The 72,089-nt window shown below is 38.9% G+C and overlaps 1 protein-coding gene and 2 long non-coding RNA genes across 3 annotated transcripts in view; 2 read left to right on the forward strand and 1 right to left on the reverse strand.

Annotated features, from left to right (window-relative positions):
- Window positions 1-7,043: 7,043 nt before the first annotated feature.
- On the forward strand, window positions 7,044-39,151 carry LOC105935061 (brevican core protein). The gene is made up of 14 exons (XM_036145263.1): window positions 7,044-7,312; window positions 18,384-18,463; window positions 19,491-19,862; window positions 20,071-20,245; window positions 20,426-20,553; window positions 24,460-24,753; window positions 24,880-25,740; window positions 26,919-29,135; window positions 32,778-32,885; window positions 35,193-35,351; window positions 37,582-37,664; window positions 37,974-38,118; window positions 38,228-38,410; window positions 38,504-39,151. Exons 1-14 carry the CDS (start codon window positions 7,293-7,295, stop codon window positions 38,623-38,625), a joined length of 4,947 nt encoding a protein of 1,648 aa, XP_036001156.1. The 5' UTR covers window positions 7,044-7,292; the 3' UTR covers window positions 38,626-39,151.
- A 1,327-nt stretch (window positions 39,152-40,478) lies between these two features.
- LOC110369331 lies at window positions 40,479-53,222 on the forward strand. The gene is made up of 6 exons (XR_004932425.1): window positions 40,479-40,623; window positions 45,324-45,427; window positions 45,655-45,711; window positions 46,155-46,247; window positions 50,970-51,140; window positions 52,625-53,222. It is a non-coding gene; the product is annotated as an uncharacterized LOC110369331 (long non-coding RNA).
- An 8,146-nt stretch (window positions 53,223-61,368) lies between these two features.
- LOC105935048 overlaps window positions 61,369-72,089 on the reverse strand; it is a 14,850-nt gene continuing 4,129 nt past the window's right edge. The window contains exon 3 of the long non-coding RNA XR_001166747.3: window positions 61,369-61,689. This is a non-coding gene — a long non-coding RNA (uncharacterized LOC105935048). The remainder of the gene's footprint in view (window positions 61,690-72,089) is intronic.

The following is a 72,089-nucleotide window of genomic DNA, read 5'->3' on the forward strand; positions in this document are numbered from 1 at the left end:
CAACCTCATTCATTGACAGGAGAAACTGACGTGTTGCAGATCATAAATTTTGCGTTGATATTTCACAGCGGTTCCTTATGCCCTAATTTCTGGTCATTGCAATGCAGAAACCATGCTGAGCCGTCGGTTTGGCCGGTGGCGGGATGAGAGCTGCAGATTTTTCCCAGACTTGCCCGTCCTGAACCAGTTTGCCTCTGCATCCATGAGGGAATAAAAGCTGCCAGTCAGCGGAAACATTATTTCTTTTTTTTTCTTTTTTTTTTGAGGTTTTCAAGTTTATGGGAGGAAAAATTAGTGTAAGGCCAGTCGTCTCTACTGTCATTGTACGGTTTTGAGTCTGCAGCTAGGTGAGGTGTAGCAGTGAAGTGGAAATGATGCATTACTTCATTTGTCTCGTTTCTTTCTTTCTTTCCTTTTTCCATTTGCTCACAGAAAAGTGCCGATTTTAGCCTTAAACTGTCCGTCTTATAATTTCTGTCTGGTGGTGAGTTGACAGCAGTCCTGGTAATCCTGTTAAATGAAACCGCTTGCATGGCTCATGCAGAATCAGGGTTGCAAACAGAGTAAACTGGAGGCTCTGTTGCTGTTTAGCTGAGTCATGGTTGCTCCTCCACCACAGAGCCTACATTAATGAGTCCCACCTGGCAGGGACGCCTGCGTGTAAAGCAGCTGAACCCTTCGAGCAGAAACTGCTTATTGAGCGTGAGATTACGTCAAAAGAGAACTGATGAAGTGATGGAAAATTTTCGTTTAAAACATGGATTTAAAAAAAAAACAACCCATGGACTTGTAGAGCATCTGCATGAAGACGGTTTCAAACTAAACCCGAGTGCAGCTCTTGTCATGATCTAAGCTGCTGCTTCAGTGTAATGATAGAGTCTGATTATAGACTGGATGTTTGAAGGCTGCTGGAAAATGTAACTTTAACCCGTATGCAGCTCTGAGGCATTGCCTGCCTGCATGCTTAACCGTGTTTGGGCAATTTTAGTCAGCTGCAAGCGGATATTTTGGAGAAGACTAACTTATTGCGGTTCAAATGATAAAACAAACCTCTTTTGAGCTTTAATTTCCTCAGATAGCCTCAATCTTCCAGGCCAATGTTGTGGTTTGACAGTACCTCTTGAAAAGAACAACCTTCTAAGCAAGTATTAAAACAGACTTTTAATCAGGCCCACGTTTATGTGCTGAATTACTGAAATAAATTTATATTTTAATATTATATTTATCAAATTGGCCTCTATATGGTGTCAATAAACAGCGTGAAAACCTTTGAGTAAAAAGCAAAAACCCACTTTTTATTGGTCTAAAGACAAATTTTGTTAGAATTAAGAGTATGAAGAAATGACATGGGTGTATATACAGATTGATCTTCTCCAAATAAGTATAAATATTAGCTCTCATAAATATTTTTAAACTGTGAAGTATGGGAAAAGAAAACACCTATCATCAAATCTGGGATATTTGGCCCTCCTTTTTTGAACAGTTTCTCGTCATTGTCCAGAATCTGGGTCCTTTTATGCTCTCCTCTCCTCAACTCACCTCTTTGGTTTTCTGTAGGATTTAGGTCCGTCTTCTGCAACATTATCCAGCTCATTCTGGGGGATCTGAAGAAATTCTCAGGGCAGGAGGGGTACAATAGACCCACGGTTTCCTCCCAGTGGGATTTGCCTCAACAATATCCAAAGGGAAGCATACAGGAAGCTTCCTGATCAACCACCCCAACTGACTCCCTTCAGTGTGGAGAAGCAGTGGCTCCATTTAAGGTCCCGCTAAATGATGGGGCTTCTCACCTTATGTCAAAGCTGAATCCAGCCACCCTAAGGTGCTTAATTAGAGGCCTTTCATTCGATCACATGTGTGGAACCATAATTTTCACATGAACACTTTATATGTAGGAAAAAGATACTTTTTTCAACAATTAAAGCCATGTGTATGTATTTAATGATAGAAATAAAGACTATTTTCAGTTTATAACAGTTTACTAAACACGCAACTTTTCATAAAGTTCAAAACAAACATTAAGGAGCAAAAACTGAAGCTACATCCTGAAACACAAGCTAGACCTGAAATTAATCAGCCTTTTCAGCCTATTAGCTATGAGATGCCAAAAAGCCTCGGTTTCGAGTGCAATCCTCAGATCTCAAGAGGTTTATTAATGTAATTCAATACAAACATCTATTACCAACCCAGCCCTGCAACTGTAACTAGCACTGTGTAGCACTGGTGGTTCTTGAGCTTCATCCTCCTCCACCATCTCCTTCTCCTCCTCTTTCTCCTTTCCCTCCACATCTGTGTCTTCCTCCTCCTCCTCCTCACTCATATGAAAGGCATTATTCTCTTCTTCTGCATCAATTCCACGACTGAAACTGGCCTCCTCAGTTACAAATACCAATAACAGCAGAAATGATGAACACTATAAAATTAACAGTATAAGAACACAAATTAAATAAATAAAGGAAAGCTTTTCACTCAGATAGAAAGTACTCCCGGATCAGTGCTTCTGCGTTCTTTTTGTGTCTCTGCTCTGTCCTCTCAAACCCCCCAGTTGTCGTGGCAGATGGCTGCTCACACTGAGCCTGGTTCTGTTGGAAGTTCCTTCCTGTTTAAGGGGAGTTTTCCTCCCCACTGTCGCTACATGCACGCTTGGCATGAGGGATTGCTGCAAAGTTAACGATACACTGCAAGCCACTGTCCACTGTCGCTACGTGCTCATCCAGGAAGAGTGAATGCTGCAAAGTCAATGATTTGATGCAATCTGCTGGGTTTCCTTAGATAGTATACAGTAGATATAGATATAAACTTTTTGACCAATCAATTCGATAGAATTGACTTTGTAAAGTGCCTTTAGATGACAAGTGTTGTCAGTCGGCACTATATAGATCAACTGAATAGGACTTCGACAAACTAGTTAGTTGAGAGCTTTGCTGTTTTGCTCAATTAGTTTATCAAAACAGACTGGAGCTGTGCCAAAAATTAATGCAGGTGAGGTTCCAATACGTCTGGCGGTCTCCTGCTCCATCCTGCCATCACCTGTGAACCAAAACACCTGGATACCTGAACTTCTTCAGACTGATCCCCAAACATTTGGGAGCAATTCAACTTTTTTGGTTGACAACTATGGCCTGAGACTTGAATAAGCTGCCAAAATTCAAACTTTTCCCATCTAAGCTTGGCTCTGAAATCTTTGATCAAAAGCAGAAACAAGGAAACCTTTTCATCATGAAGTAAGGTACCAGAAAGTACAGAAGTGTGTTTATCTTGTTGAAGCCACAGTGCAGGATGTAAAGAATAACCAGAAGCAATGTTACAAATATACTAAATTTTCTTATAAAAATCTTAGGTTTGTCTTCAAGTTTTGTAAAGAAGTATGATAGTATGGTCAGTATGATATTATTCTGCTGCCTGTGGAGTCAATCTAGGTCACTGTGACAGCTGGTCCAAGTCGTAAGCAAGACCTCTGATCTCCGCCTGCTCTTTGAGCTCCGACATTTCCTTCCCAGACTGTTACCTGGGTGTGAGATTCCTCAGGTGTGCAGAGATGCGGCTGAGTCCCAGTACATCCTCCACAAAGCACCATTCACTGTCCGCAGAGAGCTGCTCGCTTCCCACATCTTATTTTTTACTATGTATTTAATGCAATGCAAACATCCTGGATGACACAGCAGACAAACAATTCAAACCCTGAAAACGTGCTGTATGTAATTTGTAAAAGTAAAAAGCTGCAAAATCAGCTGAATAACGCCGAGACGTTTCCTTTGTTCATACATTTTTGCAGGAGTTTGTTTTCCTCGAAATGGAAATTTAGTCTCAGGTCAGGAGGTTAGACCACAGCTATACTCTACAGAAAGTCACCAGTTTCATATGGTTTGGGTTATTTCTGATCTTGGTCATGTTCTGTTTTGTGGTTCTTTAAACATTGTGGTTGGGTGTGCTCTTGTTTCTTGTGGTCTTTGATTTCCTAAACCAGTGTTTTCCAAATCCATGACCCGTGACCACTGCCCGGCATTACAGATCCCTCCTTTAGCACACATTTTAGTCAGAGATCTTCCTGCTCTTTATTCCTGGTCTTCGTGATGCTGTTTGTTGACTAATGTTCTATAACAAACCTCTGAGGCATTCACAGCACAGCTGCATTTATGCTCTAAATGTGTAGATTCAGTTACACACATGTGAATCCTGAAGGGAATTGGTTGCATAGGATTTCTTTTTGGGGGGGAGGGTATCAAGAGTAAATGGGGCTGAATACAAATGCAAGCCACACCTTTCAGATTTTAATTTGTAAATGAAAATATAAACTCATGTATCCTTTTAGTTAAACTGCACAATGATACCCTACTTTGTGTTGGTTTAAACGTATTGAAGTTTTTTGGTTGTAACGTCAAAACACTTTTACAAGGCACACAATAACATCAGTCATTAACTTACTTCCACTTTTGCCCTGGCTGTGATAGAGGGTTATATACATTAAATCTGACACTACTTACCAGTTTGACCTTTCTTTCAATTTCAGTTGCGATCATACTTGTCCCCTTTTGTATCTCGTTAACAGTGAAGTTATAGCTTGTGTTCTCAGGACTTCTTAACCCTTGGCTTTCCATCTGTTCAATCAGAATTAGGCAAAACGCATCAAACTCTCATATGTTGCCCCCTCGTTGTGAAACTCCCCAATCTAATATATTGAGATTTTGTTCAGACTCGCATATTTTAAGTGCTATTACTATTCACTGCCCTATTTGCATGGTTAATAAGTGGTGTTTTAGTGTCTGAACAGGTCCATTGAGAAAACTATAATGTTGGTGTCATCGCGGTTGATGTGTCTAAATAACTTATAAAAGCAAGAAAAAAAATGTCCCAAGGCAAGGCGCCGTTCATAAATTGGGTATTTCAAATTGCTATCCCGGAAAGTAATGGAGTGAAAGCGAGAGATCCACCTTAAAAACACAAAACCCATTAATAGAAAAAACTTTAAAGTGCAAATGATGAAAATTAACGTGTAAAAATAATCTTTGACCTTTATGGGTAAGATGCTGTAAACAATCATGTTTCAGTCCAGATTCAGGGAAGCAAACATTTTCTTCACATCTCACATTTTCATGCCGTTTGGTCCTCAGTGTGGCAGCAGAAATAAAATGCTGTGGTGACACTGGACAAACAGGTCTCTAATGATCTGGAGGTGTCAACCTGGTCCATGTCTTGTCATTAACTGTGAGGTTTTAGCAGAACCAAAATACAGACAGGACGTTGAAGGCCCTGTGATGAAAATCTAAAATTTTAACGACTCAGAAACGAACTTACAAATGGGCTCATGGAACATCGGGCATGGAGAAAATAAAGGAGTAGCAGGGAGAAGGAAACCAAACGAAAGAAGCCAACGAGAAACAGAGAGAACTACAGAGAAGATATTCTCAGGGTGGACAAATGACAGGCAAACAGGAAAAACGAATCAGGAGAAATGAGGAACAGCTAGGGCAATCAGAGGAGATGTATAGCAGCTGGCAGGATGAAAAATGAAGCGGAGCAGGAGAAATTCTGCATGTATGTATGTAAATTCTGACTTCCGACTTGGAAGAACTCAACTGGAACAGCCCCTAAAGTCATACGTTCCCCTCGGAAAGTCCCAGACATTTTTTTAAGGCTGATGTTCCAATCCAATATGGCAACTCTTCGCATCAACAAAAGTAACCTTTGATGACAACATGTTTATTTTATACAGTTGTAAGAATGTGTCTAAAATCAATGTTACACGTAACGTCTGCATCTCTGAACCAAATAAATTAAAACTGGTGTTAGCATGTGGAAAATACAGCTTTAAACAACCTTTGTAAGAACTACTATGAACAAAACAAATCTTTTCCAAATCTTTTCCATACATTTTTTTTTTGGAACTTCTCTGATTGCAATAACCAGAAAGATGTTAACTCGGGTGTTACACAATTCCCAGCTCCAAGTTACGACTTCCAAGGTAATTGGAACGCAACAAAAGAAACTGAAAAAACAACAAAAAAGTACACATCAGCCCAGTAACACTGAAATGAATTTAGATCCAAGAAGTGTTAGCCGCTGCAGTGATGTATGAGTTAGCTAGCCAGTGACAGGAAGTTCCTCACCAGAAGTCTCACGCACAAATGTTTTTACTATATCCGTATTTCATTTGAAAAAAAGGAGGCTAGATCGTCAACAAATTTTTACTTTTTATTTTATTTATTTTTACAAATCAATGAGTGTGCACGGATTGAAGGACTAGTGTGACATGATCTATTTTTCCTGTTGGTCAGGACTCAGCAGCAGCATTTTGGGATGATCTGCAGCCACTAATTTTTCACAGACATCATTACAATAATCTAACCTACTGAAAATAAAAGCAAGCACCAGATTTACCGTGTCCCTTTTAGATTTGAAACCCTTTATTCTGGCAATGTTATCAGGTCCTAGTAGGCTACTTCAGTAATAGAAAATATGTGCATATTAAAATTCGGGTACAAGTTCATGATACTACTCTGGACCCTGTGGGTTTCAGCTTCGTTGAGTCCGATTGAGTGCTGATTTCATAACAGGGAAAAAAAATAAAACATTTTATGTCTCTTTTAAATGTTCTGAGTCCTATTAGTGTAACCTTTTGGGTAATTGGGAAGAGTGTCTTAGTATCTATTATATTACAGGGATTTACGAGAAGCTGTGAACATAGATTTAAACAAATCTGAAATATAACGGTGCTTATGCTTTTTATTTTATTTTTCATTATTATTACCACATTCTTTTGTTCTTTTTAGCCATTGGAAGCATGTTTATTTAATTTAGGAAAACCTATGCACCTTCTTCATTGGTGTTCAGGTGTGCAGGTGACGGATGCTGCACTATCAGTTTACCTGCAGCGACTTGCCCTGGTTCGTCCATCTCCTTGCGCTAACCTATATGGTTGGGTAGTTTCATGAACATTGTACTCTAAAACATCAGTTTCCGTGGATGCCCTTCCTCCCAGCCCCCCTCCTCCTCCTCCTCCTCCTCTGGCCAGCCTGCGTCACCTCCACTCCGGCTGCTGGATGGGCAGGGATGGAGGGAGTGGGCAGTTCATGGTTTCATTTGTGGCGTCGCTTTCTCCCATCTCCCTCCTTTCTCCCCGAGCCTCCGAGCCTGTCGGTGCACGGCTGCAGCTCCAGCTTGCATCTACCTGCGCACAGCATCCAGCCGCTTTCCTCCCCCCCTCCTGACCGGACAGTCGCACTGCAGCACGCAGAGAGGAGCTGACGGGACATACTTGTAGCGAGAAGTCGGACCGTCCTGCTTCAGCTGAAATGCTGCTGACAACAACCAGGTAGGCTTTTGAGTCGCTAAATGTAATGACTTAATAAGTCGACATTTGATTTCATGCCAGGTGGAAAGATCGTTCTCCTTGATGCTTTGCGTTATAACAGCGCGGAGTTAATTTCAGCTGCGCTCAGCTGTGAGGTGCATTACTGTGCAAAAGTTTCAAACCAGCTCTCATTTCTTTAAACTTTGCTTCAATGCAAACTGGCTTTCTGGCGTTTTTAAGTGGACTTTATCAGCATTTAATCTGACTCTGAAGGGGACTTTCAAAGTTGGACTGTGGCTGCTTTCTCTTTGAACTTCATTGGAACCGCTTACTGAATAGATGCGCAACACAAATTGATCAAGGCAGGTAATTGGAGAAGTGTGAAGCATATATATATATATATATATATATATATATATATATATATATATATATATATATATATATATATATATATATATATATAAATTGCACACTCTTGACTACTTCAGGGTGTATACATTAAACGGAAGAAAATCTATTTCAAAACCTCCTGAAAATGCAATTGAAAAATGACATTTAGAGTAAGACATTAATCTGGACACCCGTAAGATTTACTCCAAGTGACGATATCTAAAATTACACGCACGGCTATTTCTGTAGTTGATATCAAAGTGCATGCCCTCACAATCACAAAGAGTCTGGACGCGTTAAACCTTCATTGAGACGCGTTAAACCTTTACCTTCTGAGAAGTAAAAACATGAAGGACAGACAGAATTTTGCCAGAAAGTATGTAGACAAAGACCAGGACTTCTGAAATAAGGTTCTTTGGATAGATGAGTCTTGTACTGAATTATTTGGACCCAAAAACAGAGGATATCTTTGAGTTAAACCGTATATAGTATTCAAGGTAGTCACCCTCATACCAACTGTGAAGCATGGAGGTGGAGGTGTCATGGTTTGGGGATGCTCTGCTGCACCACGGTTTGGCCACATGATCCACCATGAGGTTTACTATGTATAAGGGGGTACATCTGAGGAAAAATCTGAGATCATCTGTAGCTTCATTGAGAAGGTGTTAAATGACATGTAAAAAACCCAAAACTCTTCAAACATCTCAAAAACAAAAGTAAGAAGAGAGACAAACTTTCATCAGATTGTTTTAACCAAAGAGGTTAAGACTAGCTATTGGAGGAAACGGTGGCCCAGGTTTTCGTCCACTGGAAAATGCATTTTTGTTGATAACTTTTTGATAAATGAGCGCTTTAAACACAGAGGATGCCACTTAAAGGTACATCAAACATGGCAGAATCTTCCGGAAACATGCTTCAGGACACAACTATGTTCTCGCTCTGCCTCTCCTGGTTAGTGTCCTTGGAAACTAGAAAGTTAAACCTTTCCAACAACCGATTGTACATTTTTCCCCGACATTGTCAGGGGACACTATTTCCGTACGTAACGTTGGTCATATAAATGGTAGCAGTCACTTTTATGACTTCCATGCTTCATGCACAGTTGGTTTTATGAACTGCTCCCAAACCGGTTGATGATGTACAGCGTAGATGTCGTGACCAAAGGCTTTGTCAAATGCAGAAGGAGTCCTACTTTTATTTGACTAGATTACCTTTTATGAGGTGAAACACACATCTGGCACAGTTTTGGCACATTTGCCTGAACTGTGCCAACATGGCAGCTCCGCCTGGCACAATGGCAAATAAAACCTTTGTGGATCAAATAGGCTTAAACGGATTCAGTCCAAATTTGCTGCATTTATAGTAAAGAAGACAATTCTCAGGTGTCTCCTAGGTTTTGGAAAGGACTTTCACAGTGTTTTTCACCGTTTATTTAGAAAAAGTCATACATACTGACAATTGTGATAGTGGTTTCACTGGAGAAATAATATTATATGTCTTACCTATAAACTGGTATCAAATAGTTGCATTTAGATCCAATAATTGAAGAGCTATTCTTGAATTATTTCAGTTGCAGAACTTGTTTCTGAAATTTAGAACTGAATAGGGTGTCCTTATTTTATCTCTCATGACAGCATAGCAGTAGATAAAAGTCAAGTCTTTTATTGATAGGAAACAATACAGCAGAGACCTGGCAATGGACCTGATAGATGCAACATCTGCCTGCTGTTCGTGTTTGCCATTTCTTCTGCTTAAGGCTCTAAGAATCACCATCTTGGTACAAAGTATGTTATTATTAGAGACAACATAAACACAATTACACTGTCACATCCTTTCTCAAGAGTCATGACAAAACTGTTTTTGATTTTTCAAATCAATTATGAAGAAAAAATGCTGAAAAACAACAAGTGTGGCAGTCAGTGTGTGGTTGAATGAACAATATTCCAATGTATGTGTTAAATCCACGAAGCAAACAATGGATGGAAAGGAGAAAAAATACCTGAAGCACCGAAGAGGTGGGATTGTAAAAGGCTGAAACTTTGGGTCCAAGTACTGTTGAAATACAGCAGCAAACCATCTCATAATACTTTGGTCAATTTATTTTCCCATTTTAATTCAATTGATTTTATATAGCTTTATATATTTATATTGAACCCAGGACCTTCTTACTGCAAGGTAACAGTGCTACCAACTGCATCACTGCACAAAATCATCACATTCACTCAAATATATATCTTGACCTGCATACCATGCAGGGTTGCGGGGGGTGGGGGGGGTGGGGGGTGGGGGGGGGGGGGGTGGGTGGGGGGTCTGGTACCTCTCTCCAGCGGTCATTGACCAAGAGGTGGGGTTATGCCCTGAATTCAATCCAAATGTATCTAAAGAAGCCCAGCTGCCCCTTATCTTAAGAGCTAATGTAGAACAGTTTTATTAGAAGCAGACTCACATTGATCACAGTCTACTCTTGCAAAGTGGGTTAAACAGACGAAAAGGAAACGAATAATAAAACACAAAAACCCGAGATCAGAACTACCTTCTTTTGATAAAAGAAACAAAAACACAAAGAGAGAGAGCACAAAAACAAGAGCATTACCACTGGTTCTGTCCAGAGAAGAGAGAGTCAATATGTCGTCAAGCAGTCTAAGCCTACAGCAGAATACAGTAGAAAAATAGAAAATAATCTAGAGGCTTTATTGAAAAGAAAAGTTTTAAGGCCAGCGTTTAAGAAATGAGGGATAAAAAGCTGACTTTAACCCATTTCTGTAACAGTGGAGATCTGTGTTTTATAGTGTTTAATCTGACTTTCTATCCAGAAAAAGGCAAAACAAACAAAGCAAATGTTATAATTTAATTGCATAACTTCCTGACATATTCAAAATGTACAGGTTATTATATGCCCGGGGAGTTGCTTTTTAGTCTTGAGTGCTTACCTCTGACTCTACATCATTTCATTTCATCTCTCTACTTCAGTTCACCTCGGGGCACAGGTGAATTTCACTAATGGACATACAGAGAGCCAGAGGTCAAACTCAGTCATGCAGCCATGTTTTGGTAGCTTCTGATTATATAATGTTCCAGTGGATTCTTGAGCTTAAGATGCGAGGCAACTCAACCCCTTCAAAAAATACCATTAAAACATAAAATGCATCAAAACTGGTAGACAGGATGATTCAAATATAATATTGTTTCTTTGCTTGTAATGGTGGAACAGCATTCAGGGTCAGCTATACATGTATTCAGCACCCTTTTTTAATTTAACTACTCACAAGGGCAAGTTTGATGGGTGTTTTGTTCTAATTTTTAACTTTGAACCTCAGCATTGGACTTATGACGAGTATCTGCTTATTTTCTTAAACCATCTCTATCAGGTAATTTCTACTTTTCCTGTTTTGTCAATTTTCTTTACCTTGCCCCATTCACAGAAAAATGCACTAACTGGGTGGTGCTGAAATCAGCCCGTTTGACCTTATAGTTTGTAGTACTGACCTAAAATGTATTACTTGGTAAGTTCCTGGTAATGTTGATTGAAAATACCTGATCTTGAAACTGATTCAATGACACTCAGACTCGTCAGTGATGAACTGTCCATCTTTTTAAGTCTTTTTCTTCCTAGAAGTCAGGCTTTCTCTGCAGCATTTTAAACTAGTCCGTAGGCAGTAGTTCTCCAGACATGCTTAAGGTCTTGTGGTTTTTCATTCTGAGAAGGCTGCAAGTACGCGGTTCAAACCCCGCAGACTACCACTAATGGGTCCCTGAGCAAGACCCTTAGCCTCAGATTGCTCCCCAGTCGCTGCCCACTGCTCCCATAAGGAAGGGATTAAAAGCAGAAGACAAATTTGATGGGAATGTACAATTGCAATGACAAATGAAGATTTCTCTTCTCATACGAAGGAAAAAAAGACGTTTTTGACATTTAAAAAAAAACCCTGATTGAATTATAGTTCAGAGCTAAGTGGCTTTATAAACAGAAAACCTTCCTCTCAAAATGATCAGGTACCGGAGTGAAAATAAGTGGAAACATAGTTTGAAGCTTTCCCAGACCCACTGGATGGTGAATCATGGTGGGTGGCTTTCTGGCACAGTCATGTTGTGGGGAGACATCCTGGTGGTTTTTTCTTGGAGATGTGCAAGCGAAATATGCAAGAAGCCAGAGTTATGGTGTCGACTTAATACTCTAACTTCTCTCACAGATAATTAACTTCGTTTAGGGCCGTTGCTCATTTCCGGCACGTCAAAGGACATATAATTTTCTGACCTTTTGAAGTTATCTTAAAACATAAAAGTTTCTACTGAATAAGTACTTTGTGGGGGACACACAGTTGGTTCTTCGCATGCTTGCATGTTAGGGGTAATTGTGTTGCAGGATTTTAGCAGTAGACAGCCTAATGGTTACTCTGATACTTTTTTTTAAACACTTCTAATCTCTCCAATGAGAAAATCTAGTTGCCAATTAGAGATCTTGCCATAATACACAAACATAAAAAAACCAGAGGAGGACTGAACAGAAGACCTTCTATGACCAAAAAACAACTACCTACCACTACCAACCTGTAAGGTTGTCAAATGAACTGGTATTTTGAAATAATCAATACTTAAGAAATAGATTTAATTTTGATTTGCATCAAAATTAATATAAATTGTGTTGTTTTCATCTTTCCGTTTTTTTTCAAAGAGCGTTGCTCAGGATTGCTGAAGACACACTTATCTCGCCTCTCTGTTGCTGGAGGAAAGCCTTTGTGACTTTACTTACTTTACTTGTATGTTGTTTTGTTTTTTCATGCTTACATTTATGGACCACAACTACTAGATTAGGGCTATAAAGCAATCACCGTTAGAATAAAACCTTTCAAAATGTAAATCAAATGCTGAAAAGCTCTAAAAATCGCTAAACTTGTGAATCCACTAAAGTTTTAACACGTTGCTACTTGCTTAGACAGCTGTGAGATTTCTTTCTGTTAAAGCGTTAATAGCACACAAACAACCCATGGTATTGTTTCTTTGAGTAAGAAACCCTCAAAGCCGCCAGAGAAATAGGTTTTCTGTGAGGATTCAGTCAATAGTTTTATGTTTAAATCAATCTTTTGTGCGCGCAAAAATGTTGCAGTATAGTTTTACTGCTGTCGTGCGCAACTATCTTTATGTTGCACGTCATTTCAGGGCAATCAAAAGTGATAAACCTGGGATTGAAAATCTAAAGTAGATTGGGTTTATCAGTAGAGTAGAGAAAGCCTGAAGTCTAGATTTACACCTCGTAGAAGCTCAATTATAGTGTGCTTTGGAGACGACGTGTGTTGTTCTAGCTCAGCAGTCCTCCGATCTCTCAGCACATCAGTCAAACGGACGTGTTTGACCCGGCTGAATTGGGATCAGAAGTCATTTTCTGGCTAGCTGGTTGGGAGGGAGGGACCAGGTTTCCCTGTACTGACAGTGATGCAGAACTCTGCAGAGGACCACCCATGAGATGCAGGGGGATATTCTCTACTGTGCAACATTTGCAAAACAGCGTGAGCACCATCTTTATGTTCCTTCATCAAGTATACTTATTATATTTAAAAGCAATCCTATATTTCTTATATTCTTTTCAGGCTCTAAAGACAACAGCCTGGAGCTAATTTGTTGTCAACAGGAGAAAGAGCCTGCATAACGCTTTGGCTGCAGTCTGCAAAACCCTAAATGCAGTGGGTGGCATCGATTTCAGCTCGACTTGTCTTCAGTGTCACTGTCGTTTAAACAAGAACGAGCTGCAAGCCTTCAGTGGCAAATGTGAGCTAAAGATGGCACAACACCAAGCAACCGCAATTTTTCTCCGCCGTCGTCAAACCCGAATTCACAGGCCGACGTTTGAGCCTAACAGTGAGCCCATTTGCATCAGTGTCCGGGGTCTTAATGCTGCTGTTTCTCCTCCACAAAGCCTTGTGCACAGGGATCCTAAGTGCTATAAAAACTTCCCCTTTTGCAGCCATGAAAAGAGTGAGAGAAAGAAAAGAGAAACGGTGGGTGAGTGTGCCAGTGCCCTGTCCTTTAATTTTCCATGAAGCCTTTTGTGCGGGAGTCGGTATGAAGGGAAAGCACAGTGTGCAGCTGTCCTCTTGGCTCCATCATTGCTCTTTTATGAGATGTTTTCTTGTCAAGAATACTAATAGTGATACCAGCCTTGAAGTCTGCCCAGCTGCCAGGAAAACAGACTGCAATTATGCTGCCTTAAGAGAGGTTCATTTCATTTGAGAAAAGTCAATGAGGTCTGTTTGTGCCAACTCATTTTAACGAGAATGTTTGACACAAATGCAGAGAGTATACTTTATATTAACTCTTTTTACACTTCAGTTTCTTTCAAGAGGGTAAATCCTTACTGAGATTTACTTTTTGGGGTTTGGCTCTAACGTTCACCTTTCAGTTTTGGACTTGATCTAATTTTTTTTTCAGGTCCCTGTTTATTTCAGACTGGAAAAAAACATATTTGGAGTATTGTTTGTTCTAAAGTGAATTTACCAATGCACAAGTACTAATTTGCTCTACGACACCATGCTCATTACTAACAGGTTGGGTTTGTTGTTGCTCTGTCTCTGCTAGGGTTGCAGACACCAATTTAAGCAGAATAAAATGTCTCTTTAAAGGGGCCTAGTCACGTAAAACGACCATAAAAAGAAAACATACAAAAAAACACGTATCCATCTTCAAACAAAAAGATAAATGCCAAGCGTTCATCTTGATAGTGTTTACTTGTCCTTTCTGAGCCTGAAAAGTAGTTTGCGCCGGGTGTGATCAGCAGACATAAACATTGTTTATGCAGTACCGCGGCGCAATCAGAAAGCAAGATGCCGACAATTAATGCAGCTACTCTAAGAGTCAGTAGAGCGTCCTGTAAGGTCTCGTAGTAAAGTGACAGCTCGGCGTGGTCAAAGACCCACATGACCTCCAGGGCTAGTGTTACTTAACCTCTTTCTCGCTCAGCTCCATTGCCAATATCATTTTTCTGGTCTAAAAAAAGACTTTGTTTACTAACAAATAGAGCAAATACTAAGTGTAAAATACAGAAATAAAATATAATAAGGGCGCAATCATTTAATTGGAAAACCTTTGTGTGCAACCAGAGAGAGCTACTGTAGAAATTCGTAGTCATTATATGTGACTTGGCCCCTTTAAAAGGAGCAAAGCGTTAAGTTCCAGGGTTTTTGCAGACGTCTGCCCCCTCTGGTGACAAGTTGAAATGACACCAGTGTTGTGCAAGCGCATGGGAGAAGAGGAAAAGCATCTTCCCATGCGACTGCACAGCTCTTTTATTCAGAGTCGTAATGTCTTCTGACATAAGAAAGCTATAAATATTGAAGTCACCCCGAGTTCTCGAGCTAATGCATCGATTACGGCAGAGATTTAACAAAGTAGGCAGGTGCACGCCCAGAGGATTCGGCCCGAATCACTATCTCATGAACTGACTAATCCAGCCTATAGAGGCTACTGCGTAAATAGAGGATTACTAATTTTACTTGCCGGGCAATCACAAGGGCATGAAAGGGAAAGAAAATAAATATTTAACTTCCAGTCTTGCACTATGCACTTTTAAGGACTGAAATAAAAGAAGCTTTAAGAAGAGAATCAAGAATGTCTTGTTTAACTTCCTTGTCATGAATGATCATTAATTATTTATGTCATGAACAGATGCAGCGTTGCTCCTGTGTGAGAGAGAGAGCGGTTTTGTTAACAAAGGGTTTTAACAAAATTTTAAACAATGATTAAGATTGTGGAGTTGGCTTTTTAAGTGGGTTAAGCATTGTATCTTAGTGATTAGCACTGTTAATCTAAATTTACAATACATGAAACCTCTATCTATGTCTGGGTGGAAGGTTTTGTTGCAGAAGGAGATCGTCAGGGTTTGTGTGGGAAGGCAGAAGAAGACGTCTGCCCAGGCTTCAGGTTCTAGTAACACCTCATGAATTTGCCAAAATTGTCGAGCTAGCTCCAGGATTTTAATCGCAACTTTCGATAGATGAATATGTTGATGCACTGACGTTTGCAACCATTAACACTGTGACTTGACTACTATGACCTAAATAATTGGAGGAAGTGTGAATGGCAGCTAAGATATTAAATGATGTTGTATCTGAAGGCTCTAAAAAGCGAAACAATGGCCTTCTGTGGCTTAATTTCAAAGCTGAACTCCTGCCAAGGCTTATTGAGTTCCTTGGGATGGCAGAGCTGCTGGCAGAAGTGAAACAACAGTATTTAGAAGTTTGGGCGGGATTCACAAGCACTCGACTAACCGTCAGGCTTTATCCACATAGCCTTGTGAGTCTCCAAACCCGAGAGTCTCCACAACATCTCCACATCACTGATTTGCAGGACCTATTGCTCACTATAGGTAGAGTTCTGGAAGACATCTCTCTTCAGGAAGTCTAAGGTGGAGTCTAGACTAATTGAACCCTCCAGTTCAGCAATAGGCCTCTTTTTAGGTTTTCTTCTGTGAGGTTTTATGAAATGGTCACATACAGAAGAAAGATCTATAAAAATTCAGGAGAACAGTCACACCTTTCTTCTACTTTCAAGGCTCAGGTTTAAAACTGACCTCTTTGAAGAAGCCGACACACGAGCTGGGCTGAATACAAAATAGCTAATAAACTCAGTTTGAAAGAAACGGCGCAGAAGCACGGCTTTTCCACAATGAAGGAACATTTCCAGGTCTTACCGAGGTTGCCAGTATGAGTTAACTGTAGACGTCCCGTCATGCCTGCTGGGTTAATAACAGGCCCGGGTTGGTGACAGAGGGCTGGACGGATGCCGCCGGGCTGAGACGCTGTGTCATTAGCTCACGGAGGTGATAAATAGCTTGAGGTCAGAAGCCTGTGGCACCGATTTCCTTTTGGAAACCAGAAAAAATCTGCTGTATGGTTGAGCTCTCAGTTACTTTTCATTTATTTTCAGTGGCTCCCGTGATTTACAAAAGCCTCCACGGTTCGCTCAGATCACTCTGATTCTTTTTTTTTTTTTTAAACCAGAAGGTTAACATGATTCAGTTGCAGTTGGATGCATGTGGCATTGCTGCCAAAATAGTTGTGTAAAACAACAGTCCCATATTTCCATTAGTTATACACTTATTTACATATTAACATCAGATATGGTTAGATAAGAAGTAATAATGTGTCCATAAAATATGCTTTTTACACCTTTGTATGAAAAAATAAGGTAAAGAAAATAAAACTAGACAGAATGTTAACAAAATAAATAAAATAAAGTCTTAAAATGCTAACAAGCAATCTAAATCAGACCCATCAAACCAATTTATTGTTAGCGTTTTACCATTGTTGATAAATGAAGGGGTCATGGTGAGTTTTTTTGAGGTTGTGCATTCAGTTTTCTGCATAGATACTCAAAATAAAAACAGGTCTATTGAAGAATCTGTAAAACCATATTCAAGGAAATCGTAACAAATGAAGGAGCATAAAAACATTCAACCATATTCGAAAAGTTTTTAAGACTGACCTTTAATTCAGTGTGCAGTGCTGTGAAAACAGTACTTGCCATCTTACAGGTTTCTTCTGTTTTCACCTTTTGTCACACTTTGATGTATTTGAAGGAGATTAGAGGAATGTTTGTTGAACTTTGGGGATCTTGTGTTTGAATTATTTGAGGAATACACATTACCTGTTGGGTTTGGCAGCTGTTCTCTCTAGTTAACCTTGTGAAGGAAGGCAATCAGGCAAGTAGATTAAGGTATTTACAATAAGAGTAATAGACATTTTAAACCAAAATGAAGACAAGACGATCCAGAGGGCTCTCTGCTGTAGATGCGTGGTAAACTCCAGCTACGGCAAAACATTGGCAGAATAAAACAAAGATGAAGTTATTAGTTTTCACTAAAACAGTGGTTCAGAATCCTGGTTCTCTGGACCTACTGTCCTGCATGTTTTAGACGCGTCTGCTCCAGCACATCTGAATCAAACGATTTCATTACCTCCTCAGCAGCCCATCAAGAGCTGCAGAGGCCTGTTTATCACCAGTTTATTTAAGTCATGTTTATTTAGAGGCAAGGAAACACCTAAAGCATGCAGGATAGTGGGTCCCGAGGACCAGAATTGAAAACCACTGCAGTAGAAGAACAATGAAAAGATGCCCCCATATTACTGCAACCGAGACAGACGATCTGACACCGGATGGGAGATCAGCCGGTCGGCTCATGGAGTGAGTAGCAGAGTTGATAGATTGAAGGTGGATGAGATCGACAGGGAATAGGAGGGGTTTGGGGATGAGAACATTAGACAAACACACTTCACAGCCACTGCAGGACCACTGTGAAGAAAACAAACACCAAAAAATAAACACTTATCAGAATTCCCTTTTTTAACAAAACCCTATAAGACCTTTAAGAGGCTAAATGTATAAATGGCGAAACAGCAAAATGTAGAATAATAGCAAATTAAGTCATTGACAAGCATGTGTGGAGGGTACTGCACTCGCGTTCTCTTCAGCACTCCAATAGATCAGTTTTGAGTCAATGGAGCATGTTTAACTTATTCAGTTTCACTTTAGGATAAATGAAAATCTTTTTGAGTTGAACTAAATTGAACCAACGAATCGCATGCCTTCCAGCATCCAAAATCAATTTCCTTCATTATCCTTGGTTACATGTCACTGGTAAATGGAAAGGTCCATTATGATACACGTGGATACATTTTTTCTTACAGTGTTTATCATTTTACCTTTACAGACATGTCCAGATCCTTCCCCTCATCTGTGCAGTTTGTCATCTTGCCCTGGCCTTCCCCATCCAGGCACCATCTGCTCATGGTAAGTCCACGGTTATGACAAAGGCCTCGCAAAAGAAATTAAAACCCCATGAAGATTCGCCACATTTTGTGAAGTTACAGCAGCTTATGAATGCAGGTGGTTGGGCTAGATCAGGGGTTTCCCAAACTTTTTAGCCTGTGGCTCAAAAATAGCAGCACCAGAGACTGACAAACCACTTTAGGTAGGTGGGATGTTTTTATGAGAATATAGTCCCGATGTTACGAGAAAAAAGTTGTATTTTTATAAGAACGCTTACAAAAAACTGCAGCATTAAAATGAGGAATGTTCAGCATCTTGTAAAGGTATATGTTTCTATTGGTTTAAAAAATAAGGAAATACTAAATCTTTTTGGCACATTAGCTTCAAATCATCTAGCGACCGCCCCCCCCATCCCCCCTCCAGGACGACCTGTGTAGTGCCCACAAGCCTGTTCTATAAAACACACAATCCACCACCAAAACTTTATTTTATTCCGTCACTCTTCTTGTTCAATCACACTTGCATTTATACAGATTTAAAAATGACAATATCAGAATCAGAGATACTTTAATAATCCCAGAGGGAAATTACTTTTGTTACACGCTCCAGATATAAATATATATATATATATATATATATATATATATATATATATATATATATATATATATATATATATATATCCATCAATTTCCTTCATCCATTTTCCAAACCAATATTTTACATAAAGTTGAGGTGAACTCTGACTATTCTAGTTCAGGTCACTACTGGTAGCCCTTCGTATGACACAACACCGATGAAGTAGCTCTCAGTTTCAAAAAGGTTGGTGACTCCTGTTGTGATGTGTAATAATTTTTATTTTTTGCAAAGTAACTGTAAATCTATGTTTCCCTTTGTCTGTGCTCACAGTGCAAGTTATAAATACTCTCAACAGGTCAAAATATATGCCTGGATTTTCTAAAAGCTAGTCCTCATTTTTAGGTCTAGATGAATATTTTGCCAATTTCTCCAGGCCTCTTTGTTTTTTTCCCCTCTCTATTTTCATCAGATGACGTGCAGCAGCTGCAACTGAACATCCCCGTCTCAGGTCCAATTCTTACACCTCTGGGTAGCTCCATTTCTATCCCATGCCTGGTGTCTCTGTCCTCCACCTCCTCCTTGTCCCCCTCCGTGGTGCCACGGGTGAAGTGGACGGTGGTGTCTGGCGAGGTTGAGACAGAGATCTTGGTAGCGCGAAGCTCAAGGGTGAAGATCAACGAGGCGTACCGAGACCGCGCGGCACTGCTCAACTACACCTCCTCCACCGAAGATGTGTCCCTGTGGTTGGGGGATCTGCGCCACAGTGACTCCGGCTACTACCGCTGCGAGGTGCAGCAGGGACTGGAAGATGCCATGAAAGTCGTACAAGTGCAGGTCAAAGGTAGCACTGGGATTTTTTTTTTAATGCCTATTTGAGTTTTTTGCTTGGTGCATTCTGGACATTTTGAAAAAGCAGAGAGATGCTACTGCAAAATTTGATAAACACCATGCACCAGGGCTGCACGATAATGTTGTTACGTGGTTAAAAACAAACCTTTCCATCCAGTATATCTGATTGTGTAAACGTGTGCATGTTTGGATGTGTTTAGGGGTGGTGTTCCACTATAGAGATGCTTTGGGTCGGTATTCCTTCTCCTTCCAGCAGGCCCAGAGGGCTTGTGAAGGCATCGGTGCACAGGTCGCCACACCCGACCAGCTGCTTGCAGCTTATTTTGATGGATATGAGCAGTGTGATGCAGGCTGGCTGGCAGACCAATCTGTCAGGTGATTTGCCATTCTTTTTTCTTTTTTTTGTTTGATGCAAAATTCCACAAATCGCTGCTTTAAAGCCTTGAAATGTTTATGAATACTGGATTTGTTGTTTAATTTGTCAAACATGCATTAATTTCCAGGTTGCTCAGAGGTTATTTCAATTTCAGAAAGCATTTTTCTTAACTGATGCAGGTATCCAATCCAAGTGCCCCGTGAAGGCTGTTACGGAGACATGGATGGGCAACCAGGAGTGAGGAACTATGGAACGATGGATCCTGATGATCTCTTTGATGTTTATTGCTACATAGAACAAATTGAAGGTATGAAATATAATAATATCAAATGTAATAATGTATGATATGCATACAAATGCAGTTGAAACTAGATATGTGAGTGAACTGCCAACTTTTTCTCACTGTCTGGCGTTAAACCGACTAAACGTTTTCTGTCTTGGGGGTCAACTCAGGTTAGCAAATTGACGATGATTTACTAAATGCTAGAGTTATATGTGAAATAATTTTTCAAATTGGGAAGTTTATAAACATTTACATAGTATTTCAGAGGATAACCTTTTTCCCTGTGTGACTTGGTGGATTTTTGGCCCTTTTCTCTTGACAGACGCGGGCATAATTGAGTCTGATTAGAAGCCAGCTATGCCCACGAATACCTCCTTAGCTCTGCCCACAAACTTTCACAATGCCAAAACATTGACTTAATTGTCCTTTGCTACTTAGTAACTAATTGGGTGGTACAATAATGGTCATTGGAAGACCAATCTGTCGCCAAACTGCAACTTCCTGATTGATTTCTTTAGATGTCTTTTTTTTTTTTTTACATAATGTCCTTTCCTCATGATAACATCTATTTTGTGAAGTGCACCAAGCCCTCTTGTAGTGAAACATCCCCACAGCTGGATTGATGCTCTCAGACTGGTTAGCTTCTTTGGTCCAAATAGTCATTATGGCCAAAACAGTCTTACCTTTATCAAACCACGAGGCATGCCTCCAAAGATTAAGGCATTTGTCATTAAGTGTATTTCTAAACTATGTTGCCTTTTGAGTAATGGGTTCTTCATCCCTGAGTTGCCTTTCAGCCAATGTCAATACAGGACTAGTTCCACTGTGTGTACTGAAAATCTCTTAACTACGTCAGACTACATCCTCACACAGTCTAAAGGCTTACGCATTTTTCACACCAACAAACATTTATCTCATAATACCAGTCTTCTTCCTGAACAATATCATGCCCAAACATCTCCATGGTTTTATAATACATATATATCTGTTTGAACAGATACGCTCAGTATCTTCAGGAATCTTGGTATTGTATCCAGGATATACTGTCTGATATATTTTTTTAATAATTTCTTTACCATATGATGTCACACAAGAGAACATTGTATTGTACGGGTTGCCTTAAAATAAACAAATTACTTTTATCACATGCCAAATTTGATGCAGTGCATCTGAATTAACCGATCTTAACTTCAAGGAGCCATGACATCATCTTATGGTCGTTTTTTTCTCCGTTTTTAAGACCTGGTTTTAGTTTAGCCTGGTTTGATGTCAAGACAGTGGATGGAATATGTATTTTTGTACGGAGTATGCAAATATCTGGTCTCCACTGTCTACTATGATTTATCTACACCATTTCTATATTATTTTTTTGCAATACATACATAGCAACATCTTATAGGTTATTTACTATGATCGTGAGTTTTTTTATGATAATACAGCGAGTAAATGTGTAATTCCTTATTTAGTTTTTTAATAGCTATATGCAACATAACATCAGAACAGAACAGGTTATCTCATTGTTGCCTATTCCAGTTTGTCACATGACCTTCATACTTATACATTACTTTGCAATACCCTTGTCTAAATCTTCATTTTATTAGTTTACTTCCAAGGACTCAGACTTTCTTGCACTCGTTTGATGTGGTATTGATCAGAAGTTCCTCAGGCTTTCAGAAGCTCTTTTCCGGGTTCACAGCTAATACAGAGCTGGTGCAGAGTTAATACAACCTCAACATGGACATTAATACATTAATAATTTTAGTCTGTTGATGAACCAGTCTTTTCCATGGTAGAAGCTTTAATTTATAAAAAAAAACCCAGTCTGAATTTATTGTGGATTCTCTCTAATCCATACATGATTGACATTATGCATACAATTTTTGGGCTGCTGTACAGTTTACTGAAGCTTAGAAGGTGTCAGTTTGGGAGTAGGTGCTTCTCTCCTGGTCAGCATCCTCTATCAATCCATGGTGATGTTAAATTGGCTTCACTGTGGACCGTGACACTGGTGTTCCCGGATCTTCTGGTTCATGATGTCTTAAATTTCCATGGTTCCCGGGTTGGTCCTAAACACACTAACCAGTTATTTAATCTGATTTAATTTGTCCATATGGTTGAAACTGAGGCAAAAACAGTGCTCCAACTGAAGAAAGATTGTACACACAAAATAAACTAGTTTTGAAATAAATCATCGAGCTTCTGTTGCTCTCTGGAAAATACTCTGCTATTGCTTAAATATGCAAACTTGTAACTTGTTGAGCTGGAGTCTGACCAAAATGTGGACAGAATAATAGTCTTATAATAAAGGCTATTTTTAAGCTAAACTTATAGGGACATAGAGGAAACCACAACAATGGGGTAAACATGAGGAAAACAACGGAGAAGGGGCTTGGAAACAGGCGGATCTGACAAGGAGTAAGCAAAACTGGCCGCCATATAAATGTTAGGGAAGGTGATTAGTGGTTAAGCTTAGTGGAGCGTAAGTGTATTAAGCTAAGAGAAACAGTTTATTGAAACACAGCAGTGGAAAGAATACAAGACAAAGGGGAATAACAGATAAATAAACATGGAAAAAATTGAGCAACAGATAAACAACAATAAACACCTGGAAGACAGAGTGATATATCAAAAACACAGAGATAACTCAAAATATAAGAATTAGTGTTGCGCCGATGCCATTTTTTGGCCCCGATACCAATACCCGATACCTGGCTGTGCAGTATTGGCCAATACCGATACCATCTGTTTGAAATTGATGTGTGTGTGTGTATATATGAAGAACTGCATACTACTTAGGGTAGTAGAACTTTTTATTGCCTACCTGCAATGTGGGACAATAGTTGAATAAACTTTTGGCTCTCAAAGGCCAAAATAGTGCATCATTCATGAAATTATAACATGTATAATAGTAGTGCAACAGTAAGACAGTAAAATTACATTAATAATTGAATAATCTCTTTTAAACCCTGAGTTTTGGCTCTCAAATGCCAAAATAGTGCAACTTTCATGAACTTATATAACATGTATAATACTAGTCGGGAAGAGAGAAGGCTGCGTTCAAGTGACATACAAACATCAAAATGGTAGCGGTGCCCTATTTGTTGGTACTCGCCGATACCGATACCACCATTTTAGTGCTGGATTGGAGCCCCGTTCGATACTGGTATCGGTATCGGTGCAACACTAGTAAGAATCGGACAAAAAACTCAGATAAAAACTCAAAATACATGGCATCATGACATTACCATATTTTTTTTACCTAAATACTGAGTACCCTTTGGCATTTTTCACATACGTTACCACAAAAATATAAAAACATTATTTAATTACGGCACAGTAACCAAAAAAATCAAAGTTAAACTGTTCTTTGTATATACTGTATGCCATCTGTATATCAACACAACAGGGCTTTACCTTACCTTAGCTTAGGAGCCTTTTTAAGTCTGAATGATTCACATTTCTGAGTAATGTGGCTTAATTAAAATGAACAAAAATCATTGGAGAATGGTTTTGCGATGGACTGAAAATTTGCAAAGAAAAAGCAAAAGTCATTATAAAATCTTTAACTATAGATGAGCCATCAGAAGGTGTTGAGTCTCTTGATGTCTGTGCCAGATCCTTTGTTGGATTTTATTCTTGATTTGTAGCTACCTGACTTGCAGATACCGTTATATACTGTTTTGTATAGTTTTTGGCCAGACCCGCCTTCTTTTGTCCTCCGCCAGCTTGTTTTCTTCAATTTTTAAACACACTATGCTCGCTGCTAAAAACAAAAGTCAGCCAAAGCCTGAGGAACTATTGTTCACTTTTAAAATTACAAGAAAGTCTGCTCCTACATTAGCAACAAGACATTTTTCTCTAGAACTGTATGGAGTGGATTAAACATTCAACACAAGTAAACGATGGAAATGTGTTTGCCTTTTTTTTTAGGGAAAGTTTTCTATGACCCTGTCCCGCAGCAGTTATCTTTTGATGACGCTCAATCATATTGTCGAGCTGCGGGGGCACAGCTGGCAACAACCGCACAGCTGTACTCAGCGTGGAGCGAAGGGCTGGACCGCTGCAGTCCTGGCTGGCTGTCTGACGGCAGCGTGCGCTACCCCATCGTAACCCCTAGAGAGCGCTGTGGTGGCCCTCATGCAGGCGTCAAAACACTCTACCGCTTCAGCAACCAGACCGGTTTCCCCGAGCCGTCTAGCCTTCATGATGTTTATTGTTTCAAAGGTGGGTGTCTTCAAATACGTCATACAATAAAGTGACGCCTTTGATATGTTTGGGATGAACCAGGCTAAAGAAGTTGTTGCTTTTAATCTGAAAGCGAACTTTTAATTGCTTATCTGTCCTCAACAGGACACATGGACACTTCTACTGACTCTCCAGTGGACCACCTGTTCACAGAAGCTGAAGACTTGGAACAAAATGTGGTTATTCTACTGGAAAGAGATCAAGAAATTCATCTTAATCAACTAGAGAAGCAAGTGGAACGAGAAGCACAAAGCGAACTTGAATCTTTACCCCTTTTGCCTGACTCTTTTGCTACAGAATACCCAGTCGATACAAACCAGACAGTTACTTCAGAAAGAACGGGATCTTTCCGCAGCACAACTCCTGCATTGGACCTCCATCAGCCACGTAATGAAAGTGTGGAAATAAGTTATGACCCTGAGCTTCTTCCAGAATCAATTAATAGCACTATCAACACCACAGACATCCATGATTCAACACAAAACACAACAAGTCTTTCAGGTGATTACAATGGGACAGAGTTCAACCAGAACCTGAGCTTCACCTTTCATCTGTCTGAATTAGAGAGAAGCACATACCAACCCCAACTAGAGAGCCAAACAGTCCCAGACACAAACTCTACTGAGTCTCTACAGTCAATCGAAGAGGCAAAGCCGTACCAGGAAAGTCATGAGACCGGTCTGATGTTTGACAGATCTCACACCAATCACAGCGAGGCACAGAACAACCGTACGGACGTAGATGCAGAGGGAGGGTTTTGGGAGGGGACCACTCTGGCAGTCAGTTCATTGACTCAGGTAAAGTTGGAAGATCCAGCTTCAGAAGATCCTGCGCAGATCTCGGTCACGACTCAGGCTTCCCAAGATAAAGGAACTCCCCCCACACAAGAAACTCCAACGGCTGAGTCAGCCAGTGAGACCTACTCAACCTGGACTCCAGTGGATGCATCTGGAGATATTCCCCAAGGTAGGGATACCCTTATGAGTATGAAATAGTCTTTGGTCAACACATTTACCCCTTGTATCATCATAATGTAGCATTGTGCATGGCATTATGTCGATACAACACAAAGCAATGTGTAAAGTTAAATCATGAGCTCGATTGTGCCCAGATATGACATTATGTTTGAGACTGTAGATGTGCTTTATGTAGCGTTTTCTTCTCCTTAAAACGTTTAGAGGACAATTAATGTTTAAATATCTATTAAACCATAAGTATTTGAGAAAAAAAAAGTTGAGAGGTTGTTTTGGAAACATTAAAGCAACTTCTTGTGAACCAATTTCACAGTTTAAACACCTGTCTCAACATCAGGCTTAAAGGGTTTTTCAATAAGACAAGACATCCTAAAGCTGCAGGATGAAAGCCAATCACCTAAGAATATGTCTAAATTAATTTGAAGAATTATCTAAAGATGTCTAGGCTAAAAATCAGAGCAAATTGGCAGTGAATTTTAACATTTTAGAGATTTCATAAATCGCACAGACATTTGGAAAAGGGCAGATTTGTCAAATTGTCTAAATTGAATTCAAGCACTACTGGTTTGTGGATGTTTGTAGTTTGTTGTTGTTGTTTTTTAAAACCAGTGCTTGTGTTTCTATCTCATATGAGATGGATTTTTTCAGACATGTCTGCTTAAGTTTCTTACTATGTTCAAAACAATAAATTTGATTCAGGATTGAAATGTTTTTCCAATTTATTTGTCAAAAAAAGTGTGTAATTATTGGTTAATGTTTAACATTTAGCAACATTAGGTCAGTTTTGTTCTTACAATATCCAATACAGCTCAAAAGTGATATTACAGTATATCTGCAATAATTGTATATCCATTTGGGTTTTTGTGCCAGTTGTTAGTATTTATATGCGTCTATGAGGGGTTGGGTTGATATTATTAAACATTAAGCCAGATTCAAACTTTTCTCCGTTAGCATTTTGAAATGTCAGAATCTCAGCTGGTGGACTTGAGCTGGAAAAAATGTTTATTTTGCAAAGACTAAACCGCTTTTAAGCAATTTAAAGACTTTTGTGTAGAAGTTTGTCAGTTTCCAGTGTTTCTGCTTTCCTAACTTGATATTTAGATCAGATAATATATACTCTCTATAAATTCTCATACGGTAAACCCGTAACTGTTTTATGCTCTGTTCCAGAGAAAGAATCTGAAAAGGAAGTGGTCACCTTCATCTCAACGTCTCAGTCCTCCACTGCTGGATTAACCGCTCAACCGCTGGGCTCTGCGGTGGCAAGCAGAGCTCCCACCACACCCCAGAGAACAGCTCCCGGTCCAACCCTCTCTTCTGTGTCACGCCATGCTGACAAATTGGGCTTTGAAATCCTCTCCACGACACCAGACTTGTGGGAGCTCACTATTTCTAGACAGGAGGGAAGTACAAGCTTAGAAGACATTGAAGAAAAACAGGTCGATGCAACTCAGCCTCCTACTCAGGTAGTTTCGGACATAAGTTTGCCTATAACTGAATCTCCAGAGGACATGAATAACTCTCATTCACCATATAAATTTGCAACAGAACAGTATCAAACATTAGGTTATGAAGTACCTGTTGGCACAACCAACTTTTATGATGAGGCAAGCGGATATGGCCTTGAAACAGCTACTTCCTTCTTTCAAGAAGACATTTCCCTGACTCCTGGCGAGAACGTTAACAAGTCCATTTCAATTGAAAAAGAGGCTACCATCCCCTCAACTGTTCTGGTTATAGAAGAAGAAACAGGTGACCAAAGCACTGAAAAAGAAACCAAAGTTGCCCCAACACTTCTTGAAGGAGAAACCAAAGTTACACCAACTGTTCTCCTGGCAGAAGAAACTAAAGTTAGCCCGACATTAGGTCTTGACAAACATAGAGATGTCCCATCCCTGGTTGTTGAAGAAGGACCTAAAGTAACCCCAACAACTGTTCTTGGGGAAACTGTTACCCCAACTCTGGTACTTGAGGAAAAAACTAAGGTTGATCCAACAGCTTTTCTGAAAGAAGAAACTAAAGTTAGTCCAACTTTGATCCTTAAAGAAGTGAAAGTTGTCCCAGTTCTGGTTATTGAAGCAGAAGAAGCTAAAGTAACCCCAACAGCTGTTCTTGAAGAAGAAATAGATGAAGAAGATGAAGCTAAAAGTATACCAACCTTGGTTTTTGATGGAGAAAATAAAGTTGACCCAAATGTTGCAGAAGAATCTAAAGTTACGTCAACTCTGGTTATTGAGGAAGAAGCTAATGTTGACCCAACTACTTTCCAAAAAGAAGAGACTAAAGTTAGCCCAACTTTGGTCCTTGATGAAGTGAAAGTTGCGCCAGTTCTGGTTGTGGAAGAAGAAGCAGTTAAAGTAACCCCAAAAGGTGTTCTTGAAGAAGAAGAAGCCATAGTTACCCCAACTCTGATTATTGAGGAAGAAGCTAATGTTGACCCAACTACTTTCCAAGAAGAAGAAGCTAAAGTTAGCCCAACTTTGATCCTTGATGAAGTGAAAGTTGCGCCAGTTCTGGTTGTGGAAGAAGAAGCAGTTAAAGTAACCCCAAAAGGTGTTCTTGAAGAAGAAGAAGCCATAGTTACCCCAACTCTGATTATTGACGAAGAAGCTAATGTTGACCCCGCTGTTGCAGAAGAACCCAAAGTTGCTCCAACTCTGGTCCTTGAAACCAGAGTTGTCACTGAAGATGAAGTTAAAATAACCCCAAAAGTTATTGTTCAAGATAAAGCTAAAGTTGACTCAATTGAACTGAATGTTATCTCAACTGTTACAGAAGAAGCTAAAGTTGATCCCACCCTGATTTATGGAAAAGCCAAAGCTACCCCAAAAACTTTCCTGGAGGAAGAAGCCAATGTCCCAAATTCAGAGGAAACTAATATTTTCTCTGGTGTCCCTGAAGAAGAATCCAAAGTAACTCCAACGTTAGTGACTGATGAACATAAAGTTTCTCCAACTCTTGATTTTGAAGAGGAAACTAATGTTGAACCAACTCTTGAGGACTTTACCATCGTTCCTCTCATTTCTCAAACATCTATGTGGAGTCTGTTGACTACCACATCTGGACCTCAAGAGCATCTAAACAGCAAAAAGGTTAGTCAGAAACCCCCCCTCTTGTCAGTGTCAGAGACCCCAAGGAGTACCAAGTCTACGTCTTCTGCCCCTACCACGACTACTCCAACACATGTGCCCAAACACACCTGGAGCCCAAGAACCACAAGACCACCTCACATTTTCCATGAGACGACAGAGCCCCAGAAGATGAACCATTTCATGCCACCTTTGGATCATGGTGTGGTTGATCTTTCGATTAGCCTCACCCCGCCACCCACCCTGCTTATCTTGCCCAAAGAGAGGGCAGCTGTAGGTGGTACAGGGGCATTTTCAGGTAATGCTAAAATCACTCTAATCAGCCTAACCGTCCTCTTCTTGCTCCACACAGTGATGCACTAAAATCCCTGGTTTGTTTTCTGACCCACTTGCTCCATTTTCTGTAAAAACAAAAGAAAAGTCCTCCCCCCTTGTTTGTTTCACTTGCTGTCTCGATAGATTCCCTCACCTTTCTGACTCCTAAAAGCTTCACCCTGTTTAAACCCTCCAACGCTCCTCACTGCTCTCCTGCTACTCACACTGGGACAGTTGACATATGTCAACTTTTTTTTTCCATTTATTTTTTTTGTGCATGATGTTTTCCTACTCATCCAAAGACTGACTTCTGTGAAGTACAGACAAGTTTGAATGAATTTTTAGTGTTTCCATAACAAGAAAGGTGGCAATAGCCCCTGCAAACAAGTTTCTGCACAATCACTTAAGCAATTTTACAATTTTGTGTGTTTTTGCATAAGTCTTTTAAGCTAATTTATGAATGTAACAGTGATTACTTTGAATGTGATACAACTGACAAATGCAACTGGTATTGTTTTTTTATCTAAATGTTTTTATTTTATTTTATTTTTTAATATTGCCCCGCCAGCGAACTAAAGCACACATTGGGGTTAGGGTTAGAAGCACAAACTATGTTTATTCGCAACTTGTTGTGAGCAGTGGCGGTTTTTAATGTGGGCCTTACAGGAAGTTGCCCAGGACAACATTTGGGTGGGGGGTGGAGGGGGGGGGGGGTGCAAGCGTCAGACTCTCTGTTAGTTTTGAGCATGTGCAATCAATAGGACCTCCTGTTTGCTGATGGGAACAGGAAGAGTAACAGGAATTAGAAATTGTCTTCCATTTTGGTTGTGTGGGGGTGGGAGGGACAAGTAGCCCAGTGCACCGTTTAAAAGAGAACCGCCCCTGGTTGCAAGTGTTTATCATCTTTTTTTAAGTTGCTTTTAAGCCAAGAAGTGTATTGTGTGTGTTTTTTTAGGAGTGATTCTGATAAAGGTAAATAACATTATCTATTTTATTTCTGTCTGCGCTAGTAAAAACATGTAATTTCATAGTTTGTAGTTTCTACATCCTGATGCATTGGACATTCATTTCTTTCAAGGAAATAGAACAGCAGAAAAAGCTAAGAAAAAAAAGGTTGTTGTATAAACTGCTTGTCAAAAATCCACTTTAACTGAAGTGCTGTTGCTGTCAGTAAAACATGAAGTTTTTATTTTGAACCAAGTGTGACAAGTTAAAGTGAAAATTTCATTTTAGTGAAAGGCTGTTTGATTGATGACAGAACAATACAGAAAAAAAAACATTTTTGTCCATTTTGTTAACATCTCATACCACAAAGAAGTATCTTATAAACTTTTGATACTTATGACAATAATAAAGAAGAGAATAAGAAGTTCACAGTTTTAATCTATTTTTTAATACCTTATGCATGCCTTTTTCACATTTACCAAAATAGGAAGCAATGACCACTAAAAATCTGATAATCTACCAAAGGATATTTAATTTAGATTATTTTAAATACTTAAATACCCTGTCAAAAGTAAGAATAAGTGACCAAATGGCTCATCAAATAGTTACTATGGTAACAATTGACAAAAACTATTATACAAAAACACAGTTAAATAATCTATGAAGTGTGGCACAATTGTTTTTCCATTTTACTTTCTATTAGATCTCAGCGATAGATAGATAGATAGATAGATAGATAGATAGATAGATAGATAGATAGATAGATAGATAGATAGATAGATAGATAGATAGATAGATAGATAGATAGATAGATAGATAGATAGATAGATAGATAGATAGATAAAGATATACTGTATCCAGAGACAAGTTTCTTGCTTGAATTTCTATGAAAAGCAAGTCATAAAAGATTGCTTAGTTTCCAAATAAATCTAATGATAATGTAAATTACATGCCAAAAATAAGCAACAAATAGGTCTATTAACACTAAGGTAAATTCCGAAAAATGAGAATAGAAATATTCATTTTGACCACATTTTTTTACGATCCATAACTATTTTAATTGCTTTGTAATATTTATGCTCCATTTGTAAGCACGGTAGATCTTATTGAGCCATTTCTACAATACATTTCTTTTTACTTATTCTTAATTATGGTTCTAGCCCTCCATGCAGTTTATGTAATTGCTGCAGCAGGATTTTACTGTGTAGCAATAGTGTCCTTTATTATTCTGGGTTTCTACTTAATTTTGTAATACTTCTCCATGTTTGCACTGAAAAAGTCCCTTTTTACTCAAAAACCTGGAAAGAAAACAGTTTTTGAAATACATTTGAAATGCATCTAAAAGGGGGACTGACCTCTCGCAGAACATTTTAATATTTTTATGTCTGAAGTGCTCTTAGTTGTCCTTGTGCATGCATGTACAGTTGCACACTGGAGCTTTGTGGTTAACTTACTTTGAGTCTCTATTGTCCACTAAAGGCTGAGCGTGTCCATTTTCTTCTGCCAAAATAAAATAAAAACTAATCACGCAATTATTGGTGCTTTGTTTAGTAACGTACCAATTCCAGCCTGGCCGATTTTCACAGAATGAAAGCAAAAAACATCTGTTGAGAAGAACTTTGCCAAGTCAGCAAAACTGCGATGTTTTAGTGAACATAAACATGAGGATCATCTTAATGAGAGGATGGGGTCTCTTAGACTTTAAAGGAGTCTCCATGGTTTCCCACGCTGCATTTGTATATGTCTTTGCTCAGCTTTGACAACAAATATGCCTTGAGAGCATGTGATTCTCATTTGTGTTGCGAAAAGTAGTTATTACCTTCCATATACACTGCAGGGATGTTTCTGCAAGGAGCTTTATGTGAAAGTTAACATAATGACAAGACAAAGCTTATGTTGTTAAATATTTAATTTCTGTTTGCACAGACATGTCATATTTTCCCTTTTTCACAAATTTTAGAATAAATCCAGACTTTGAGCTCTCTTTCTTCTTTTCAAGGCTTTAAACAAGCAATCTATCATCTTGAGGCGACAAAAGCTAAGGGTTGCCTCTTTGGTGCACTGACGCATTTAATAACATTTTGCTTGCGTTCACATTTGGCATGAAACGCTGTTAAGAAATGTTGAAATAGCTAGCTGACAGACAGATTCAGTTCAGATTATTCCTTTATGATGACATTTATTATGACCATAACAAGCAAACTTTGGGCACCTTTATTCAAATGCTGACTATAACTGGCAAAAAGGAACAACTTCTGTTATTTTATCTGAAAATCCTTTAGAATAGAGTCTCCATGTAAAGCGAAAACTAAATGCTGGCTCCATTTATTGTCCTGATTGCCCCTTAAGCAAACGAAAACAGATATTTTAAAGGTTTGACATTGAGGGGAAGAACAAAAAGGGAAGAAGAAGCCAGAAGAAGGATCTAAGAAGCTCAAAAGTTCACCCCCTCCTGTCCTGTCTTGGCCTACATTGTTCTTGTTGTTGCTTTTATTCTGTGTCCTTCATTAAAAATAATACTAATATTTAACAAATGTGGACCAACAACGTTTTCCTACCTTTTAAACTACAGTTTGCTTAAGCAATGCCCAAAATATTATTTATCATTTTCACACACAGGGTCAGACCTGTGGTTCTTGTTGCAACTTGTACCTGCAGTAGCCCCTCTGCTGTGTTTCAGATGCCTGTTTAGATGACCCCTGCCTCAATGGAGGCACCTGCACTGAGCGAGACGGACACATTAAATGTCTCTGTTTGCCGACGTACGGAGGAGACGTCTGTCAGACTGGTGAGCTATCTGCTCTCGATGCTTTCAAACTTTTTGATAAATATACACAGTGGATATAAAACGTGAAATGCCTTTTTTTAAAGTTGTATTTAAAAAAAAATTAGATCATGATCAATCAGTCCAGAACTTTTTCCACCTTTAAAGTGAAATTTATTCTGCATATTCATTTGAAATACAAAAAAACTGTTTCTCTTTTGTCTGAAAAATGCAAAAAAAAAAAAAAAATGCAAAGGCTGCAATAACCTGGTTGGATGAGTGTAACCCCTTTAACTGATACTTTATGAATCCAACTTATGCTTTAATACCAGTATTCATTCTTCTTGGTTATACCATACATACTGACTATCATTTATACAGTATCTGAATAACTGTAAATAAAGTTCAGATGTTCTAGCTGGGGTTTCTTATACATTTGCTCATTTGCATCCTATAGCTGCAACCTTGGTTTACAGAAAGGTTGCAAAAGATCAAAAGTAACTCTTTGTGTAAAGGTATCAGTCAGGAGAAGATGCAAAAAAAAAAAATCCACAGCATAATAGGAGAAAATATGGAACAACAGAGACACTGCTAGAGCCAGCCATTTTTCCATGACTGATAAAACAAAATAGGTCAGGTAGATTGCCAAGAGGCTAACTGAATAGAATAAAATATATTTTATTTTCCCTCATTAAGAAAATTCAGGTGTACCAGCAGCAAATTGTAAGTCAAAATGGAAGCAGATTCACACAAAGGTAAAAACAACAACAAAAACTAAACAGAACAGAAAATAACAATATGAGATTGTACAATAAGGGCAAATTTACAACATAGTGAAAAAATGCTGTATTGTTGATAAAAATGTGTATAATCAGATCAGAAATATGAGTAAGAGAATTATAAAATATATATTAAATGTGCTTTTATTTTTCTCCAAAAAAAAAAAATCTGCAGACTATTAAAAGAAAATGAAAAATCTGTGAAAGTAACAGTAGTTTTAGTTTTGATTTGCTGGAAGGAGTGATGCTTAGAAAGTCTAACTGCCTCAAGGAGTAAGGATTTGCGATAACGCTGGAGAAGCTGCAGGATTTTCTGTTTTCTACTCATGACAACAACCTCCTTTTTTCTCCTTAAGTCGGGTCGTATGAGCAGAGCAGAGCAGTTTAACTTTTGGCAACGATTCCAAAAGATACGTCCAGCACAAATTCAGGGCTGCATATCACCGAGAGAACTTCATATCCACAGTGAAACATGGTGGTGGCAGCATCATGCTGTGGGGTTACTTATCTTGAGATGGAACTAGACTTTTGGTCAAGTCTATGAAAATATGACCAGTCAGTTGTAACCTAAAACTTTGATAGATAGACAGATATGACGAGGAATTATGATATCAATTAAACATCAAAATAATAATTTTAAGAAAACCTACATAAGAGGAAACAGACAGATTTATTTTTGAATGAAATTGTGGAGAATAAATTTCACATTTTAGGTGGAAAACATTTTATATAACTTAGCATGATTGCATTTTTTTTTACCTCACAATAACCTGCCGTTTTCAAAGGCATGTACAGACTGTTATACTTGATGCATTTTCTAAACCTCATATATTTATTGGCAATCCTGTTAAAGATGTGTAAATAAATGAAACGTTTATAGCTTAGCATAATCTCTCAAACTGTGATCTTTGGAGATATCGTACCTCTATTAGGATCTTCCTCTGTGAGCGGTGATGAGCTTTAAGTTTTCACTTATTTTAAACTATTTAGCTGTTGCTCTGTCAGTAAATCTGAACATTTTTCAGATAGCTATTTTTAAAGTTATGAAGAGAAATACACATCTGGCTTGCTTGAGTGACGTGTTCTTATGTTTTTCCTATTTTGAACAGTGGCTAATAAACAAGAGCCTCTGTGTCACATCATATTTGAACCTTAAGGAAACACAAGGGCATGGGTTACTACTTAAAAGTTCCTAGACACTTTAATCAAATGAGAAAACAAAGCAGAAATAAAAAAAAAAAGTGAAATGTTATGGGGGCCAAATTTTCCTTCTTAACAGAAGTACTGAATTTAAAGGTAACATCTTTTCTAAATCTTTTATTCTGTGATTGTTCTGCAAAAACAAAAAAAAATGTTTTTAACATCAAACCTTTATTGTAATTTTACATGAGTTAGTGAGTGGATCGAGCATAGATGTGAACTTTCCACAGTTTCTCATGTTGTGCAACTAATTGCCACTGAATAGATCAAATTAAACATCTATTTATTATAAAATCTGCTGAACCATCTGACTGTTCTCTGTTGTTCTTTCCTGACTCCTGGCGGTGTTCAGACCTGGAGCGATGTGATCCAGGCTGGGATAAATTTCACGGTTTCTGCTATCGACACTTCAGCCAGCGTCAGAGCTGGGAGGTGGCAGAGAGGCACTGTCGCACTCAAGGAGCTCATCTGGTGTCCATCATGACCCCCGAGGAGCAGGACTATATCAACAGTAGGGCTACGTAAAGATTTTTTTTCTGTGTGTAAAGTTTACGTGGCGTACCAAGCTAAAATGTTGAGATGTCCAATTTACCTGTTTTTGTTCTTTCCAATGATTTCTGTCGGGGAGTTTCTGAAGGTTTTTGAAGGTCATCAGTTAGACAGCCTGCTTTTTCACCCATTTTCTGTCTAGTCAATGCATAGGTACATGACAGCATGTTAAACACTGTGTGTTTAAACAAAAAACGCGAACAAGAGGACAAAAACAGATCCATCAGGCCTTAAAAACACAGATAAAACGCCTCTGATAGTCATAAATGACAAGGCAAGGCAAATTTATTTGTAAAGCACATTTCAGTACAAAGACAATGCAAAGTGCTTTAAATGATTAAAACATAGGAAAATAAAACGGAATAAAAGCATATGTAGAAACATAGAAAACTAAAAGCAAATATTAAAAACAGTTGGACTACAAAGTTGAACTAATGGTGTTTCAGTCGTGTCATGCTTTTAGGCTTATACTTTTCATCATGAAATCAAACTTTCCACCCTGGGGAAAAGATTGACATAGGATGGAAGAGATGCATCATCCCTCAGTTTATCATTTACTGTATGAGAAGTCTTTGCCTAACATTTTAATTTAAAAACACCTTACTGGTGCTAAAACAGTACTTCACAAAAGTACAGCATGCATTTGTGTTCAGTGTTTTAATATCCCTGAATAAAATCCAGTGCACCTAATTGCCTCCAGAAAACATGTAATTAGTAAACCGAGTTGGGCTGAGTGTAATTTAATCTGAGCATCACACAGACCACTGTTTAATCCATCATCTGAAAAACAAGAGTATGGCCAAACTGAAAACCTTTCTAGGCGGGTCGTCCACCTAAACTGAAGAAGCATAGAAAGCTCTAATCAGAGAAGCAGCTGAGATGCCCATTGTATCTCCGGAGGAGCTGCAAAGAGACACAGCTCATCCGCGGGCATCTGTTGACATATAAATCATCAGTCGGGCACGTCACAAATTTATTTGTGAAACCTTTATTGAATACTAGCTGACAGAATACAGTTATTGAAAGAATGCAACAATAAATTACCATTTTTAGTTTAACTCAAGCCTTGTATGAGACACAGCAAACCTGCGGAAGAAGGAGGTTTGATAAGATAAAACCAATATATATATATATTTTTTTTACCAAGGTGCAAAATACGATTAAAAGTGCAAGTCAGAGTTGATGGGAAGATGAATGGAGAAAAGTACAAAGAAATACAGCGAGAGCTACAATGCAGTTGTTTAGCACAAATCATAATGGTGTGTTGGAATAGCCTATACCCAAATCCTCTTGAGGATCAAAGGCAATACTGGAAATTTGATATTCACAGTCCATGTCCATGAGAATTAACTGAACTTAGGCTAACAGCAAACAGGCCTAAATGGGAGGAAACCAGGAGTCTTCGTCAATTCTCCTGGATAGGTGTTGAAACGTTTTCAGAAAGAAGTGAGCGAAAGTCCGGTTGCCTCTGATTTTAACCTGTTTATGGGCCAGTCAATCCTATGTTTTGCCCAATCTGTCTGATTTGATAGAATTTGACTTTGTAACGTGTCTTGAGATGACATCTGTTGTGAATTGGCGCTATATAAATTAAATTCAATTTAATGGAAATTTTCAAAGATTTGTATTTATAAATCGATTGGCCCATATGCACAGGCAACTTGTGCTAAATTTCACTCCCCAGATGTGCAAACTGGTGGAGACATACCCCAAAAGACCTGCGGCTGTGAATATGGCAGAAGGTGGTTGTAAAAAGGACTGACTCAGGCTGAATGCATGCCTTTAAATTTTCTCTTACTTTCTACATCACAAGTCTGTACCACTCTGTAAAATCCAAATAAGATGAATGAGAGTTTCAGATTGTACATTTGAAAAGCTCAGTGGGTGTTTTAAGGTCCATAACATACTGGTTTTGTCTGTCTTATATTTTTTAATTGATTCTGCTAAAAAGAAATTTGAAATCTATTAGACTGACGATGGTTGAAAAAGCAGCCAACATTTAAGAGCAATAATCAAAAACATTCAAATTCAATTCAAAAATACTTTATTTATCCCAGAGGGAAATTACAAGAAAATCCAACTCCTTGGAAGCAAAACACAAAAAAAAATATCTACACTTAAAAATTTTGCACCATACTGTCTTTATGGGTGTTTTTTATATATCTCAATTAACTGGGAAATGTCTTTAATAGGTAACTACAAGGAATACCAGTGGACTGGACTGAATGACAAGACTGTTGAGGATGATTTTCGCTGGTCTGATGGAAACCCGCTGGTGAGAAACTTTATACAAAACTACTTCATAAAAAAACCCATCAACAAACATCACAAAGTATCTATAAAGACTAATTATGCTTTTAGTTGGAGTAGACAGGGAAAAAAAATATTATGAAGACATTGGAGAAAATAACAATAACTTTAGAAACTTTTCAGTGCATCAATCTCGCTTAGTTTTAAAAATACCAATTAGTTTTTGCAAATAATGTTCATTTTAGGCTATTTTCGCATTCAAAAACGATTAAAAAACTGTTAATTTCCACTAAATATGCCCCCTTTTTTTGGCCTTTTCTACAAATCACCGCAGCTGTATGTGAATTGGTACCGAGGGCAGCCAGACAGCTACTTCCTCTCTGGAGAAGACTGCGTGGTGATGGTGTGGCACGATAATGGCCGCTGGAGTGATGTACCCTGCAACTATCACTTGGCCTACACCTGCAAGAAAGGCACCTGTAAGTTCAGTAGACCAGACCGAGCACACGTCATTTGACCTTTGGATCGTGGCTCCCTCTTCTGGTTGCTAGAAGCCTTTACGTCACCGTGTGCCGTCTCTTTCTACAGCCTCCTGTGGTCCGCCACCAAAGGTCAGAAACGCTTCCATATTCGGGAAAGCTCGATCAAGATATGAGACCAATGCCGTTGTGCGGTATCACTGCTCGGAGGGCTTCCAGCAAAGACTGAACCCTCTGGTCAGGTGTCTGTCTGGAGGCCGGTGGGAGAGACCTCAAATCATTTGCATCCCTGGTGAGACTGGAGCTTATTCCATAAATCTACCCTGTTATTCATATTACTCATCTAGTCTATCTCTGATTACTTGTCTGTTCATATTTATTCCAGAAGGGGGAGAAATCATGCAGAACCTCGGCATGTTGCCACAAACTGACAGCGACTTTTTAGCAGCTGAAACTGAATTTGAAGCCACTGAAGAGACACCACAGTTCTGGGACATCAAGTTTTAACACCTCTGCTTTCCTTTTTTCAACATACAATTTGGTCACCGTACCGTGACATGATGTAAATTATCTAGAAGAGGGCACAATGAACCACGTAGACAAAAAGATTATGGGCTAAAGTTTCCTTCCAATAAGAACATGCATCCACGATAATGGAGATTTCAATCTGACATTTCCTTATCCCCGAATTAGGCTATGGTCCATAAATATTTCCTAATATTTCTTGTTGTGGTTTTTGCTACATCTAGAACCTTTTTCACACAATGGTGCTAAGCTTTTAAAGACACTTTTACATTTTTATTGTATCATTTTCCTACTTTATCAAAGATCCTGACACCTCTAAAGTGAGCCGTAAATTACCAAGAAATGCTGTAAATGTTGGTTTTCACGTCTGAAGTTTGTTTGTTTGGGTTTTTTCCCCCAACAGAAAGCGTTAAGATCAAGCGGACGCAGTTTTGTTCGGTGGCTTTATGTTGTAATAAAGTTTTGTAGAACAGAGCCAAGAATAAATCAGTCTCCGATTTTACTCTCACTGTCTGTTGGTTTTATTTCCTGTAGATTTGTGTGAAAGTAACAACCCCAGATGCAATAGCTATGAACACTTTCCTCATGATACCAACTTTTATGCCCTCTGTTAGCCCTTCTAGATGTGCCAGCTGCTATAAAACTGATTTATATGCACCAAATTATCTCCAAATCAGGATAACACTAGAGCATTTTTACGCAGAAACATTTGTAAAGGCGATAGAGCGCTTTGAAGCATCTACCGTTTAAAAGAGAGATGCAAATTACTGTAACAACCACTTTCAAACCAAACGGATAAATAAAGTGCAATAAACTGAGACAAAGGATAGTTGGAATGATTATAAATCATAGTTACAGGGAGAACCTGCCTATAGGCACACAAAATAATAATACTTACTGGGTTAAACTCTGAAACAGAAATTGTTTGCTGTGTTTTGACTATAAAATAAAGCAGAATCAACATATTTGATACACTAAATGATAAAACTTCATAGCTGAAGTTTCTAGTTCCATTGAAAAATGTCTGGTAATACTACAAAGAAAATTGTGTGACCATATGGCAGTAGAAATAGCTGTTGTTTTTGTTTTTTAAATAAAAGCAATCACATCATGTTTTCACATTTTTTGATGTATTTTTTTTTGTAAACATTGTCAAACCCTTGTGTTTTCACTCAAACATTATCTTACTTTAGGAGCGTCATAGGCTACCTACAATTAGATTATAATTGTTTTTTATTTGAAACTATGCTATCCCCTCTAACAAATGCTGATGTTACAAAGTTAATTATTTTATTTGACCCTTTTTTTAAAGAAAAAAAAACACATTAAAAGTTAACACTTGTAGCTGTTGACTGAATTAAAATGGGCTACCGTGTTGCTCACTTCAAAAGGGAGAAAGACATTAGTGGCTTGTCCCCAATATGGGGTTTTGGACCTATGGACAATCTATTGTCTGAAATTACTCCTTGGCACTTATGTCACAGTTTATACAGTTATTTTATTATATGTATATATATATTATATATATATATATATATATATATATATATATATATATATATATATATATATATAGTTTTTTTTTTTTTTTTTTTTTTTTTTTTTTTTTTTTTCGTGCAAACGTGCTGTGACTATTATTTTCTTTTAATTATTTTTATTTTAATTTACGCTCCCTTTGGCTAACATTTTGTTTTTTGTTACTTTTCTGTTGCTATGCACACGTTTATGGGTTCTTGTTATTGTTGTTTACCAATACAAATAAAGTTGTAAAAAAAAAAAGAAACAAAAGAAAAATGTTGCTCACATTAAGCTAGTTTGATTTTTGAGCAAAGAAGCAATATGGCGGCCCTCCTGTTAGCTTCCTTCAGGCTTCCATGTTTGTTCCCCACGCTGAGGACAACAATGGTTATTACGCACCAACTCCAGGGAACAACCACTGGGAAATAAATTTAAAACAAAGTCAGAAAGAAGTTGTTAAAGGTAAGTTTTTGCAGTGCTTGTAAAAGCGTGAAAAATTTCACAGAGCTAGAAAAAATATTCTTCTGACTTTGGCATCAAATGAGTCTCTCAAAAGGATTTGTTTTTATTTATTTTATATTTGTGCCATTTTAAGTCTATAAACTGTAATAACTGGTCAATTTTGGAGTTTATTTCTTAGGTATTAAAATATATATTTTAAAACGAGACACCAAAGGAGCTGCATGGACGGACTTCGCCACCAGATGGCAGCGTGGGACCATGTTTCGTAGGATGTAGAAAGAAATTTCATAGAGCAAGCACTGACGCTATCTTGCTGCGTGCCTCGTTTATCAATTAATCTTCACTCATCAACAATTTAATTCACTAGATGTGCGAAGCTGGTAGAAAGATGCTGCAAAAGACTTGGAGAGCTGTAGCTAGCAACAAAAGCTGCTTATACAAAGGCTACTCACTTGTCTTTTTTGTAGGGTAACGGAAATAATAATAATAAAAAGATAACAATTTCGTTTGAAACAAACAAACAAATACAATCCCATTAATATACACAGATGTTTGTGGTTTTTGTGTGACAAAAATGTGAAAAAAGGGTAAAGGGCTATAACACATTTTGCAAGTCACATAGACTTAAAGGCCTGGTGACACAATTTGACTTGATGCAATTTTCCAATATGTAACAGGACAAACATGTGATTCTGCATCAAACATAGATAATTGCTGCACGTTTCCTCCATAGGCCTATATTGTAGGTTTCTTAAATTCCAATCACTATTTCATCTGAGAAATGATAAAGACAAGGCATTCAGCTCAGAGCGGCTCCACGATGTCGCTGCTAACGGACCAAATGTGAATTGTAAACAATGCTCCAGGTGGCTTTTCTGGTATGCAGTATAGAGAATAAAAAGAGCGGTCTTTGTTACTAGAATTGCCTAAGAGAGAGAGAGGTGGAGGATTCCATTTGTGAAGCCTTTAGTAGGATCCTTCGGTTCAGTCCTAATGGAAAGATTTGGTGTCCATACTTTTTGTCATAGAGCTGATAACTCACCTCTAGATTCTGGGATTGGAGGTTTGGGGGGGTGGACTGAGACCTGTGACCCTGAGGTCTGAAGGTCATAGGGGAGTGAACAGAGGCCAGTCTTTAAGGGCTCTTCATTGAGTTCCTCTTTCTTCCTACAGACGCGTGGCTCACTAATTGAGGGTCCACCTCCTCACACCCCAAGTGTGAAGTCCCCGATGCCAGACGATGACTGCAAAGAAAGTGCCGCGTAATTCACCCTCTCACTGGCGCCAAGGAGCTCCTCCTTGGCTTTATTTTAGACTTTAAAATGCACAATCATTGCGCAATCACAATCATTCTGATTCAACGAATCCACTTAAGAAATAAATACAACGATTATTTCTTTAAATGATCTATGATTAGTTTTTAAAAAGAAAAAAACGAGCATATCTAGTAAATTTAAGATACATTCATTTCATTCACTTTTCCTGTTTATTGACTGAAAATTAAAGTGTAAGGACTTGGAGATTCAGGGTTTGAAACAGAAGATACTATGAATTCAGCAATATTAGTCGTAAAAAAACAACAACTAAAGATCCTACCAGCCTGCAAAATGAAGGGACAAAAGGCTCAAGAAGAGGTTGAAAAGGCGTGCCAAGCTGGCTGGGAACCTCAGTAACCAGCGTTACCCACAACCCTTCACCCAAACGTTGCCGCCCGCTGGAACACAAGCAACCTTTGTTGCTTCTCTCACTTGTGAATTCCTGTTTGGGGGGAAAAAGGGCAGTTTTTTTGTGTTTGTATTAAGTATTAGCAGTCTCCCTCTTCCTTTAGTTTTAACACAACTAAAAGCCTGAGGTTTACTCTGCATGAAAAGCGGGCTGTGTGGCGGATAAATTGTAGACTTTTGCGTGTATAAAGTTCCTGTGAGGGTTACATATTTCATAATTAATTATTAGCATTTTGACACCGTAGTGCTTACGTGATGTTTTCAAACAAACCTATAACCTATTCCTACCTTCTTGTTTTCTCTTTTTTGATTAAAAGTTTTAAAACTGAAAACGTCCTCTTTGTCTGTCTCTACATGCATCAGCAAACAGCATTTTCTCTCATGCAAACTTTTTTTTTGGTTTAAAAAAAAAAACAAATGAGGGTACGCATGGGTCCATGGAAAATTCTCACACAATGATAGCAGCAGGTAAAATTACAAAGATTACAAGCAAAAGGGTATAACAAGATCTGCGAGGCAGACACCCTGTCTACTTTTAAGACTAATCTTAAAACTTTCCTTTTTGACAAAGCTTATAGTTAGAGTGGCTCATGTTACCCTGAGCTACCTCTATAGTTATGCTGCTATAGGCTTAGGCTGCTGGAGGACATCAGGGCCTATATTTCTCACTCTACTGAGTTCTACTGTTCTCCAGTCTTGCATTGTATTACATTGAAATGACTGTCGTCATTTCAGCTTTTAACTTTTTGTTCTCTGTCTTTTTCTTCATAGTAGGTACACCTGGTCTGGCGTTCTGTTAACTGTGACATCATCCAGGTAGGACAGATCACCCGCTACTACCATCTAATGTATAACAGATTACTAGATCAATGTGTGCTTCTGTGCTTTTTTGTCTCTCTTGTTGTGTCTCTGCTCTGTCTTCTGTAACCCCAGTCGGTCGAGGCAGATGACCGTTCATACTGAGCCTGGTTCTGCCGGAGGTTTTCCTTCCTGTTAATGGGGAGTTTTTCTTTCCACTGTCGCTTCATGCTTGCTCAGTATGAGGGATTGCTGCAAAGCCATGTACAATGCAGACGACTCTCCCTGTGGCTCTACGCTTCTTCAGGAGTGAATGTTGCTTGTCGGGACTTTGAATCAATCAACTGGTTTCCTTATATAGGAAATTTGTTGACCAATCTGTATAATATGATTGAATCTGACTTTGTAAAGTGCCTTGAGATGACATGTTTCATGAATTGGCGCTATATAAATAAAATTGAATTGAATTAACAGACATGCGGCTGCTAGCTCGTCAAGTGTCATTTCAAATTGGCCTGAATGGTAGAATGATAAGTGGTGCTTCCTTAGTTAGTGGAAATGTTTCCAAACAGACACAAAGAGAGTGTAGCAGGCAGCCTAGCAGCCTGGATTTAAACCAGAGAACTTCCAGCCTTCCCTGGATACAAGCACCCTGCTCTAACCACGTCCCCACCCCACACTGCAAAAACGGAACTTAAAATAAGTAAAATGTTCTTAAAATTAGTGTATTTGTCCTTGATTTGAGCAGGTAAATAAGATGATTTGCCAATGGAATAAGATTTATGCACTTAAAATAGGAACAACTCATCTACATGATCTTATTTCAAGTGCAGGATGTCTAATTATCTTATTTTAGGGGTCAAAATACTCATTCCATTGGCAAATAATCTTATTCACCTGCTCAAATCAAGGACAAATACACTAACTTTAAGAACATTTGACTTATTTTAAGATCCATTTTTGCAGTGCAGACAGTTAGAACTTTGACTACGTTAACTTTAGCAGAAGAAACGGTAAGGTAACACGTATTTATTCCTTACTTTTTACTTTCCTCCGCTATTATAGAAAGGATTCCTGGATCAATGTGTGCTTCTCTGCTTTTTGTGCTCTGTCTTCTCTAACCCCCAGTCAGTTGAGGCAGACCAGAGCCTGGTTCTGGTTCTGCTGGAGGTTTTCCTCCATGTTAAAGGAGAGTTTTTCTCTCCACTGTCGCTTCAAGCATGCTCAGTATGAGGGATTGCTTCAAAGCCATTGACAATGCAGAAGACTGTCCTCTGTGGCGCTACGCTCTTTCAGGAGGAGTGAATGCTGCTTGTCAAGACTTGATGCAACCTGCTGGGTTTCCTTAGACAGGAAACTTTTTGACCAATCTGTATGATTTGAATCTGACTTTGTAAAGTGCCTTAAGATGACATCTGTTGTGAATTGGTGCTGCATAATTTTTATAGATTTGTATTTGTAATTGACTGGCCCATGCCTATTGTAGATTCGTCTACAATTCTCAAAATGTGATCCTATAAAAATTATTTAATAGCAGAACATACCAAAACGAGCTCTTCCTTGGTAGGTTGCTAGTACATATCTTTGAAATTTAGTTAAGAAAACAATCGTTTTGATTTTCCGTAGGCTTTAAAAAAAAAAAAATTATTTATATACGATTTAATGATCGATAATGATTCTTCCATACATGTATACCAAAAAGGAGGTGGGCAGCGAACTGACATGGATCCACGTAAAAACGGAGACAAACTGGGTCTAACTTTAACTCATTTTGGCAAAATGGAGAATTCATCTGCATGGGAAACTAGTTTATTTATATTAAGACAAATACATGAGCATTTGAAGAAAATAAATATCTCTAAACTGGAGCTATTAGATAGTTCCTTACATTAGTACGTCTCTGGGCCTTATAGCTTTCTTTTTTCTGCTTTTATTTGAACACAGAAATGTTGCTTTAATCTACATTAGCAAATCCCCCCCTCACCTTTTTTTTTTTACAGTTAATCTGGTGCGCATTAGGGAATACAATCATCAAATGTTGATCAAATCAACATCAATAATTGTCTGTCGAGAGTAATGATCTATTAATTTTTAATCAAATGTCGGATTTGGCGCAGAAAAACATTTGAAACATTTAGTTTTTATGCGGATTTTACGAGTGCTTTGATCTCTCTCCAGTCTTCCTCCTCAGTTGCAGAGCTGCACAGATCCAGCAGGGGGCGCTCTGGACTGGAGGTGAACCAAAAGTGACTCGACGAGGATCAGGTCTATTCACTGTTCAGGTATTTATGTTCCTGTGACTCTTGTGGGGAAAATATTTGGTGAATTGTCTTGATGTTTTTTATAGTTAATAGAATAGAATAGAAATACCTTTATTGTCCCACAGTGGGGAAATTTGGGGCGTGACAGTGGCAAAAACAAAGTAGACAGAAAACACCAGACTTATACACAAGATTTAATCATATGAATAATAAATAAATAAGCAATTATTGGTTTCTTATTCCAACAGCCATTCGTTTGATATCAAACCGCAACTAAATGTTGGAACTGAGTCAAGTTTTCCCACGTGAGTAATGCTGCATTGTCACACAAGCTGTGTTTATCATCTGGAGAAAAGATTACCAGAAAGCACAGAGAACAAGAAAAGTGGAGGAAATGTTACGTCCTTGGCTCTTAAAATAATTCAATTGCAGGTTAATATAGTTCCCGCCACAATGTGTAAAAAAAAATTTACATTGCAGAACCATATTTCTCTCCCACCCAGCTGCCTCATCATTAGCCTGTTATCTCTTTCGTGTTTTCCCCTCATTTTGAGCAGCGAGGAGTGAAAGTCATTTGTTTCTACCAGTTAAGCAGACATGTCTGTCAGTAAACTTTGTCCTGCATCACAACCGTGTGTGTGTGTGTGCGTGTGTATTTTCTTAATGTGCTGCTGCGATGCATTAACATGTGAAAGCTCTGAGTTCCTGTGTTCCTTATTTGACCTCTGACCACTCCTCTGTGTCTCAGATAACAAATAGCTGCAGCTGGAGGCGGAGGCTTGGTCGGTTCTCACCCACAGACTCCAGACTGGTACACGTCTGCTCACAAGCCTCTGAGTGGGTAAGAATAAGTGGTTATTATACGTGATTCTGACTTGCTTTGACCGTTAGTGACGACTTCAAACATGGTGGAAAAACATGCACCTCCTGTCATTTCTAGAGTTTTAACGTATAGACTGACTATCCCCTTCACTATGTTACAATCACAACCTTTAATGTATTTAATGGATATATGTGTGGCAGACTAACACAAAAAATGTGATAAAGAGTTTTTTTTTGTGTGTGTGTGATTTGTGTTCAGCCTCCCTCTCCTCTGATACGCCAAAATGAAATCAAGTGCAAACAGTTGCTTTCTCAAGTCCCCTAACTAGTAAATAGAGTACAGTACCTTCAAATATAAACTTCTGTCCCCATTATTAGATATGTTTAAAGAAATTTTCCATTCAAATTATTTCCCCCCCTCAATAAATGCCGCCATGATAATCCTATAGCCGAAGCCAGGTAGAGCTCCAAATAAATGTGAGAATTTTAGGCCGATTAGTTTACTGAATTCAGATTTAAAGATAATATCCAAGTTGCTAGCACGACAATTACGAAAGGTTTTACCAAAGACAATTGATCGAGATCAAAATGGGTTTATTTTGGGGAGGCAAGGCTTTCATAACGTTAGGCGAGTATTAAACATAATTCATTATAATAAAGGTACCCCAGACTCAGCCCTTTTATCATTAGATGCCGAAAAGGCGTTCGATAGGGTTCACTGGGAATATCTTTTTCAAGTTATGGGGAAATTTAATTGTGGAAACAACTTTATAAAATGGGTAAAAATATTATACAGTAATGCCTCAGCTGAAATATTAACCAACAGAAACATATCTAAGCCAATAAAGATTAATAGAGGCTGTAGACAGGGCTGCCCATTGTCGCCTTTTAATAAATATATTTTGGGGGGAAAAAAATAGAGTCCAGTTGTTTTTGTAATGGCCTCATGAAGTTTGTGAAAGAACATTGATGAACAAGCAGCGTGTTAAGGACCAAAGAAGCCGCCGACAGGTCAGGTAGAAAGCTAAGGAGAGCTTTAGATCAGAGTTAGGTTATAAAACAACTTTAAACATTTTTTTTATTTTGGAAGGAGAGCATTAGAAAGGGAGCCAAGAGACCAATGGTAACTCTGGAGGGACTGCAGAAATCCACAGCTCAGGTGGAATAATGTGTTCAGTCTAATTATTAGTTGTGCATGTCACAAATCTGACCTTTATGGAAGAGTGGCTAGGAGGAGGAACGCCAGAGGAAGTCCTCTGTGCAATTTACCACAAGCTAGGTAGTGGGCGCAGGAAGCGAATATGTGGAAGAAAATGTGTTGAATCAAACAGCAAACAAGCTTAAAACGGAGGCAACCGGACTTTCGCTCAGTTCCTTCTGAAAACGTTTCGACACCTATCCGGGAGTCTTTGTCAGTTCTGGTTGCTCGCAGTTGAGCAACCTGCAGTTGGTGCGCTGCTGTTTTTCTAGCAGGCCCATCCTGCTAGGTGCATTCTAAGTCAGATGGAAATCTATGACCCACCCGTCACCGTCCTGGGTCGTTAAGGCAAGGCAAATTTATTTATATAGCACAATTCAGTACAGAGACAATGCAAAGTGCTTTACATGATTAAAATATAGGAATAAAAGCAAGTAGGGATAGAATGTAGAAACAAAAAAGAACATTTAAAAACAGTGAAACAGTTTAACTTGAGCATTCAAAGGCAATTTTAAACAAATGTGTTTTTAATCTTGATTTAAAAGAACTCAGGCTTTCCGCACTTTTACAGTTTTCTGGAAGTTTGTTCCAAATAAGTGGAGCACAGGAACTAAATGCTGCTTCTCCGTGTTTGGTTCTGGTTCTAGGTATGCAGAGCTGGCTGGAGCCAGAAGACCTTAGTGGTCTGGATGGTTGATACACTGATAACATCTGTGATGTATTTAGGTGCTAAGCCATTTAGAGATTTATAGACTAACAGAAGGATTTTAAAGTCTATTCTCTGAGATACAGGGAGCCAGTGTAAGGACTTTAGAACTGGGGTGATGTGCTCTACTTTCTTAGTCTTAGTGAGGACGCGGGCAGCAGCGTTCTGGATCAGCTGCAGCTGTCTGGTCCACTTTTTAGGCAGACCTGTGAAAACACCGTTGCAGTAATCAATTCGACTAAAAATAAACGCATGGATTAGTTTTTCCAGATCATGCTGAGACATTAGTCCTTTAATCCTAGAAATGTTCTTCAGGTGATAGAAAGCCGACCTTGTCACTGTCTGTAGATGCTTTTGGAGGTTCAGGTCTGAGTCCATCACTACACCAAGGTTTCAGGCCTGATCAGTGGTTTCTAGCTGAAGTGACTGAAGCTGTGAGCTAACTTTTGATCTCTCCTCTATTGGTCCAAAGATTATTACTTCAGTTTTATTTTTATTCAATTGAAGAAAGTTTTGGCACATCCGTTAGAAGCTATTTCTTGGTGTGAGTGGAGCTGAGAAAATAAATGCAGCCATGCCCTGCAAGATCACACAAACTCCACACGGATTTGAACCGAGGACCTTCTCACTACAAGAAAACAGCGCTAACCTCAGCTCGCCGAGCAGCTATGTCAATTAGATTTTTTGATGGTGCATTTCAGTTTAAAGAATTGCTAAGTAATTTGATATATTTCTTCTCACGTGTTATATAAATTGCTTCTAGTGCCAAGGTTTGATGGGTGTGCAACATATGGCCCACAGCAATGCAACAAATAGAATAATATAATAATAATAATTCAATAATACGCAAATATGCAATTTCCTTGCAGTTGTGTTAATCAATCATCCTTCTTTATCACAACAACCCAGGCTAAAATACTATAAATAATCTCATTGCCAGCTGCATAAACCTCTTGATTTGTTATTTTCATTGTGGCACATATTATTATGTTATGATAAGTATTTTAGTTGTTTTAACATTGTTGAACTCACTATAAATACTGACGATGAGTCCAGTCAATAATTTCCCTCTTGCCATGGACCCAAAATTGTTCAAGAACTGTCGCTGACGTGCCAGACAGACAGACAGACATTCCTGCACACAGACCTGCACAGCCAGAACTCAGACATGCAAGCCACACGGCTCACAGTTTCTCACAGCGATGCCCAGACACACACACACACACACACACACACACACACACACACACACACACCCTCAGTGTGACGCAGACGATCTGAAGGGCCTCATCTCGCCTGCTTTCTCTGCCTGTCTGATCCGTCTGACCCGGCCCTTTTATGCGTCTAATTAAGCAGTCAGACCCTCCACCACGCCATGACATGCTCACGGCTGATTTCTCACCGCGTTTTGTGCCCGTGTCCTAGTCTGGATGGATCCGTTATTTATCGTAATCTATGACACATTGTCTTCTCACTGAGCTCTCCGCCCCTCTCCGTCAGCGGTGTGTGTGTGTGTGTGTGTGTGAGAGAGAGGGAGTAATTCACAAAATGTTCAATAGCCGCCACCAGACGCTTTCTGTGGGAAGGCAGGGACTGAATGACTTTGGTCAAAATTTCAGACGCCGCTAATTTAGAGGGAGCGGGTTCAGCCGAGCATTCCCATGCATGATCTGCAACGCGACAATCTGGCCCTGCATTGTTTTAGCGCTGCGTGGAGTGCTTCTCTGAAAGCTAGCTGCGAGGTGCGTGTGTGCGTACGGCTGGTTAGCACACGCCTTCTTAGGAGATCTCCACGGTCCACCGGAGACCGCGACACACTTCATCCTCCTCTCTGGCCGTCCGTGGTCGTCCCTCCCAGCTGAGACCTGACCTCTAAGCTCCCATCAAAAAGAGAAAGGCCGAGAGGTTAAACTCAGCAAACCAGCAGGTCAACAGCCTCTTTATGCGGCCGTGACCTCTTCGTCCCCGCGGAGAAGTTAGGAAATGCCAGAATAAGGGACCATATTTTTTTCTCTCTGGCTCTTTAGCTGCTTATATGAGCAATAAACACCAATTGAGAAATCAATGTTTTTCTTCCCTCTCCTGCAGAAATACGTATGCATCTTTTTATTTATATGTTGAAGACTGTGTAAATATATTTTTCACCTTACAGAATTGTTCTGTTTTTTTGGATTTTTGTCACATTTAGCTTCTTTATGTCATCAAACTAAGTTTCAACTGATTCTGGACACTGTCTCTCTCCCCCGTTCAGGACATACAAGCTTCTGCGTTACATTAACGCACAGTCTACTGAATGTATATTACTTCTGTATATATATATATATTGATTTTTATTAAATTTTGCTTTATTTTATTGTATTCTTATTTCTGTCTGCACCATCATCACCAAGTCAAATTCTTTGTATGTGCAAAACCTACTTGGTGATTAAACTTGATTCTGATTCAAATCAGACAAAAAGGCAGTTTTTAAATGCTATATGTGAAATTGCCCATCTTGTTGTGTCATGTACGACCAGCAATGGCCGCGCTAAAGACCGATTACTGCTAGACATGTAGATTCAAGAAATAGTAACTTAAACAAAAACCAGTCTGACGACATGAATTAGGATAAAGCATCTAAAAAAAAGCTACGCGTCATGTCTCGACATAAAGGAATTAAAGAATAGATGAGAAATAAAGTCACTGACATCTATCAGTGTGGAAACGGTTACAAATACTCAAATTACATTTAAAAGTAAATAGATTTTCATAGAATAGGTTAGTGAAAGTCCCATTTATCATCTCAGTGAAGTGGAAATGTACCCAGTTGTTGATTCAAAGTTGTTTTTCTTTGTAAGGTATCAACATTGCCGCCGTCAGTCCGGTTGTGGTTCGGGTTTCAGCAGATGATCCGATTCCTTCATGCTGAGAGATCGCTGCCTTTAAAAGGAAGTGACACCAGATTCTCCCACATCTACTCCAGTTCTCCTGGTCAAAACACGTCGTTCCACTTTAACATCAAGTTTCAGGTATTAACTATTGTCTGGTAAGGTGCCTCCATGCTCAATAGAGCTTTTCCCTCTTCATCTCGTATTTATTGCACTAATCCATTCTAAACTTCAAGGAAAATGTTAATTTATCCATTTTCTTTGATTGATTTCCTTTACTATTTATTTCTATTCTTCCTTCACTGGAGGTTCCTTTATTCCCCACGTCCCGGTAACGACTTTTGTTACCAGCTGCCAGCAAACTATTAAATATCACTGGAGGAAACAGATGTTGAAATATTTCCCAAGTAAGGGGTACTAAAATCATATTTCAATTTAAAACTCTGTAATTACTTCTACGACTTCACTCTCATATGGTTGAATAGCAGGGCGACCGCAGACTCTGACCCTTTTGCTTTAGCTGTAGTTTTTGAAGTAGTAAATAATCTAATCAGGTTGTAAATTCCCTCCAGTAACCTGAACTAGACGTATTCAGTGTTATGTTCCCCTGACATGGAAATCCTCGCTTCATTTTTACCGTCTTGTTTTAATGTAGTTTGTTCGTCGGTTTGTAGTGCGTGAGTATATTTTAGCAACCAATTTTGTTCTAATCTTGGGTTTGTTTGCATTAGTTAAAAGGGTAATTAGGCCAGGATTGCTTTCATCCCTATGTAATAGGATCTAAATCAAAGATATTGGAGGAAGTCTTCCCTTTTAAAGTCATATTTGTCCTTGAATCTTTCAAAACTCTGTAGCTCCCTTGCATCTGAAATTAAGCAATATGCCCAAATACCTCTGGCTGACCCACTGTTTATGGCGACTATCTTGCTGAAATGGAGCAAAGTCTTTATCATATGCTAACCACTGTAGCTGTTTCATCCAGTTTCCTAATTGTATTTTATTTATTTTTTTACATTCTTCCAGCCAGATATTTAGGGCTGTTATTGTCTTGGTTACAAGGACTTTTCTAAGGTTTCAGGACTCAAATGAACCACTATGGAAGGACTTTATAAAACAATTAGAAAATATGAAAAGTTTGTGTTTACCTTTCCCAGGAGTGGCTAACCTACCAATCTTTGACTAAAAGCTCAAGCATACTTCTTCCGGTCTTTAAAAGAACACCAGCAATTCCACTTCTGTGTGGCTAAATAAAGAAAAATGAAAGTTTTGGCCACTTTTAAAAAGACTTTATATCGTAGGAAGGCTTTGAAGGCAAAATTTCTTGATTTTTAAACCTGTACTTTTTTTATAATACCTGGAAATCGATAACAAGCTCATTCCTTTTATCAATCTTTCGTTTGTCTTCTAGCTAATCACAAATTTACTTTATTTTGTCGCGTCCAACCTCACAGCTAATTGTGTCAGCCCTTCCAAACATTGATTTTTTTTTTTCATAAACACGTCGTGATTTAAAATATTTCTGACACCTTAAGCTTATTCGAATCTGAATCTTTTAAATAGAGAAATCAAACTTGTTGGGTTTTTTTTTCTGAATCTTTTCTTCCACAACGCATTCCCCATTTCAGCAGAAAGCAGTCGTATTAAATCGGGAGGGTGTGTCGGCACATAAAGCAAACAGCAGGATTTCACAGGTGTCTTTATTGGAAATCCCAGTGGCCTGGCAGGAAGCACAGCGACAATTAAGGAGATCAGAGGTCAAACAACTTGTGGATTTAAAAGACTATCAGTGAGGGTCACAGAGAGAGCCCTCCTCCATTCACAGGGCACCACGGTCTGTGGAGAGAGGTGATGAAGAGGGAGATGTGACCTTTGTCCAGCTGCCCCGGGGTCTGATCTCTTTATGCTGCACTTCATTTCTGACCTCGGACATGTTGCGGGTCTTCATTAACTGCACATTATGTTTGGATGAGATGTTTATTTAGATAAATCTGGCTAGAAATATCACCAATTTAGGACATTTAAAATTAAAAAGCTAACATTTTTTTTTGTTATTTTCTGCATGTTTTTAATTTTAAAAAGTTGTTCTAACCAACGGGAGGCCCAAAACACTTCAGATGTTTATTTTAGTCATTCCTTTTTTACTTGGCCAGATTTTAATAACCATAATGTCTATTTACAAAAGGTTTTCCTAAAGTTTAAATTCTCAGTCGGTGGGACCAAATTTAGCCTGTTAACTTCAGTTACCCACATCATTATTTCCTGCTTCTACTGAGGTTTTTTTTTTTTGCACGAAAGTCACTCTAAGATAACTTATAAAACATTTACTTTCTTAAAGAATACACAGACAATTAAGAAGCAAATAGGTTAACTTTGTACTGTTCAAAGGAGATTAAATCAGCTCAGAGTAAGAACTTCCGTAGAGGTTTCAACAAATCAAAGTAATATTAAAGCCTTTCTTTTATGAATGACATGCAGTCAGGAAAAATAAGTTTCTTTGGCTTTATTGACTTTTAAAATTACTAGAAAATTGTTTTTCAAATGTTTGTAGTCCTTCATTACATATGACTAAACAATCTTATTGACATTTCTTTAAGCATTAAACAGTTTTACGGGTTAGGGCAAAACAAATAACAAAAGAATTGGCTGAAAATCATCAGTGCATTTTTCTTTTTTTTGCCCTATGATTAAGGACTTCCTTTAGTATTAAATATAGAGCAACTTTTTATTTTCCCGACCTTTCAAGTGTATTAGGATATTTTTTTAGATTTATTGTAGGAGGTATTATGTTTGTTTATTATGCTGATCAAAAAGATCTTTATATTTCAATTTTGGATTCATATTAGTGTTACAAATGTTCTCCCAGCTTTCCATGAAAAATTACATAGGGGTAGAAACATTTTCATGCAAAATGTACTTGTGTAAGAAAATGACCAATAGATTCACTTAATTTCTTAGTGCTATATACTGTATGTAGTTTCATAGTTATATTCAATAAACGAGAACTATACATTTCTAAAAGTATCTTAAAAAACATATTTTAAGCTGGTTTTAAACATACTTTTCATTAATCCCCCATTTCTGCATGAAAATGTTAGTTTTTTTATTGATCTGATGCATCAGTCTAATCTAAATGCTGTGTTTTTGTTACCTGGAGTTGGAAAAAAAATAATATTTAACAGAAATAAAGGCTTTAATATATCACCAGTCTTTGTTAATCTATGTAATGTGTTTCCGCTAGTGTACCGAGTTGCTGAAATAAAGAGCCTCTCCAAAAATATTCATACTAAATAAGTTATTTAGTATGACTGTATTTCAAACATAACTTTTGATTATTATGTTTTTGGTCAATGTAACCTGCCTCGGTATGAACAGCAGTGGGGAAAAAAACAATAACAAAAATGACAGACATGGAAGGATGCCAAAAATTAAACCCTCCTTTTTCCACGTGGTCAAAACATCATAAGCCCTGCTTTATCTTTATTCACCCAGTCAGCCAAGCTGGCAAATTATAGATTCAGATTCAGCCCCAAAAAAATACTAACACGAGGACAAACAGAAGCAAAAAAACAGCACAATAACGAGAAATAACAGATGAGGCACAAAACCTAAACTCATCACAAAGTATCAGTCAAAACATAAATTTCCCAAATAATCCTAAATAATAAGCACCACTAATAAAGTTACGAGTCCATTTGTGTTCCTCCCATTTATAATGTGTGGGAGCCTAAACTGTGAACAAACAGGTAGGTAATTTTAAAGACCTTTGAAATAAATAATATAAATTAGATCATGGTTTTTTTTTAACCTAGCCGCGACTAAGCCTCCTGAAAAGTTGAGTTTTCATGAATCATAGCTGAGTTGAGATCTTATCTGAATAAAACATTTAACTTGTCCATGGACAAGTTAAATGTCCATGAAATATGATTGATTTTGACTTTGTAAACTGCCTTGAGATGACATGTTTCATGAATTGGCGCTATATAAATAAAATTGAATTGAATTGAATTAACTTTGTTTGAAGTTCATGAATGTAACTAAGGAAAATAACTTAATATGCACAAATTCTGCATTCATATAGCTAATGTGATTAAACAGAAATAACACAGTTCCTGTTACTCAACGCTTTTGTTTCTTTTTTAAAGTTTCAAAACGTCTTTGTAAATACAAAGGCGTTGATTGATGAATCCAGAAACTGTTTCTTTTCAGGAAATGATTAACTGCAGTGTTTTTTTTTAGTGTTGGTATAAATTCCTTACATTAAGCAATGATAATTAATTAAGAAATATGTTTATTTTTTTTGTTTTTTTAATGAAGCATGGATGAATGTTTCCTCCGGTTTCGATGAAACAACCCCCCTCAGTTGTAGTTCCAGTCGCAGTCAGACAGGATTCCTCAGGAGGCCTTCGGTCTTCATCGCCCCGACATAAAGATGAGGATTTGCAGTTGAACTTGAACCCAGTTCCCTCGCGCTGCCTGCTTTCAGCCCCTCCTCACCGCCTCCCTGCAGCAGCAGCAGCAGCATGCCCGTCTTTGTGAAGCTGTCTTCCTTGACTTTCTGCATCCCCCGTCTGGCCCTGCACAACCTCTCTCTTCCATCGCCGCCCCCTCCTTCCCCCGTGCAGCCATTCTTCACTCCTGGGGCCGGTGGTGGAGGGGGGGGGGGGGGGGGGGGGGGGCTCCAGGAGACGGCCTGCGGGGACTCGCAATGCAGAATGCTAATCATCCCCTCGGCGACACTTCCCACGATTTTCCTCCCAGACGTGGGCTTTTGTTTCGTTATTGATTCTATCGCAATCAGACAGTTCCCGCAACTTTCCTGCCGTCTGGGGCCGGATCTGTAACACTGCCTCTAGTACAAGGCTCACTGTTCAGATGGCGCTTTCTTTAACGACTCCACAATCATTGTCTCTGTTAAACAAAAGCTGTAATTTATTTATATATATATATATATATATATATATATATATATATATATATATATATATATATATATATATATATATATATATATATATATATATTACACACAGGACTGTCTCAGAAAATTAGAATATTGTGATAAAGTTCTTTATTTTCTGTAATGCAATTAAAAAACATGAAATGTCATACATTCTGGATTCATTACAAATCAACTGAAATATCGCAAGCCTTTTATTGTTTTAATATCGCTGATTATGGCTTGCAGCTTAAGAAACCCAAATATCCTATCTCAAAATATTAGAATATCGTGAAAAAGTATACTAGTAGGCTATTCAACTAATCACTTGAATCGTCTAATTAAGTCGAAACACTGCAGGGTTTCCTGAGCCTTGAAAAACACTCAGCTTGGTTCAGTGAACTAAATCACAAGTATGGTAGTGGTTAAGAGACGACATAAGATTCTCACAGTAACTGGTGTTCTGACCATGGCATTACTGTCCTTGATTGGCCTGCCAATTCCCCTGACCTGAACCCCATAGAGAATTTGTGGGGTATTGTGAAGAAGAAGCTGAAAGACACCAGAGCCAACAATGCAAATGAGCTAAAGGCCGCTATTGAAGCATCCTGGGCATCCATCACACCTCAGCAATGCCACAGGCTGATTGCCTCCATGCCACGCCGCATTGATGCAGTAATCTGTGCAAAAGGATTTCCAACCAAGTACTGACTGCATTAATGGACATTTTCAAATGTTTGATTTTGTTTTGCTGTTTTTTTTTTACTTGGTCTGAGGAAATATTCTAATATTTTGAGATAGGATTTTTAAGTTTTCTTCAGCTGTACGCCATAATCAGCGATATTAAAACAATAAAAGGCTTGCAATATTTCAGTTGATTTGTAATGAATCCATAATGTATGACATTTCATGTTTTTTAATTGCATTACAGAAAATAAAGAACTTTATCACAATATTCTAATTTTCTGAGACAGTCCTGTATATATATAATTGTTGCTTGAATCAATGGGAGTGTGACTGGGATTTAATTTCCTGTTAATTTAAGCAGATTTAGTTATTTTTGTTTCCTTTTCTCTGTTTTTAGCCCACATGGAGAACACAGTTAGTCCTCCACGCTGACATGCTGTAAATCATCAATCACTGAAACTTTCCCCCCTAATTCACGGCCCGCTTAGCTAGTTCTACGCCGATAAATGGTCAGATTGTTGCTAATGTCTCTTTAAAAACCACGTTGTACCGTATCCTCGAGAGAAATGATTGAGTTGACATTTTCCACCTGTGACGTACTCGTCATATTTTAGTGCCTTTTAATTTAAATCTGCCCATTAATTAAGGTATAGAATCAGAACCTACTAAAGGTGGGAAGACGCTAAAGGTCACCCAGTCGAGCACATGTGCTCGCAATAATTGAAACACAAGTCTCTCACTCTTGTTTTATCGCACTGATTGTGATCTCTAATTACAAATACCAGGTATCAGCATCCTTACAAATGTTATCAATAATCTGTTTGCACTTGCGCATAAGATGTATTTAGAGAAAATCACAAGTTAGAAACTTGTTTAATTAACAAGTATTAATATGGAAACTAACATTATTCTGGTCAAATTAGGAGGACTTATGAGCTGGTTATGTTCTGAAACCAAATTAGTTGCCTTTGTGTGAATTTATTTAATGATTTTCAGCATTTCACAAGCAAAATAAATAAAAAAGTGTTTCTGTGTTGGATTCCTGATGATGCAGGCCGGTCGTATTCTGCCCATGTAAAAACAAATGAGCAGAATACGTACAGGAACGCTGATGCCTCACAGCAGCATTGAATGTCTCCCTCTTCAGTCATTTCTATCTTGTGCACGTTGTTCGCTTACGTGCGTGAGTTCTTTCTGGTTTCCTCACGCAGTCCAAAAGCGTGCTATGCTAGGTTGACCGGAGCCTCTAAACCGCAGTTAGACGACGCAGCGCATGCATGGTTGTTTGTTTCCTTCGTCTCTATGTTGGCTCGCAGATAGACCTGTCCAGAGTGCATCCCGCCTCTCATCCGTTGGCTGCTCTAGCGTCACTAAATGGCGTTCAGCATATCTGGAAAATGGACGAATCTCTGCCATCAAGATTGTTTATACTTGCACATAGTAATCCTGAAAAAGGCAACATTTAGTAATGTTTCGGTAAGAACAATCACCTTACAGTGGGAATAATTTCTGCTCGTGTTCGTGACGCTCAGCCTGAACTATAACATCAGAGTGCCTGGAGTGAGCAGAGATCACGCTTCCAGATGTTTTTTTTTTTTAATGCAGCAAGGCAGCAGCTGGATCCACTGGACTGCACGTTATTTCCAGCAGCTGCAGCTCGCCGCCACACACACAAGACCTGAGCCTGACGCGACTCGCCGATTTCTCAATCTGTGCTTAGCTGATTCAGGCACATGTGTTATACATGCATTTAACACGGGGTTGTTTCTTTCTCTCCCGGCCGGTTTTGATGATGGATTTTATCGTTTCTCTCCATTTAGCTACATCCTGTGCAGGAGCGTTACCTGCACTGACAGTAAGTGGCCCCAAAATGGATTCAGCCTGAATCCCAGTGCACTGAATGGTTAGACGTGATTACCGTTTCAATCCGACTTAAAGAGGACCCAAACACAACAGATTCTACGCTGTAAATATTTAACAAAGATCAAGCTTAAGTGGAAAAAGCTCTAAGGGATCCAACCGCTTGTCAAACTACCTTTGGCAGCACTAACTTGATGTAGTTTCTCACATCATCTGGGTTCATTTGTCTTTACAAGATTGCTTCCGTTCCTTGGGGTTTGCAGACATTTGTTTCTGCATAGCTGGCTGAGACTCCTGACTTTAAATCAAATAAAGATGTGTGTTGTAGATTTGCTGCTGTATTTTGGGATGATTTCATGTGTTGATGACCTGGTTGGGACAAAGCATAAGCTGCTGGACAGATAGGCCCACATTTGACTGTAGAATATGTTGATTAGAGAGGAGATGATGGTCAACTCAATAACTGCAAGGTGCCCATGTCCTGTGGTCTGCGAAATAAGTCCAAATCAATAACTCTCCACTGCCGTGCTGCACATTGGTTATGCGCTGTTTGTGCTGATGAGCTGTGCGTGTTTGAACCTTAACTCATCTCTGTGCATTGTGGCTGAACATCTCCACTCTGGTCTCATCTTTCCAAAGGCCGTTATTTTAGGGGTCAGTCAAGACCGTCTAAATCTAAATCGTGCTGCCATATTCGTTTTCCAGACACATCGTGCTTTATGTGTAATTTTCTCTTTTCAATTGTGCTGTCATGGTAGCCGTACAGTATGCAATGTAGCGCTCAGGTTGTTTTTGTTTTGTTTTGAATCGTATAGCATGGTCTGACTTTGGGGTGTGTTTGCTGGGATTTCTACCGCAGGAAACATCAGAAACTGTGTTGAATTTTATTTCCACTTGTGAACAATTATTTCTTACTTAAAACTATGGAAATTACCTTATCACTCATCCCAGATTGATGGACAACAACAATTGCTGCTTCATGGTATTGTGTGCCCCGGAGCAGCAAACTACCAAAACTCCTGTTTTATAGAGGATTCTTTCCCCCAATAATGATCACTTCAATCAGGTGCATTTGATCTTCAGCTGCCTTAATAGTTGTAGATCCTTGTAAAGACCAATTGATCAATTTCTTTTTAACCGTGACTTTTCATTAATAAACATAAACATTGTTTTTGAAGTCCATCATACTTAAATTAATTTATCTTCCCAGCATCTATACCGACTCAGACCTGCATCGTCATGGTGGTGGTTAATGCTCCAGCGATTATTAGGAGGAGTAAACCTTGTACAGGTCGCCGGTCCATCAAAGGGCAATCTAACTTGCTTCAACTGTGGGAGGAAGTCAGAGTACCCAGAAAAAAACCCATAGGTGCACACAGAGAGCATGCAACCTCCATGCAGAAAAATTTCACACTGGGAATTAAACCCAGAACATTCTCGTTGCAAAGCAACAGTGTTAAAAAGCACTATTGCTCTACAATCAATATATTATCAACTGAATTTGACTTTCTTATATTTTGGGTTCATTTTAAACAGTGAATTTGTCTGATACATTTTGAACGTAGAACAAAATTGATTAATTCCTCATGATGGAACATAAATCTGTCTTATTTGTCTTGTGCTGTGCCTTGAGATAGAATCTCTTCTAGCTTGTTGCTATGTAAATAAAGTGAACTGTGCTGTGTTGTGATCAAAGGTAGTGGAGGACATACAAACTTCACACAGGAGCAGTTGATGTCTTATTGTAAACATTAATACTTTTATTGATTTACATTAGAAACGGTTGCATAACACAGATTAGGTTAAGTGCGAACTGAACTTCTAGAACTCCTGAGAGACAAATATTTGTTGTGCAATATTGTGTGATGTGCATCAGTCCCTCTAAACAGGATATTTTCTGCTTAAAATCAATTGCACATGTTTACACAAGCTTAGGTGACAATAAAACAAGAGAGTTTAACATTTGTCAGAAGCAGTAATTAATGCATATGTGTGGAACAAACACAGATTTAAGTTTCAAACACTGGCGGTAAAGATTGGATCAGTCAAACTCTGAAGAGCCTCTTTTAATATCAGTTTCTGCTAAAACTATTTTACATTGCATTGTGCTCATATAGTGCAATATAGCATGTTAGTCATACAACTATGCTTAAAATGCTATTGTGCAAATTCAACCTGAACATTTATCATATTAAGTGCAAATCTAACATGTCACTGTAAACTCTACAATAAAAACAAAATCTAACAAATTTGACACCATATTCTCATTTCCTATACCTTGCATAGACAAAGTTAATCTTATGTAGCTCTGATTGCCTGCACACAACAAAATACCTGCAGAGTAAGTGTGCAACATGAAGAAAGTTAGAAATAGATTGTAAAAGACTGCTGAGGTCGCTCCAGTCTTATGACACTGATCTACATTTAATATTTAAATGTTAGTTTTAAACATTTTAAAAGAAGCTTTTTTTCCAAACACTCAACTGGTGCAAAAAAAAAACCCTAACCCGCAGGATTTTGAGGAATAAACGCTACGCTACCAATGAACGGAAATATTAAGCGTGTTTCCTGAAACACGAGTAAATGATTTACATGTAAATATGATCAAAATGCATGTAGCACTGTTGTTGGAAAAACAAATCAGCAATAGATGATTTCTAAGATTGTCAACACATTGAAACATTCAGATTCACACAGGAGAAAGACATTATCACTTCAAGACTCAAAAGCTAATAAAACTAATAAAAACTCAACTAAAGAGGAAATTAAGAGTAAAATAACATATTTTTCTGTTCTTGACTACTGTTAATCACTATTTTTTTCAGTAATTAAGCTTTTTAACATGAAAATCCATAAATGTGAGTGACATCTCGGCATTTTTTTTTTTAAACGATGCTGATCTGAGCTCTGACCTACATTAAAATCTAGTGCCGATGTTTTCTGGACCGCTGTGCCGCGCAGCTTCCCAGAAAGCAGCTTTCATCACTCCAGTCCTTCAGCTCTGACACTCCCAGGATGTCGTTCAGACGGCGTCTTCTGGATCCACATGATGTGAGCGTCTGAACTGCTCTCCACCAGGCTGCTGTGTTTGAGCTCCTTTCCTCGGCCTAATCATTGGGGGTTGAATACTTTTGTCCTTTGTTAAGCTGGTGTCCGTGGCTTATTTATAGTCTTCTAGTTGCCCACAGCTCTGGTCAGATCAGAAACCTTAAAAAAGAAAGATTAAAGACATTAAAAGCTGTGAACAAATAGGATTGCGTAAAAATTGTTTTGTACATTTTTCTAAAGTGGGGCATCATTAAACATTTTAAACTTCTCCACCTCTGTATAGTGGTTCTATAGTGGCCGACCTTCATTTGCTCGCCTACAACAGGTCACAAGTCACAGCATGACGCGGTCACCACCACGTTTCTCTGAGAAGATTTTCTGCCATATTTACACGAGCCAGGCTCCCGCTTAGGAATAGATGTCTTAGCTACTTTTTGACTTCCAGGTTTGTGCATGTATATGCAGCGTTTCTTAAATGTTTCTTTTTTTTTTATTCTATCAAATATTTGTCCATATTCACAGGTGCACAGTAAAACAGCTTGACAGCATACAGAACAACAGGGGTGTAATTTTAGTAGAATAATATCAGCATGGTTAAAAGCCGATTAGAACACAATTCAAATTCAGAATCTTTAAACCCATTTTTGCCATCTTTCCTGAAATATACAGTGCCTTGTAAAAGTATTAAAGGGTTAAGGGCATTCCTTCACATTTAAAAGTTTCCCCTTAAACCAATCAAGTGCTGCTTTGGCAGAACGTTTCGGGTCATTGTTCTGCTAGAAGGTGAACCCTAATCTCCCTAATCTCATATCACACTCACTGACTCAAGAATATCCCTGTAATTAACACCATCCATCTTTCGCTGCTGCTGAAAAACATGCCCACAGCATGATGCTGCCACCACCTTGTTTCACTGTAGCCATGCTGTTCTCAGGGTGATGGGATGTGTTGGGTTTGCAGCTGACGTAGCATTTTCCTTGGTGGCTGAAAATTTAGATTTTAGCTCTATACATTTGGGGAGTCGACCAGGTGCCTTTTGGCAAGCTCAAAACCTGTCTTCATATTTCTAACTATAACTTATAGGTGTTTTTATTTTTACTGGTTACACCAAAACCATGCAGTCGATACATATACACATGAATAGTTTGAGCCGTTTCCTTTTTAATTGTTTTTATTTATTTATTTATTTATTTTTCTTATGTCATTTTACCAACTTGTACTATTTCGTGTAGATCCATCACATAAAGTAGTATTTCAAAAGATTGAAATTACATGTAGGCATAAGTGTGGGGGTGTGGGGTGGCTTTCTAATACAAGATAGATCCTCTGCATTTTGAGAATGTTATGTATAGACAATATTAATCCACTCATTTATTGTATTTGTCATTTGCTAGTAATGGCTTTCTTAGCAGCTGAACTGAAAATATTTTCCCTTGCGTGTTGCACTGTCTATTAGTAATCCACCCAGGTATAAAGTCTCTTGTTTGAAAGGGATTTTAATCTGAAACACCCTCTCAAAACCTTGGAAACTTATTTCCAAGAAAGGAGTTATCAAAGGGGAAGACCCGCCTTTTTGACAGTGATTTGCTTCCTGTCCTCCACATTGTCTCCAACAAGATGAGGATTTGGTGTGATGAGTCTTTTCGGATGGGGTGATGAAGAATCCAAAAGGTTTTTTTCCAGCAGAACCCTTCCCATAAACTTGAAATAGAGGTTTTCCTTTCTGTTTTACAGAAACTTTCCCTTTATCATGTTCTGATGTAGTTATTGTGCTTTTTTTGATTTCCATTTCTCTTTAATGTGCATTGAATTACCCGCAGTTTGTTGCCCACCTCTGCACAATTTTCACATTATTTTTTGTGGTTTATTATTTAAGGTGTAGGCATCCATTACAAGTTTAAGTAAAATATCTTAACTGTTTCTAACCTTTATTATTAAACAAGACTTGCTTGACTATGCCATCTGTGCATCACAAAGATTTGTTAGAATTTTATTGACATTATCATATATATTTGGGACATGTACCCAGCTAAAATTAGTCTCTATTCTCAATGTTACGTAAACAGAAATAGCAGGGAGACAGGAGACAACACGGTCATTTTATTTCAGTGCTAATTCAACTTAAAATGTATTTAGATCAGAGGTCTTTTTTGGTTTTGTCTCGATTATTCAGACCTAAACTCTTTCTGTTTCCACAGTGAAAGCAGCACTGACTCTGTCTGACGGCGGGCTAATCAAGACCTAACACTTTTTTTTATTTATTAATGGGCATGGTATGGTTTAGTTGGAAAATACCTGCGATTTCTGAAGTGGCTGTATAAATATGAAAAATGTATCAAAAGTTAATTTAAAGCAAAAAAAAAAAAGTCAAAATAGCAAGATTGTGCAGGAACTGAGTTGCTCTTAATTTGTCCTTAAAGATCTAATCAGTGTTCGGTATGTTGCTTTCTAATAATCAGAATGCCCCTCAGTGAAGACAGACATACAAGGTGAAATATGCCCCTGCCAGCCCCCAAAGCAACCAAACTCCACAGCAGTCAGTCTAGACACAAGCTGCTCTTCGAATCATCACACCTCCTCCTCCTCCTCCTCCCTCATCCCGCCATCATTGTCTGAGCTCCCAAAGTGTTTTTTTCCCACGCTTTATTTTTCTCTGTCCTGTTTGCAGGCGAGAGGAAGGAGGAGGAGGAGGAGGAGGGAGAGGAGGAGGAGGAGGAGGGTTTGGGCGAACTGATGGGGTGGCCATGGAAACCCCACATTGGGGTTCCCCCTGATTGGAGTATGCAGTGACTAATTATTCAGTGCATATGCTTAAAAAAAACAATAAAGCGGGATGTATTGAGATGCAGACTCAAGCATCATACGGCGTGTGATTAGCATACGGACCAGAAAACGCTTTTTCTAAGAAGGGGAGATCACTTTCATGAAAATTAGTGACTCAAATAAATTTTATAGTCAGATTTGTAGTGTAGGTTTAATACTGTGGGAATTGGAAGATATATATATATATATATATATATATATATATATATATATATATATATATATATATATATATATATAAAGTTAAATTGCGGAATTATTATATATATTTTTGGTGTGTGTGTGAGAGGGTTCAATCCAGGGTTTATATTAAGTCGTCTTTGCACTGGCAAGGTGGATATATGCTTTCATATGAGTTTACGATAAATATCTTTATATATGCTCGCGTGTGAGTGCAAAAGGAGCGGTAAAGTTAACAATGGCTGGTATTGTTTACCAATCTCCCTCGTCCATTAATCAGGACGATCCGGCTCTAATTGGCGTTTTGGTTAAGCTGCTCTCCAGACCCTGGCTCCCTCCACTGGCCTAAATAATGGCGTTACGCCACAAGTGCCGCCACACATTGGGGAGGACAATGTGCCGCTTGTCTGAGGGTCCAGGATAAGATCCCCACCCTCTCTTCTTTGCCCCTTTTCTTAGCACCCCTCCCTGTGACCCCCAAAATAAACCTCATACTCAAACACAAAGAAGGCCTCACACTATTGAGATCTCACTGTTGCAGGCTCCTTCTCCCTGTCTGTCTGCCTCCCCCGTCCCTCTCTCTCCTTCCCCTCATTCCCACACCCCTCCATCATCCTCCAGTCGGGTATCGTTTCTCAACCAGTAGTTGTATTTATCACATGATTTATTTCACCTCTTTAAATCCAAACCAAGCTGCTGGGGGAGGTTTTTTTTTTTTTTTTTTTTTTTTTTTTGGGGAAAGCTCAAAGATTAGATGCTGCTACATCCATCCATAACCTGCATGTTTAAAGGCTGGTCGGCACTTTTCTTTTGCATGGACCAGAAAAACATGTTAAAGATGTGACTTTGAAATTAATCTTAAAACGGATAATTAAAGCCAGGCCCGACTAGCCCAGTTTATCAACCCTAAAAGCTTTAAGTCACAAGCAGACGACAGTAGATGTTGCAGTATTTTACCTTTTCCTTCTCATCCACAATATAAATTGATTTAGACTAGGGCTGTGCGATTTAGCCAAAAATTCAACCGTGATTGTGATTTAAATTTGACTTTTCTCTGTATTAACTACAACCAACAAATTTTTTTGTAAACAAGGACTATTTAAAACAGGAAATTGAACTGTTTTTATTAATCAAAATATTCTTATTCAAGAGAATAGCTTGTTGAGTTGGACATCAATCCTTATTGAACATAAAGTACAACCAACAAACAAGTCTATGTATTAATCACTTCGACCAGTACTTGCTATGATGAGATTCCTGAAAGTTTCTGGTTAAAAAAAAAAAAGTATTGATTATATAAACTCTATAACAAATAATAAAATAAGATTATCTCACTGCTGCAGCTCTGTTCCCTTCCATGTGGAGGCAAACCCACTTTAAACATTTTACCGACACCTAAAAGACGCGTCTTATCCATTAATTGTTACGTAGCCAGGAATCTCTCTGCGATTTGGAAATTGTGTTTGTTAAAATTGCGATTATATTGCAAACGCGATTAATTGTCCGGCTCTAATTTAGACAGAAGCCAACGGCATCTTTTCAGTGTCTGTGCGAAGAGGATTCGCTCTGAGGGATGGTTCATGGGACAATTCATCACCTAAAGACTTACATGCTCACATAAAGCACCTTAAAAGAAGCATAAAATAATTAGTTTGTTGAGTTTCTCCGCTAGCTGAAAATGTCAGTATGTCAGTGTTGCTTGCGTATCAGTAAAAATCAGCTTATGTACAGCTATGTATATTTTTGTAGGTATCATCTCGTTCCTAGTGGTTAGGGTTTTCCCTGGCTGTATGGAGCATAGAGCAAAACACAGCTGACCCTCCCCCACCTGTTACTCCACACTGCCAGTCAGCTGGCTGAAGGAAGGCAGAGACCCAGGGGGCTATTTGGAAATATTTCTGATTGTGAAAGACGTGCTCCGCCTCTATGTGGAACCTGAAAGGACCCCCACCTGTCGCCCTACAGTTGGCACGCTACCTGCAGCATGTTTGATAAGCAACCGACCGTGGTTACATCAGCAGATAGCTTAGGTAATTAACCAGTTAATTAACCAGCTAACAGCCAGTCATACTGCAGGTTTTATTCTATAAAGTTTGTTTTATTTGGCACAACCAGAATGAATAATATCCATCGATCTGGGTGGACTGAGACGGGCGGATGGATGACAGGTCGTTGGTCCATCGCAGGGCTAAGAATAACTTAATAATGGGATCTATATTGTTTTGTTTTATTGTTACTTTGATAATCAATATGCTATTTTTTTATCAGCTGTAAGAATAGGGATTTTTACATAAAAATAAATGATATTCAGTTATTGCCTTATAATTACTGTGAGAATCTTACACTGACCCATGCAGGAATTTAATGTGGAGGTTTTCTGAGTCTAGAGAAGAAAGAAAACAGAGTATAGAAAAATATATTTTCTATCAGTAAAATTCTGTTTATAATAGTATCCATCTCTATATTTATTCAGTAATAACCCATGTCCTGTACTTATGGAACCATTGTTAATCCTGCACTTGCTGCTATTGCACTTCTGGTTAGACCTAAACTGTATTTCGTTGCCTTGTACCTGTACCTGTGTAATGACAATAAAGTTGAATCTAATCTATCTAATCTAATATTTATCTCCAGACTTTATTCTCAATCTGTCTAAAAGTCATATTCATATTTTCTTCCTCATATGTCCGTCCATCCATCCATTCCTTTGTCCATGATCCAGCTATCTCTCGTCTCTCCGTGCATTTATCGATACAGCCTGGGACTTGTCTGCAGTTCATTCTTTCATCCATTTGTCCAAACATAAAGACTGACAACTATAAAGAAATATCTATTAATACATTCATAAACTTTGTAGTTTTGCTTAAAAACCCACTTCAAAGTTGGTTAAATAAAATGTAATGAGAGTTCGGCTGTAATTTTGAGATGGAAATCGAGTATGAACATAGTCTACAAGCACACCCAAAAAAAAAAGTCAACCTATGTACTGAGATATTTCTCAGAACGCACCGACGACAGATTTGTCCTTGCATAAATTGGCTGTCAAATCTGTACAAAAAATGTGATGCAGGATCTTGGACGTATTGCCTACTAGAGCCTGGATTTGTGAAAAAGTAAAATCTGATCCTACATCGACCGAACCGCAGGTTTAAGCTAAACAAGAAGCGCATTGCTCACGTGGGAGCACGGTTAAGTCTGATTACAAGTGGGGATTTATGAACGCTGCTGTGTTGCTAATTATGGCTCCTCAAGTACATGTGGGAGGGTATAGGTTGTTTTTTTTTCTTTTCCCCCCATCTATTTCATCAAACCAAGATGTCTACACGCTCATCTGGCATTAAAAGCTCCACATGCAGAAACACCGCCAGTTTGTTCGACTCTTTTGTAATCAACAACACTGAAACAATTTAATTAACGAGACTTTTCCCGGGCATCGCCGCTAAATTCTCCATCAGCTGCGAGCGTGACAACGGGCACGGCGAAAAAGCAACGCAGTCGCCCTTAAAAATGCCACCTCTTCGGCATGAAGACGCCGCTGGCTGCTCGTTTCCCCCCCGCCCCCCCCTATCTCATCCCTTCATGCACGTCTCATGGGGACGGTCTCTGCAATTAACACGCGGGCAGTAATTAACACTGTCTCGAGGCGACCAATGGCGCGGAAAGTATGGGGGCATAACGTGGAGTGGGGGGAAGGCGCGGCAGCCGGTTTGTCCACGTTCCTCGTTCGCAGCTGCCATTTTGTGCCAGTCTTTAGCACCTAAGATGGTGGCGGGACTGTGACTTGCCATGCGGGAGAGGAGGACAAACTGGCAAGGGAGGGGTCGGAGAACGAGGAGGATTATGGGATCGAGGAAGGAGTCTTATTTTCATGCTTCTAGTTGGTGCATCGCTGAATGGCGACCAAGGCGGCGGGAATAGAGGGGAGGGTGCAGGAGGCATGATCGTCACATCGCTGCCCTACATGCGCCGCACATTCAGGACTCACAAACATGGCACATACGGGAGGGGGAAAAAAACACCGAAGTCATGGAGGGGGAAAACACAACACCTGATGTCAGTCTGTTCATTAAAGAAATTAAATAAAGCATGCAAATTTACACACGTGCTCCCATCCCTGAGCAAACACACACACACACACACACTCTCACACGCAAACAACCAACACAGCCGTTCTCATGGTATGGTCTGCCCCTGAGCATGCAAATGACATTCATTATGCAAATGCACACAAATCAGAGCCAACCATCTGAGAATCTTAGCTGGGGGAAAAAAAGAAAAAAAAAACACAAAGAATGAAATTAAATGAATGAGGGGGGAGAAGCATGGAGGAGGGCTGCAGGAAGTACAGTGTGGTCAACAGAAAATATGTCACAACCTGCTTCATTAGGACGCAGCCTGGCTGTCTCAAGAGGTGGCTGTGTGTCGGTTCTACGCTTACAGTCCCCCCTGTATGGAAAAATACTCACACGCTGGTCTGCTAATCAAGCAGGCGCTGTTAGGCTTTTCAGGAGAAAGCTAGCTAAACTTTACACACAATCCCATCCGAACGACACGCCGAGTGATTCTGCGTGTTATCGTTGCATACTGCGTCTCGCCGTGTCATCGTGTGGGACGACTTCCTGTGCCTTTCTCTCACACTCGCCGGTTAACACCGTTTAATATGCTGCTCCTAAAAGCTAACGGGTCACGTAATTAACACAGAGTCTGTTTCCTTTTCATGCCGTTTTAATGGAGGCTGCTAGTTCCTTGGGGTGGTTTTGTAGCCGATTGTTAAAGGTTTTCTTTGTTTAGACGTCTTTTTGTTGTATTTGTCATTTTCTGTCTACATGATTCTACAAAATTACCTGCAAAAGAAGAAAAAAAAAAACAACAACAGAAAAAAAAAAAGCTTACACTGGAGTGGAGATGCTCCAAACGAGGCAGAGTGCCACTAATTGCCTTTGGTAGTGGTCTTTGTTTTGTCTCCACCTCTGCCTCTGCAGGATGTGCTCTCTGAAACCCAACAAGAGCTGCAGTCTCATTATGTGCTTTTATGAAGGATGCCATAAAAGAAGCCAAACCTTGATGAGTTTGGATTAATATTCATGTGAGGAGGAGGGGAGGGGGGTGGGAAATGCACATGTAAATACGTGCCTTTATGTGCAGGGAAATCGCCACATGCATGAATCTGCATCGGTTTGCCACTAGATGGAGAAAAAAGCTGGTGCATGAAAGCAGAGCTGGTTATGAGTATGAAGGTAAACCAAGGTTTTAGAAAGGTCATGGTTTCAAAAACAAGCATTTCCTACTGTTTAATGAGAGGCCAGAGCAAGTTCTGGACTGAGTTGCCTCTGACTTGACAGGCATAGAGGAACAAACCCCACCCCCACCCCCCACAAACACACACCTGTTGCTGCACACTTCCAGTCAGCTTTCTGAAAAAAAGGTCAACGCTCATTTCCCTCCCTTTCAACAAAGACAACTATGGGTTTAGGGAACATAAAGTAGCACTCCCCATCACGGTTTAAGAAACTACAGTTGGCAACCTACTAACTATCCAATATCAGGTTGCTGCACTATCATGCCTAGGTTTTTTTCAACCAAGTCCATTCCTGAATATGTTTTCGAACCTCAGTCGCTTTTTTTCCACTGAAGAGAAGAGCTACCGGCACACGAAAAGTAGTTCAGAATACCTGGTTTCACTGTGACGTCACCTATGGGCCAGTCCAGGGTGACTCCACGTTTTTGAGGTGAGGACACCACAGGATAAAGAAACAACCAGCATGGCGCTTTCAGCAATGATCTGCTCAGGAAACCCGGCAGTTCATCGCACCGCTATGCAAAGCTGGACAAGATTCTAGGTTGTCCACCTGCCGATCAGCTGACTGGAAAGCAGGAAAAACGTGGAACCTGCAGCAACACTTATTTCATGGTAAGCTTACCACAGTATATTATTTTGTTAGTGTTGTAGTTGTAGTAACGCCCCCTGTTGACGACGCATGGTTGGTGCCCGAAACGGGTAGAAAAGCACGTCGGCTCTTAAACAAACAGCGACGAGAGTACTTGGGATGGAAAAGTGGTCTCAGTTAAGTTTGGTACTTGCATGAAAGACATATGTTCTCCCATCTATTCAGGTTTGAACAATGTATATTTTGCAGTTTTCATGCTTGCCCCTTGCTTAAGATTTTCCTGATACAATGAAAAAAAGCATCAAAAGTGCTGTTTTTGTGCTGTAACAAACAGAAGAATAGTTTTTAAAGGTTTCCGATGTTAATCTATAGCTGATCAGGTGATGTAATCTGGATGGCTTTATTGGTCAATGAAGGCAAACAGCAAGCTAATAACATTAACTTTCAAATTAAGAAATACTAAAACAGCTCAGCGTTGATTAAAACTCTTAAATCAGACTCCAACTTCATGATCGTTAGCAGGCTGCAGGGTATTATAATACCCTTATAATGTACATAGGAGAAGGGCTGCCCTTTTCCCATTGACTGAACATGACAATAAGCAGTAAAAAAAAAAAAAAAAGTTTGGGGCACGTCTGATGGCATAACATTTTTGTCCCTGAGCATTCATGGCGCCCCTTAACAGAAAGACGCCCTGGGCAGTGAGCCATATCTAACGCCTCTAAAGCTCTGTGTTATTTTATGAAGAGCAGAATCCCAAAAAACAGGCAATGTTTTTCCCAATAAGCACATTAGTGGGCATTTATATTTCATCTTACGTCTATGTGTCAGAATTAAAATAATTCTGGATGCCAATTGTAAATATTGCATATCTGTAAGTTTTAATATGTTCTGTTATGTTAGGACCAATAGGGAAAATTGTTGCTTTTGTTTTCCCTGGACCATGTTTTATGTTTTACCATAGTATTTCTAAAAGACACCATACCAAGTTACATTTAAAAAAAATACTTCAAATATGTTGTAAATTTTACTTTTCAAAAAAGAAACATAATTAAAAAGATCAGTCGGGACAATTTTGCTGAGCAAAAAGAGGAAAAAAAGTCTAGTATTGAATCTCTTGGACTGTATTATTTTACATGTTTTTGGGACATTTCTGGAAATATATATAGGCCTAAAATCTTTGTCAAGTGACCATGTTTCTTTTCCTTTCTGAGTGAGTTGATTAAAACAGGTTAAAAGCAAGCCCTGAGATCTGCTTCTGAAGGCACATGTTTATTTGAGAAAAGAAGACAGTTCCTTATGGAGGTGAAATGTTAAAAGGAAATGCTTGAATTCAGTGTTCTCGGGCTTTTTCCGAATATGTTAAAAATATCTCTGAACCTGTCAGGGAGTTATTTTTTAACGCAGGGTTTTTAAAATACTGTTTCATTAAAAAAATGACGAGCAGTGCGGTTTTTAAAATAAAAGTGTGTTCTGATTTATTTGTGTCAGTCGGTCCCTTCTCACATTAGTGTGACCCTGAGGCCATATTTGGGAAGACCAGAAAATCTTTGAGGTTTGAAATCATCCGTGAATTACTGTTTGGTTTGAAGGTGGCCTTTTTAGGATGAAAATAACCAACCAACAATTAGAACAGAATCTAACGCACAGCTGGATTATTGTTCACAC

The sequence above is a fragment of the Fundulus heteroclitus genome, chromosome 13, assembly GCF_011125445.2.
Source record: "Fundulus heteroclitus isolate FHET01 chromosome 13, MU-UCD_Fhet_4.1, whole genome shotgun sequence".
In the NCBI taxonomy this organism is placed as follows: Eukaryota; Metazoa; Chordata; class Actinopteri; order Cyprinodontiformes; family Fundulidae; genus Fundulus; species Fundulus heteroclitus.

What these genes read in the sequence shown, in the direction of transcription:
- LOC105935061 (XM_036145263.1), top strand. Translation starts at nt 7,293, where the DNA reads ATGCTGCTGACAACAACCAG. An exon ending in CGTACAAGTGCAGGTCAAAG is followed by an intron (nt 19,863 to 20,070) that starts GTAGCACTGGGA and finishes GGATGTGTTTAG; the next exon opens with GGGTGGTGTTCCACTATAGA. An exon ending in GGTCTGATGGAAACCCGCTG is followed by an intron (nt 37,665 to 37,973) that starts GTGAGAAACTTT and finishes AAATCACCGCAG; the next exon opens with CTGTATGTGAATTGGTACCG.